This window comes from Brassica napus, chromosome C4 (genome assembly GCF_020379485.1).
Source record: "Brassica napus cultivar Da-Ae chromosome C4, Da-Ae, whole genome shotgun sequence".
NCBI lineage: Eukaryota > Viridiplantae > Streptophyta > Magnoliopsida > Brassicales > Brassicaceae > Brassica > Brassica napus.
Genome location: NC_063447.1, coordinates 37,271,977 through 37,343,750, shown reverse-complemented (window position 1 = coordinate 37,343,750; position 71,774 = coordinate 37,271,977). Strand labels below are relative to the sequence as shown.

At 36.4% G+C, this 71,774-nt stretch overlaps 6 protein-coding genes and 1 long non-coding RNA gene across 9 annotated transcripts; 3 read left to right on the top strand and 4 right to left on the bottom strand.

Moving 5' to 3' along the window:
* Positions 1-13,274: 13,274 nt before the first annotated feature.
* On the top strand, positions 13,275-14,135 carry LOC111205728 (DEAD-box ATP-dependent RNA helicase rde-12-like). The gene is made up of 2 exons (XM_022701897.1): positions 13,275-13,548; positions 13,648-14,135. Exons 1-2 carry the CDS (start codon positions 13,275-13,277, stop codon positions 14,133-14,135), a joined length of 762 nt encoding a protein of 253 aa, XP_022557618.1.
* Positions 14,136-20,466: 6,331 nt separating this feature from the next.
* Positions 20,467-22,995, bottom strand: LOC106443291. Of its 2 annotated transcripts, XR_007322583.1 has the most exons (3): positions 22,284-22,995; positions 21,765-22,196; positions 20,467-21,697 (listed from the first exon to the last, which is right to left on the bottom strand). It is a non-coding gene; the product is annotated as an uncharacterized LOC106443291 (long non-coding RNA). The 2 variants fall into 2 exon arrangements; XR_007322582.1 differs by having other exon boundaries at positions 21,765-22,995.
* A 4,757-nt stretch (positions 22,996-27,752) lies between these two features.
* LOC111205727 lies at positions 27,753-28,652 on the bottom strand. The gene is made up of 2 exons (XM_022701896.2): positions 28,340-28,652; positions 27,753-28,240 (listed from the first exon to the last, which is right to left on the bottom strand). Exons 1-2 carry the CDS (start codon positions 28,650-28,652, stop codon positions 27,753-27,755), a joined length of 801 nt encoding a protein of 266 aa, XP_022557617.1.
* Positions 28,653-33,383: 4,731 nt separating this feature from the next.
* On the top strand, positions 33,384-37,543 carry LOC106371439 (dystrophia myotonica WD repeat-containing protein). 2 transcript variants are annotated; one of them, XM_013811509.3, is made up of 12 exons: positions 33,385-33,789; positions 34,039-34,356; positions 34,436-34,544; positions 34,634-34,727; positions 35,281-35,368; positions 35,469-35,552; positions 35,713-35,809; positions 35,898-35,985; positions 36,090-36,195; positions 36,284-36,376; positions 36,677-37,119; positions 37,207-37,543. In XM_013811509.3, the coding sequence occupies exons 1-11, from the start codon at positions 33,607-33,609 to the stop codon at positions 37,091-37,093; spliced, it is 1,677 nt and encodes a 558-aa protein (XP_013666963.2). In that variant the 5' UTR covers positions 33,385-33,606; the 3' UTR covers positions 37,094-37,119; positions 37,207-37,543. The 2 variants fall into 2 exon arrangements, with proteins under 2 accessions (XP_013666962.2, XP_013666963.2); XM_013811508.3 differs by having other exon boundaries at positions 33,384-33,789; positions 36,677-37,543.
* Positions 37,544-38,961: 1,418 nt separating this feature from the next.
* On the top strand, positions 38,962-41,030 carry LOC106371440. The gene has a single exon (XM_013811510.3). The coding sequence runs from the start codon at positions 39,421-39,423 to the stop codon at positions 40,807-40,809; it is 1,389 nt and encodes a 462-aa protein (XP_013666964.2). The 5' UTR covers positions 38,962-39,420; the 3' UTR covers positions 40,810-41,030.
* Positions 41,031-42,256: 1,226 nt separating this feature from the next.
* Positions 42,257-42,979, bottom strand: LOC125585594 (60S ribosomal protein L12-2). The gene has a single exon (XM_048754938.1). The coding sequence runs from the start codon at positions 42,880-42,882 to the stop codon at positions 42,382-42,384; it is 501 nt and encodes a 166-aa protein (XP_048610895.1). The 5' UTR covers positions 42,883-42,979; the 3' UTR covers positions 42,257-42,381.
* An 8,681-nt stretch (positions 42,980-51,660) lies between these two features.
* LOC125585593 (cytokinin riboside 5'-monophosphate phosphoribohydrolase LOG4-like) lies at positions 51,661-56,900 on the bottom strand. The gene is made up of 7 exons (XM_048754936.1): positions 55,463-56,900; positions 54,871-54,968; positions 54,752-54,782; positions 54,401-54,500; positions 52,160-52,230; positions 51,916-52,059; positions 51,661-51,815 (listed from the first exon to the last, which is right to left on the bottom strand). Exons 1-7 carry the CDS (start codon positions 55,583-55,585, stop codon positions 51,735-51,737), a joined length of 648 nt encoding a protein of 215 aa, XP_048610893.1. The 5' UTR covers positions 55,586-56,900; the 3' UTR covers positions 51,661-51,734.
* Between the last annotated feature and the right edge of the window lie 14,874 nt (positions 56,901-71,774).

Here is a 71,774-nt window from a genome sequence, read left to right as displayed (position 1 = left end):
TCTATATTTTGTTCAGCGTACCTTAAGAATTCATGTAAATAGCACTTAGATAACATGTTACAATAATCTTAAGTATATATAAACTAAGACGCAGAATGACATAATTTCTCAAACATGCAAGTTTAACTATAAGATTGCAAAGACATGATACATGATGCAGAATTTGAGGACATATGCTGAATGCAGAACTGTAAAGACATGATGAAGAATGCAAACATCAGAATGCAGAACTGTAAGGACATGATGCATAATCCAGAACTGTAAATACATGATGCAGAATGCAAACATCAGAATGCATAGTGTAGAATCCAGAATTGTAAAGACATGGTGCAGAATGCAGAACACTAAAGACATGATGCATAATGCAAACATCAGAATGCTGAGTGCAGAATCCAGAACTGTAAAGACATGATGCAGAATGCAAAATGTAGGACACTCATACAACAACCGAAATTAAATTATAAAACTACAGGAACGTGACCATATGTGACCACGAAGGGTTAGTGGATAACACAAGTAAAAAGTTTCTCAGACATTTAAACTACATAAGTCTCACATACCTTCAAAAATATATAATTATGTGAGACTCAACTAATTCAAAGAGATGTACTACCTGTCGCAGAAAGTGTGCTACACTTGCAATCTCCTCAGACCTCCTAAAGCCCAAACCTGAAAAAAATAATCAAATTAATTAGTTTTTACTTACATGTAGTCATATGCCTCATGCTTACCATGTTCCTTCCAATGCCTAAATCTTGGATCGGTTTTTAAAATTTGAACAGTCTCTGTTTCGCTATATATAATACATGTGGTACAGTAAAGATTCACATATGATTTGTAGTATTTTGAAGTTGTTGGTCGTTTTTCCATTCAAAAAACCACTTCAAATTTTGTAGAAGAGAAATGATTATTTCTTTGGCATAAGACTTACCTGTCACAGAAGTCTGCTACACTTGCAATCTCCTCAGACCTCCTAAAGCACAAACCTGGAAAAAAAATCAAATTAATTAGTCTTTACTTACATGACTGGGTATTTAAAGAATTTGTAACCATTTGGTCGTGTTATTCCCATCCAAATGGTCTCGGTTCACATTTTGTTTATCTAAGCCGCATTCTAAAATCAAACCCATGGGTAGTTTTTTTTTACCATTCTACAAGTCTTTGAAACCCATGTGTAGTCTTTGACTTGAGACTTTCTTAAACTGTTGGTTTGTTATTCCCATCCAAAGTAAACTGACATGTCTTATATGTCTTTGTCTAAAGAGTTGTATGTAACCCGTGGGTGTTTTTAACTGACATGCCTTATACACCTTTGTCTAAGACTTGTAAGCCGTGGGTCTTCTTTTAACTGACAGGCCTTGTACGTCTTTGTCTAAAGACATATGTGTAAGCCGTGGGTAGTGAAATAAGGATCTGTTGTTTTTGATATGAAGTCTTTGTCTATAGACTTGTAAGCCGTGGGTAGTAAAGACTTTTAAGCCGTGGGTGTAAGTAAAATAAGGATCTGTTTTTGATTTCTCAAGTCTTTTGTCTTAAAGACTTTTTGGTCGTTATAATCCATTCCATCCAAATAATCAAAAACAGATCCTTCTCAAGCCGTGGGTTAGTAGTAAAGTCTCTTCTTGTCGTAAAAGACATTTTTAAGCCGTGGGTAATAATTTTCCTTTAGGGGCAGGAAAGGGACAATCAAGCCGTGGGTGTAAGTAAAATAAGGATCTGTTTTTGATTTCTCAAGTCTTTTGTTTTAAAGACTTTTTGGTCGTTATAATCCATTCCATCCAAATAATCAAAAACAGATCCTTCTCAAGCCGTGGGTTAGTAGTAGTAAAGTCTCTTCTTGTCTTAAAAGATCTTTTAGGGGGGGGGGGGGGGGGGGGGGTTGAAGTAGAAAACCAAACCATCAAAACTGATGGGGATCTGTAGAGCATAAGAAAGAGTTATTTACCTTAATGACATGTTTCACACGGAGTCACTGCAAGAACGTTCTGCTTCTATAAAGACCCATTTATGTTGTTGTTTCGCCTTTCAGCTCTTCCATCTCCCTCTCGTCACACCGTTTCTTCTCGTGTGAAGCTATAACTGAAACAGTAGTAAGATACACCATAAACCACAGATTATGAACCGTAAAATAAAACTACAAAGAATAAAGATGCAGCTTAGAAACTGTAACATAAATGACAGGACTTGTGAGACATAATAATACAAGAATAAGAATTTGAGAGGTTAAACAAACAAATAACACTCGTACATTGAGGAGAAAACAGAAAGCTAATGGAAAGAGTAAAATTGGGGTTTTTTCTATCGATTCTTCACAGAGTTTAGTACCAAAAACCAAACAAAACAGGATCCAATCTGCATAAAAAAAAGACGATCAATCGAACTATAGACATCAATTGAACAAGAAAGATTCCGAAGAAACCCTAACATAGAGCGAGAAACCCCAAACCAATCGGAACGGAATCTAAAGGGAACAAAACCCTAAATCGAAATTGCGATTGAACTATAAAGGAACAAGACAATCAATCGAACAAGAAAGATTCACATGAGCGAGAAACCCCAAACCAATCAGGACGGAATCTAAAGAGAACGAAACCCTAAAAACGAAATTGCGATCGAAAATCCTCAAATAAATTTATGATTTATAGAGAGAGTGAGAGATCGAAACACTTACTATGTTAAATGAGTTGGATCCGTTTCTGCAAAGTTTGGAAGAGTCGAAAACACCTACGAAGGTTGAGCGTTCTGATTTGGGAAAAAAAATGTTCTCCCCTCTCTCTCATCTATACTAGCAGCCTTTTTTAATTATTTATAGCACGGACTAGTTTTGCATCCATTTAAATTGTTTTATTTAATAAATAAATATTGAATGTTTTGTTTTCTTTTTTTTATCAAAACTAAAAAGAAATAGTCACATTTTCTGGAACTGGATAAACTATACAGGTAAAATTAGAAGTAGTTTTACACTCAAACATAACAATTAAAAGCAAACTTTTATCAGTTTTATCGAAAAGAAACCGAACTCCAACACATCAAAATATGATAAAAAAATATTGAATGATTCATTTAGTTCTATTTGTAACTGTGTTTTAAATAAGTTTCTTTTTTAAAAATAAAAATCTGTTTACTTTTAATACTCTAAAATTTAAAGTGGAACTAAAGTAAAATAGGAAAACCATTAACTTTTATTGAAAGTATATTTATACTACAATTTTTGAAATGCACACTTTCGAGGTAATTTGGATCACACGGATCAAGACCACTCTAGCCTACTCTCGTACTAAAGTCGAATACAAGACCTTAGAACCTCTCCCATTAACCTTTAGTATTTTCACTCGCTTACAAACTTATAAAACCCACTCTTATGCTAAAAATACAATTCATGTGACAACCCTAATACATAGGTCGACCATGAATATTATATACCCAATAGCCAATCGGCTAATCCTAGTCTTCTACACAATATTTTACCAAATCCCCATTTATGATAAGTTCCCCAAAGCGTCTACTAAGTCTTTATAAACTTTCCTAGCGAGATCTCCATTTTCCAAAGTGAATCCCTACATGTTTTCTCTCCAAGTAGTCTTCGCATTAACTCTGACTTGGCCGCCAATTCATTTTTCAAGTCTTTGTGTTTACTCCATCTTGATCATCCGCATGCATACTCGCTTTCACAGATTCTGTTCTACTCGATGTTGTACTTGCATATGATTCAGAATGTACACATGATCATTGCATCTTCAATCTCCCCCTTTTTAGCTTTAGATGCTTCTGAAGTACCTGCACAAATCCGCCCATAGAGACCACATATATTGATATACCATGGATTTTACCAGTTTTCAGCCAAGGTATATAAGTGTTTTAGAATATATTTATTATATTCTGGAGACTTTTTAGAGTCTTTACAGGTTCATGCATGTTTTGGAGCAATGTGGTAATTATGGAGCATTTTGGAGATAAGGACAGAAGAAACTTGTAATTGTTCATTTAACATTCAGAGTCAACATTCAGAGTCAACTGTCGATCGACAAACACATAAAAATTTAAAACTATTTATATTAAATGTTTTTTGTCTAGTAAATTTGAAGTGTTATAACTCATAGTTTGTTGTTTGTTTTTTATTTCAAATTATAGATGTAATGTGTATGAGTTCGAAATTAAGTAAACCGTAGTTTTGATCTAAAATCTTTTATTTTGGATTATTTAAGTTTTTATGTAAAATAATTGCTATATTTTCTATTGATTTAATTTTTAATGACTTTAAAATCATTGAGTTTCCATTTTATTTATCATCTATCTCAAAGAAAGTATAAAATCATTGTATAAACAGTTTTTTACTTGGTTTATTTCAAAATTAAATTTATCAAGGAGAATTCCTGAAGATTCACCTTCTGACAGAAAAATAAACGTCTTCAGACTACATACACCCCCTCTGGAAGATCTTTCATGGTGCTCTACTTGTTGGTGAAGCTCTCAAATCTTGCAGAATCATTTGTTACTCCATTGCTATTTTGTTAGACAAGTTTGGAATTATGCCCTTGTCTGCCCTCTCCACAAGCTTTGAGTACAGCGGATCAACTTCAGCGCAAGGAAAATCCTAGAGTAGCAGAGGGCTCGATAACTCCCTGGATATTATTACAAATCTGGATAGCAAGGAACAACCTGATGTTCAATGATAAACACCGCTCACCTGAAGATACGCTCTCAAGAGAAATAGCTAATGCAAGTGAATGGAACTCAAGTCAAGTATACCTCCCACAAGCAAAACGTGCTCCACCTAATCTATCTACGGCCCACTCAGGGAATGCTTTAACTAGAACTGATACTGCTTGAAATGAGAGTTCAAACCCAGCAGGATTGGCATGGACAATCGAAGTCAGAGACAGAGAGTATCTTCCTACTATGTTCCTTCTCGTAATGTACTTTCGCCTCTTGCAGCGGAAGGCTTAGCTGTGAGGGAAGCAATCTTGAAATGCAGGGATTTTGGACAGTCAAGGATCAAGATAGAATCAGACTTGAATCAAACGCAGCTGTCTTGATTAAAGCTAGCAACTCATATTCTACTATAGTTGGCTTGTATGGTATCCTAACTGATATCAATTTTCTGGCTATTTTTTTTATTTCAACTCTTTCAACTGGATTTGTCTTGAGAAAAACAATGCAGCAAAAAAGCTATCTAAACATATTCTGTCATGTAATTTTGCTAATTTGGCGTCCCCTAACTCCGGTGAGTTTTATTTAATATAAATGGTGTTTCCAAAAAAAAAATTCTCTCAGTCTAACTAAATATATAGTCCCAAAAAACAAAAAAAAAAATCTAGCTAAATTGTTATGACTTAAGTTAAACTGATGATTTAAACTTGTTATTTTTCATACCAAACTGAATCATTTTATACTGTGTCCTTTTTTGATAGAGAATAAATTTATTCAAAATTGACCGAAAGAACAAAATGATATTGTCCTCCAAACCAATTTATAAGAAAACATTACAAACGACAATAAGACTAAAATCAAGCTAAATGACAAACTTTTAAAGCAAACTACAATTGAAAATTTTACATTTTAACCATAGAAATAAAGCCATGAATTCAAATTAGCACGACCTCATGTTGGAGGAGACTTGACTATTTTCTTTTCTTTATTCTTTTTTCCATACGGAAGTGGATCTTCTTTGCTGGATATGAAGAAGGTCCTCTTAAGATGTCTGTTGGAGAATCAAAGCTTCGGACGTTGAGATCTCAGTTGGACTTATTTGATAAGGCATGGTGCACATTTTTTTATTCGTTTGTGATTTGGAAAGTTAAGGATGCTTGGTTGTTGGAAGATGACAAGGTGCGAGCAGCTTGTCAGCTTGTCAGCTTGAGCTTTCCATGATTCAGAAATGCAAGAATACTCCAGGAGGAGATGACACTGTGCTCACTCATGACAAGAAAGCGATTCAGACTCGAGATACGAAAGGCATTGCTAAGCTTCCCAAACGATACACACTATTTTTTCTTTATTGTATTAGATATTATTGCTACTACTCTCCCACTCTGTTCCCTTTGCAGTATATCATCAATAATGAAAGGTATGTGTCATAAGAAAAAACTTTCAGTATGTTTTGGTTGTAGTTTTGCAAAAGAACATAATCTCATGATGATGAAAATTTCATAGCCTCTGGCAACATGTATGCAAAACCTTCAGCAAGGAAAGATGGCCATCAATTTGCAAATAACAGCACAGTGGCTACGGGCAGGGGCGAAGCTAGACTTCTTTTTAACTGGATGCAAAATTATTTATAAAAAGAGAGTAAGGAGTATTGAACCTAGGACCTTGGAAAACTATGGGTGCAACATAACCAATTTAGCCACTTACATCTTACTTATGTAATGTAAAACGTTAAATCCTTAAAATATACTAGGTGCACATGCACCCATAACACTCTACCTAGCTTCGCCCCTGGCTACGAGAATATCATGTATTTTTTGTCCCAATAGATAGATAATTGGTAGATAGGTGTTGTTGAGATATTAAAATTGGAATATGCCTAAAACGAAGTTGCTTCCCAACAAACACAGATGCCCTACTCAAATTTGAAGAAATGTGCCCTTTTATAATTTAAAATATATATATTTTTAAAAAATCTCAGCTGAAAAAACCTAAAAAGATTTATGGGCCCTAAGCCATTGCTTATTCTGGATGTGCTCTGGGCAGGCATGTTTGCATCAACAACTCACCCTCACATGCAGATGAGCTCTTTTGGAAGCTACATTCATCGCGGCATCAAAATCTCTACCCCTTGATTCTTATATCCAGACCTCGCTCTTCTCTTATCATTTTCAATAACTGAGGTTTGTTGTTTGATATTTATTTCTAAAGTTATTTATATTTGCTTACTGTTGAGATATATACGGTTACGCATTCATGTTTATTTCAAGCTGATAGATTCTTCCATCATCTTTCACTTCACCGTCCTAACTAAGTTTGTTGAAATCACGGCGGTCACCGCTCCAAGACCGACGGGAATATACATGTTTAGTTTTTCTCACTTGGCCAACTGCTGGGTAACAATATTATTAACTAACAGAACAATAACAATATCATCATCTTGGTTATTGCTGGCCATATTTACTTTAAGATTCTGCAGCTTTTGATGTGTACATAGTCATCACTTTCATTTCAAACTAGGGTCGGCCCGCACTACGAGCGGGATGTTATAATAAAAACTGTTTCATATGATTTTATATAAATTTATGACGCATTTAAAATCATTATAGAAAATGACATTATAGACAAACAAATAATGAAAAGAAATTCCGAGATCATTTTTTTTTATTTTTTAATAAATATGTTTGGTTTGAATTAAAATGACAGTAATATTCATTATTCTCTACTTTTAGAGACTACAAAATTAGCAAAATAATTCAGAAAATGTAATAATATATATATAATATTATGTTTTCTATGTCAATTTGACATAATAAAAAATATAAAGCCTAAATAAATAATAATAAATTTATTTCCATAAGATTTAAGTTGACTTCAAACTGTTAAGTTGAATTATACATAAATTTGTGAATTTAATTATATAAATATTAAAAATAAAACCCATTCCATATTTAATATATGTGGTTTCATTAAGATAAAATAATTTAAATCAATGGGAAACTTAATTGCCATACATTACATAATTTTTACAATGATTTCATAAAATAAAATTAAAAAAATATATTGTATATGCCTAAATTAGTGGATGAATGTATAGGTACTTAAAACGTATTGGAATCATTACACGGTTTAACATAAGCCACAGCAGGATATCACAGAAATAACTCAAACTAGATTTCGATCCGCGCAACCGCGCGAGTTTTTGTTTTCATTTATTTTTATATAAACATTTTGTTTTCAATTCTAAATTGGTATATATTATAATATATATGTGTCTATCAATTTTTAAAACATAATAAGTTTACAGTATATTTTTTCATTGAATAGATTGTTTCAAACTTTCACATGTATTTGTATCTTCTTCTATATATATATTTTCGGATTATTATTTCATTATTAAAAACGTAACTATATATATAAAGATTAGTGAAATATTGTTTATTGTCATATTTAAAGATATTGTAACATTTCACAAATTTAGAAAGTTTTTTTAAAATTAAAATTTTCGCTTCATAAATTTATATTATCGAGTAAATAATTAAACATTTAGTTTTTGTTTAATTTTTAAAATAAACTATATAGTTTTAAAAAAACTTTCATTGGTTTAAGGTAGTAAAGATTAATCATTGTTAGATAATATGATTTTTGTTATTTAAAAAAATCTTTATAATTTTAAAAGTTAACATCGACAAATATTTAAATAATTAACATATGGAGGTATAGTATTACAACATTAAATTATATCTATTTAATTTATACTATCTATAAATCTAATGGATCATCTATTGTTTAAATCCAATTATTGATAGCCCAATAAAAATTTTTGGTAGGCCCAAAATTTAAGTGATAAGATTAGAGATTAAATGTAACATGACTTTCTAGGTCCATTTTTAAAAAAATCACACAAGAATCAAGTTGTGACTTCTGTTTTAATATATAAGATTTTATGAAATTTTATAAATTTCGGTTTGCGTCCAAATTGTATTTTTAATTTTTGGTTTGGTTCTAGTTCAGCTGTGGGTTTTGGTTTTCGGGGTTTTGGTTTTCGGTTTTCGGTTTAAGAAATATAGTAATTGTTCGATTATTTATGAATTTGCTTGGTTTCGGTTTTGTTATTTTGCTTTGGTTCAAATAACAATATTAGAAACTGATAATATTTTGAGTTCAATTCAAATACGTGGCTCTGAATATGGATTTGGCATTTTATATCTTGATTCTAGTTTACATAGCTATAATTTTGGTTACATTTTTGGTTTTTTTTTTGTTATTGAATGACTTAATATTTTAAATATGTTTAGAGAATAGGTATATCTCAAGGTAATATATTTTAAATTTCGTACTTTTATGTGATCAATGTAAGCTGTATATTATTTTTGGATTTTATGTGATAGTATGGACTTAGTGTCCACATATATAATTTGAGTTTCGAAGTTTATGCTATGGATGGGTAGAAAATCCTGAATCAGAAGAACCAAACTGAATATGATTTGAGAATATACTATCAAATCAAAATCAAAAGTGGTTTATCCTAACAGGTTCAAAATTTTAGTATCTAGAAAACTGGATCCACCCAAAACCAACAGTATCTGAATATATCTAAATTAGATTTATATACCTAAATATATTAATTATTTGAAGATTTAATATCCATTAAAATATCCAAAATATATAAGATTTTTTGAAGTTGTCCAAACTATTTAAAAAAAAAATATACAAATAATCAAAAGTAAATATCTAAAATAGCTAAACAATACTCGAAACACCAAAAATACTTGATATATCTATCGATTCTCCATATAAATATTTAACCCAAACCAATTTTTATGTTAATTTAAGTATTTTAGCATATATTATTAAAATTTATATGTTATATTATTTTATTTTTATATTTTGAGACATTTCAAGTGTATATGAATTTTAAAATTATTGAAAATAATTTAAATGGGTAATCCAAACCCAAACGGAACCCGCAAAGATCCGGGCCAAAATTTGTAAATACCCAAATGAAACTGAAATCTTTAACCTTGAAAATCCGAAACCCGAATAGATCCAAATCGAATCCAAAAAGGTATCTGAATGTCCACCCCTATGCTATGTTTCATTGATTATGAGCAGCCCATGAAACAATATTTTTTACTCCATCCGTTTCTTAAAGATAGATGTTTTGATGTTTACACGCATATTAAGAAAACACACTAATCATGCATCGTTTTTTTTAAATTATCAAATTCCAATGTTTTTTAACCAATGGTCTTTCAATAAATCTAATTAATTTTATTGAAATTTGTAATTTTTGTATAGAAAACGTAAAAAATCTATCTTTTTGAAATAAAGTTTTTTTTTCTAAAACTTTTATCTTAATGAAACAGAAGGAGTACTTGTTTAGATATGATAGTGTGGCCAAATTATATTCAAAATTTTGATGGTGTTAAAAAAATCTCAAATTATACACGAGAAGTTAGCTTAGGATTTGTCCGTGAATCAATATATTAGAATCGGTTTGTTCACATTATGAAAAAAATCTGAAGATATAGGATCAATAGAACATTTTCACATGCTCGAAATATATAAAAGACACAATGCAGAAAGTCAGCGAAAATGAGAGGGCAACATATAACTTACTCGCAATGTTTTGCTGTGCTCCCATTACTATCATTGGATGTGACAATGCTCGTATATGTGGCATACTCAGTGCCATAAGACTCCAAAAGTAAACACCAGTGCATGCCCAGTAGTTTTTGCTCTGTCAGAATTCTGTAGAATTAGAAGAATGACCGCCACTTGTATCTAACTTAGTATTAAAACTTTTACCAAAAGTTGTCTCTTTTACCTTTCTGCCTCACCTTGTCCATCTCTGTTCTCTTTGTTCTTGTTTCGCGGCGGAGGCGGTGCTCTATCGTAGATCTCCGGTTCAGATCTGGCGAGTTCTAGAGCAGATCTGGGTCGCGCATGGCGTCGTTGGTGAAGTTCGAGGACGGCTTTCCATTCGTCGTGCTCTTCTCCGGCTTTTGTTCTGGGCTTTCTGTCCGGAGGTTTTTCCCTCTTCTACGGTGGAGTTTTCGTGAGTCTGGTGGCGCGTGAGGCGTCGATTTGTGCTTCTTCGGCGGTGCTAGGTTTGGGGTTCGTGAATCTCAGATTTCCCTCTTTGCTTTGAGTTCGCCGGTGGTTGCGCGTGGAGTGTCTCCGTGAGTGGGTCTTGCGCCTGCTCTTGCGGTGGTCTCCAGTGGTGGCGCGTAGAAGATAGTCTTCAACGCGTGTTGTTGTTGGCTTCTCCTCAAAGTTTGTTGAGGTCCGACGTTGTGGCCCTCCTTGTCACCGTCTCTCTCTCCTTGTGAATCTACAAGCGACTTTGGCTTTTGTTGGAAGAGGGTTTGGTCTGTGATGATGATTAAGCGTCAGTTTAGCAATCAGCTTTCTTGTTTGCTTGGTGGTTTCTCTCCGGAGGTGGTGTTCTAAATCGGTCTCATTGCTCTATATGAGCTCTCGGGTTAAAGGGGTATACACGGTCACGGGTTGGATGGATGGAGGCAGCAATCTTCATCTCGCCTCTCTGAACGACGGCATCGTCGATTTCGGGATATTCCTCGTGCTGCCGGTTTGAGCTTCTTGGGTAAGTAAGCGAGTTCGTGGTTGTGATTCTTTGGACAGGTGGGGGCTTGTGGGTATTAAGGAAGCTGTAGGAGCCGGCTGCATCAGGGTTTGAGCCGCCCATCTCTCCGGTCTCTCGCGGCAACCGGACGCTTGTTCTACTCTCGCCTTTTCCTCTGGTTGTTCCTCGCTGCGTCGGCGTTAGGATCAAAATCTGGTCCTCAGCTTTTTCAATTTGGTTATTATTCGTTTCTAGGTTCTTTGTTTAGTTTCATTTTTCAATCTGCTACTAGTCTCTGTGTATCTTCTGTCACAAATTCAAAAATTCTGGTATAATATTAACATTTTACCAAAAAAAAAAAAAACTTAGTATTAGAACCTTGATATTCCTTGAGTATTCTTTATTACTCTCCATGGACGCTTTTCTAATTGGTCTTTGTTATGAACAATGTGGATTGCTAGAAGCCAAAGGCCAAGACCGAGGCCCATAGAGAGAGAGAGAGTCGGCGGCCCAAGAGGAGAGAGAGTCGGCCGCCTCTAGCTCTAGATGTTTCCATTTATCTTTCATGTTTATCTTTAGGAGATTTTCCTTTTCTCTTTAGGATTATGATTTGGATACTTTCCTTTTATCTCTCCCTTGTATCCCCTATATAAGGGAACACTTTGATTCAGAAATAAAACAGATATAGAACACGATTTCATCTCTTGTTCACAACACGTTATCAGCACGATAGCCTCTGAACCCTGAGACCAAAACCGAAACCTAAAAAGTCTAAGCCGGCGATCCAAAACTCAAACCCTAACCCTAACCTTGTCCTTTGTTCATCAAGAACCCAGGAGATCCATCTCAGCTTCTCAGATCACGTTCCAAACCTAGAAGAACCGCCGTCCAGCTCGCGATCGGACCCGAACCCCGCGACTGACCCGAGACGATCCGATCCCCGTCCAGCTCGTAGCCGAGACACCTCCAGCCGCGATCGACTCCATCCGCGACCCGATAGGAGGCAGCAGGCGTCCGATCATCTCAGCTCGAAGTCTCAACCATTCTAAGGTGGTCCGGTTCTAATCCCCTACGAAACTAAGGTATAAACACAATCTGAGAACATAGAAAATAAGAACCCTAATTCCATGTCTTGATGAAACCCTAAAAGAAACCCTAAGATTAAAATCAACAAGCTTTAAGAACTAGAAACAAGAATCGATTCCAATTAGAACCTGTTTTGTATGTTGATTGATTGAATCTGAAATTAACAAACCCTAATCAAGGAATCGAAAACCCTAAACCCTAAAAGAAGCATGTAGCCGATTTTAAGATTGATCTCGATTGATTGTTTTCTGATTTGAATTGAGGTTTAGGAATGTTTAGATTGTTTGAATCGATCTGTCTGAACATGAAAATACTTAAGGCCTTGAAACCTTAAACATAAGTTGATAGAATGTAAGGATTGAAAACCCTAGGAATGCTTAAATCGTTTTACATGAATCCGAATATGGTATTGCATTCACAACTGATTAAAACAGGATCGGCCAGCATATAGAAAATGTTTGATCTTGAATCTGATTGCATTAAAACTTACATGGCCGTGTGGCATTAATTTTTATGATACATGTAGAATTGAATTCTAGGATTGATCGCACCATGGTAAATTTAGAATTGCATAACCGAACCTATTGATTGATCACATAGCCGTGCGGCTTGTTTGATAGCACCATGGTCGACTAGTAATTGTTTGATATCATAAATGCATAAGACGTGTTGTGGCCGAGCTTGCTTGTATCTTGCGGCCACGTGATCCCATTATGAATCTAATGTCTTGTATGATAATGTGGATCAGATGTCGAAAATAGCAAACAGAGACTATGCAGCCCTTAATCTCTCCGGAGACAATTACTTGCAGTGGGCACTAGACACAAGGATTAGTCTAAAGTCCAAGGGAATCGGTGATACCATCACTGAGGGTAATGATGAGAATGAAAAGAATAGATACAGGGCCATATGTTATATGCGCCATCATCTCATCGAAGGTAAGGATCAGTACATGACAATTGAGAGTCCACTCGATCTTTGGAATGCTTTAAAGCACAGATACGATCACCAAAAGATGGTGTTGCTTCCAAAGGCAAGACACGACTGGATGCATCTCAGATTCATGGACTTTAAGTCCGTGGACGAGTACAATTCAGCCTTGTTCAAAATCGTCTCTATACTAAGGCTGTGTGGTGAAGAAGTGTCCGATGTGATGATGCTTGAAAAGACCTATACGACTTTCAATCAGTCGAATTCTGTGTTGCAGCAGCAATACAGGACAAAAGGTTTTGCCACATATACTGATCTGATCTCATGTCTCCTCCTGGCCGAGGCAAACAATGAGCTCCTTATGAAAAATAGTGGAGCCAGGCCGGTCGGGACAGCACCATTACCCGAAGCCCATGACATTGAAAAGAAAGATCCCAAAGAAACCTACTACACCCATGATAACAAGAGACCACACGGCAATGGCCGTGGTGGGTACAGGGGGCGTAGGCGTGACAATCATAACGGTAGAGATAACTACTCAACCGGCCGAAGAGGAAACCACAATAACCGTGGTCGTGGTTCCAATTACGGTCGGGGCCGAGGGAGTTATGGCCGTGGACGAGGTGGCATATCCAAACCATCTTACACATCCAATTCTTTATGTCACAGATGTGGGATGGACAATCATTGGACCAAGAACTGCAGAACTCCAAAACACTTGTGCGAACTCAATAAAGAGAGTATCAAGAACAAGAACCCGGAGGCAAACATGATCCAAGAAAACGGTCAAGATGACAAGGGATATGATGCTGACAATGAATCCGACAGGGACAACAAAGATGACCAAATGGATTTTGAGACATCCGACTGTCTGAAAGTTTAGTTTTTCGAATCACATTGTCTTATTGCTTTATGTCTTTGATTTGGTGTTTTTATTTTATGAAATGACATTTATAATAATAAAAGTTTTAAAACTTTATGAAGTCTCTAAAGTTCAGTAAATTTTATTTATAGAAATGAATGATGAGATGAGTTTACTTGTGGTGGATAGTGGCACAAGTCATACGATCCTTAGAGACAAAAGGTACTTCATGAATCTCACATTGCAAAGTGCAAAGGTACAAACCATTGCGGGTGAGGCCAGCCTGATTGAGGGTCACGGCCAGGCCTATGTGATGATGCCCAAGAGCATTCACCTAGAGATCAAAACCGCCTTGTATTCCCCAAGCTCTAGAAGAATCTTATTGAGTTTCAAGGACATAAGGTTGAACGGTTTCCACCTTGAAACATGGGAAGAAGGAAACAAAGAATTCCTTAACATAACTTTGATCACCAAAGGCAATAAAAGGATCCTAGAGACTATGCCCGCAATGTCTACTGGTCTTTACTATGCAAGGATCAGTATGGTCGAGGCAAATGCCTCAGAGCTATTCACTTTATGGCATAACTGGCTTGGCCATCCCGGAACAGGAATGATGCGAAAATTGATGATGAATTCACAAGGGCACACGTTCAAAGGAGTAATCCCACGAAATCTCACATGTGCAGCATGTGCACAAGGGAAACTCATAACTAGGCCATCACCAGCCAAGGTTAATAAAGAAACCTTGAACTTTCTGGAAAGGATCCAAGGGGACATATGCGGACCAATACACCCACCTTGTGGGACGTTTAGATACTTCATGGTCCTCATTGATGCATCGACCAGATGGTCGCATGTATGTTTTATGTCCACTCGGAACCTAGCCTTTGCACGGCTGCTTGCTCAGATGATAAGGCTGAGAGCACATTTTCCAGACTATACGTCTAGACAATGCTGGTGAGTTCACGTCCCAGGCGTTTAATGAATACTGTATGTCCATGGGGGTAAAAGTAGAACACTCCGTGGCACATGTCCATACACAAAACGGCTTGGCCGAATCCTTCATTAAACGTATCCAGCTGATAGCCCGTCCATTACTTATGAAGTCTAAACTTCCGGTATCAGCATGGGGACATGCAGTTTTACATGCAACAGAACTGATTCGCATCAGGCGATCTAGTGAGCATAGATATTCGCCATCCCAATTACTTACGGGTCATGAGCCAGACGTGTCCCACATCAAAACATTTGGATGTGCCGTCTACGTTCCAATTGCTCCACCACAGAGAACCAAAATGGGACCGCAGAGGAGGATGGGAATATACGTAGGATATGAATCCCCAAGCATTATAAAGTATCTTGAGCCAACAACCGGTGATTTGTTTAAGGCCAGATACAAAGACTCACAATTTGATGAGTCCACATATCCGTCCTTAGGGGGAGATAACAGCCGGTTGATAACAAAAGAATTAGAATGGTTTAGACCATCAACATCTTGGCAAGATCCTCGGACTAAAGATTGTGATTTAGAAGTCCGGAAGATAATACATCTTCAAGAGCTAGCTAATAGACTGCCAGATACATTTGCTGACCCAAATAGAGTGACAATATCACACATCCCGGCTTGTAATGCACCTGTAAGATTAGACGTCCAAGATGGACAGTGTCAAGTGGCTACAGAGTCTAAGCAACGTCTAAAACGTGGCAGACCAATTGGTTCCAAAGACAAACAGCCTCGGAAATCCAAGAAAGGTGCTGGATCCGAGAGCATCAAGGAAACCGTCCAGGACATAGATGGATCGGTCGAGCCGACCAGAATGGTCGAGCCAAGCATACCGACCACACCCGATGATCCGACCGTTCCTCCAAGTGAGGTCCGGGACGCTGGACTTCACGGGACACAAGAGCCGGACAACCAAGAGATCTCTATAGACCATGTGATGTCTGGAAAACAATGGAACAGAAAAGATATCAACGTTGATGATTTATTTGCATATAAAGTGGCACTTGAGATCATGGATAAAGATGAGGATCTAGAACCCGCGTCCATACAAGAATGCATGCTAAGATCAGATTGGATCAAATGGAAACAAGCTATAAACGTGGAGTTAGAATCATTGAGAAAGAGAGGCGTTTTTGGCCCTATAATCTTGACACCGAGAGATGTCAAACCAGTGGGATACAAATGGGTCTTTGTAAGGAAGAGAAACGAGAAAGGAGAAGTAGTGAGATACAAAGCACGGCTTGTAGCACAAGGATTCTCACAAAGACCTGGAATAGACTATGAGGAAAATTATTCCCCTGTGGTGGATGCGACTACATTGAGATATCTAATCAGTCTGGCCATGAAAGAAAACATAGATTTACGCCTAAGATACATATGAGAGTTCCAGAGGGTATTGAGCTCAAAGATAAGAAAGGTTCTCGAGAACAACATTGCATCAAGCTAAATAAAGCTTTATATGGTCTAAAGCAGTCAGGTCGAATGTGGTATAACCGGCTATCCGAGTACCTAACCAAAGAGGGTTATAAGAACGATCCAATAAGTCCATGTATATTCATAAAGAAATTTGACAGCAAGGGCTATGTTATAATATCTGTCTATGTGGACGACCTGAACATAATAGGAACCTCTGGAGAGATTTCCCAAACCGTCGAATGTCTAAAGAAAGAATTCGAAATGAAAGACTTAGGGAAAACTAAGTTCTGTTTGGGATTACAATTTGAGTATAAGGCAAATGGCATCCTTGTGCATCAAGAAACTTATACAGAAAAGATACTCAAGCAATTCAATATGGACCAGGCACACCCCTTACCGTGTCCAATGGTCGTAAGGTCCTTAGACCTTGAGAAGGATCCATTCGGACCTAAGAAACCGGACGAGGAAACACTCGGATCGGACGTGCCTTACTTAAGTGCCATTGGGGCCTTAATGTACTTAGCTAGTCATACTAGACCGGACATAAGCTTTGCCGTGAGCTTACTATCCAGATTTGGATCATGTCCGACCTTAAGGCATTGGAACGGAGTGAAACATCTGTTCAGGTATCTGCAAGGAACAAAAGATCTTGGTTTGTTCTACACCAACCGGCCAGGAGGGAATTTGGTCGGATATGCAGATGCTGGGTACTTATCTGACCCACACCAGGCTAGATCTCAAACAGGATATGTGTTTACACATAGTGGAGCCGCAATATGCTGGCGTTCAACAAAGCAATCCTTAGTTGCTACATCATCTAATCACGCCGAGATCATAGCCATGTATGAGGCAAGCCGTGAGCTTGTTTGGTTGAGGAATATGACCAGCCATGTCTTGAAAGAAAGTGGTCTGGCCGTGGGACAAGAGAAGGAGGAGCCAATGATCATCTACGAGGACAATGCAGCGTGCATTGCTCAGCTCAAGGAAGGATACATCAAGGGAGACAGGACCAAGCACATCCTGCCCAAGTTCTTTTTCACCCACGACTTGCAGAAGGCAAAGGAGGTTCAAGTAGTTCAAGTCCGATCCAGCGACAACTCAGCCGACCTTTTCACCAAGTCTCTGCCAACCTCAACATTCAGGAAGCTGGTTCATCAGATAGGGATGCGCCGCCTGAAGGATCTGCAGTGATGCCTTCATCAGGGGGAGTGTCATGCGTTGTACTCTTTTTCCTGTCTACGGTTTCCATTTTTCCCACCTTGGGTTTTTGGTTTTCCTAGAGAGGTTTTAACGAGGCAACATCATGCATGATACGAGCCCATATGGTTCTAGCATCCAAGGGGGAGTGTTATGAACAATGTGGATTGCTAGAAGCCAAAGGCCAGGACCGAAGCCCATAGAGAGAGAGAGAGTCGGCGGCCCAAGAGGAGAGAGAGTCGGCCGCCTCTAGCTCTAGATGTTTCCATTTATCTTTCATGTTTATGTTTAGGAGATTTTCCTTTTCTCTTTAGGATTATGATTTGGATACTTTCCTTTTATCTCTCCCTTGTATCCCCTATATAAGGGAACACTTTGATTCAGAAATAAAACAGATATAGAACACGATTTCATCTCTTGTTCACAACAGTCTTTTATTGTTTCTACTTTCTTTTGTTTTTACCTCAACAACAGTGCCAAGATCTTTGCACTTCACTATTATTCTCTTTCAACCTCACATATGAACCCTTCACTATGATTTCGTTGAGATTCACCGTCTGTGCAATTCTCACAAGTATATCTTTCTTAGCTATTCTCACGTATGCTCCTTCTTTATCCCATGAGCGTGTAGCTTCCTGCAATGCAATGAGCAAATTATATCCACAACAACAATCATTAACTCATATGAATTGCTCATAATCTGAATCGGTGACATAGGTAATGGCATCAAATACATACACACAGAACAAACCCTAAATCATATGTAAACTAACAAATCAACTAAATTCTAAACACTAATTAAAAACTCAAATTTTATTTTGCTAAGATTTTTAGTTTGGATTTGGAATCAAAACCCAGATATATTAGGTTTCATTGGATGTAATACATTGGCTTTGAGCCGATTGATTGATGATCTTCAATCAGAGGGCATCAATGGTATCTTTCACTCCTAACCCAAAACCCTAAACGTATCTCCCACCTATCCAACTGCTTTAAACCACAAGAAATACACAAATGATCATTACTATAAAAGGATAACACTATTCTTAAGCAATATCCGATAGAAAGAGAAAAGCAAACAGAGATTGAAGTCGACTTTTTTTGCTGGAAAATTGTATAAGGCTATAAGCATGTTCGTGAAGACGAAGAATTTCGTTACGGTTTAGAATTATGTTTGTGAAGTATGAGATATTAGTTGGTTTAATTTAAGTATATTGGTTACCATATAAAATTGCATATGAAGCTTGTCTTTAATTATATTTAGTCACAACATTCAGTGAGTCCAAAAATAAAGCATGACATGGTAAATTTCAAATAGGACTTTGTTTTAATAGATTAGATGCTAAAATTTAGGACATTGCATATTTAATATGTTATTAAAGGAAATCATTCTAATATCTACCTACATTTTGTTCAGAAAGTGTTGTATCAGAAGAGCATTAACGTCTCATAAATCATTCAAATAATAAACTTGGACACTACTCCAAGTTGTCACAAATAAATAAGATCACAAATCACGTTACAGGTCAAAACACATGGACCGAATGAAACTAGTAAGTTTTTTATTTTGAAATATTTCATATAGGCTGTTTTATATACTATATTTACACATATATAGATAAATTTAACCACATGGACCGCATGAATATATTACCTAACTATATGTATATATGTATATATATATATATTGAATTACAAGTTAACGTGCTGTATATTAATAAACGAAATATGAACAAATTTTTACTTATAATTTGTATTTGGTTCAATTACGATTCTGGTCTGTTTTAACTTGAGTAAGCTGTGATCTTTGAACTTGAAAAGAAAATGAGTAGTGTCCAAGTTAATTAATATTGTTATACGATTGTTAGGAATTTATTTGAATACTTTAATTAATTTATTTAAACATCTAGGATTTGGCCCGCCGGGCGGGTAATTAACCAAAATAATTATGGGATTATACACATATATTTGGACAAAATAGTTACATATCTAAATATATCAACAATTTTAATGAGTATTTTAAAATATTAAGCTTATTTTAAATTAAAATGATATTAATATTCACTTTGCATGTTTTGTTATTCTTCTTATAGATCACTAGAGCCCTGTCCGCGCTTCGCGCGGATTACATGTTAGTTAAAGAACAGTTTAATTAAAATTGGGAGTTTTAAAGTTTCTGAAAGTATAAGTTAAGTTTTGTTTCTTTTATAATGCGAAGACGTTGGAAGCGGAGATCACTTTTTTTTATAAACCAAAGTAAGTTTGAATAATAAATTATGTTGATGAATTTAATATTCGTAAGAGAAAATAGTATTTGAGTGTGCCTATTTAATTGACGTAGAAAGCTGTAACGTAAATTTTAAAAAAGTTGACTGGTGTCGTTTGCTATGAGGCTTAGGATAGCAATTTATTCCTCTTTTGGAAGCTTCTCACGTCGGTTTGCCGGCATTAAGTTTATACCATTTCACGTTCGGGTGTACTGAACCGTACCAAACTGAGAAAAAAAGAAAAATTAAGCTGAATTTCTAGCTAAAAAACACCATATAGAAGCAAAATAGAGAGATCATATATCTTTTTTGCCACAAAAAAAATGCTCTAGTTCATTATTTTGTTATCTGGAAAACGGTAATATGCCATTTGTAGAAGCCACATGTTTTCCATCCTGAAATTACTTATGTGAATTAAGAACAACAAATTCAGAATCATGGATTCGTTAATCAAGTCTGAAGACTGAAGTAGAGAAAATATTACTTTCTTTATTTGGACAAAAGAAAATATTATTTTAGAAGTATTAAAATATTAAGAAAGGTAGACAGCTGGGAAAGTTTGTAATACCAGAGGGAACCTGATTGTTACTGCTGCCTTTAACAATGTGTCTTGCAGATGTCACACTATTGTCGCTCTTATACAATCATTTTCTAATCAAACAATCATGCAATCAAAACCACACGCAACTGTACCAAAATAAAACCATACCATTAACAAATATAGATCAATCAACTAATAGCATAAGAGAACGCGTAATGGATTGTACCATGTAACCGTAAGTGTCTGATCTCTAAGTTATAGGTGAATCAAATCTCGCTGAAGAGTTGATCCGTCCATGTTCTTAATATTCTGACGTTGTTGAGATGTTTCCCATTAATTAGCTTAATGTGGAGGAGACAAAGAGAGGGAGAATATTTGAAAAGGTAGGTTTCCATAGGAAATTTATAGCAATTTAGGGGTTTAATGGTGGAGGAACGTTATGACGGAAATTCAGAATGGCAGGAAGTGGCTTTGCTCTTAATATTTGGTTGAGAATTATAATACACTAAAAAGTAAAAGAGTAGCTGACTTGTAAGTTTGGTTGGATGAGAATATTTATGCTTATGTGGCATAGCTTAGGAACTTTCAAATTAGCTCCTTTTATATAGTAGGATGATCACTTTCCTTTTCTGATTTTATTTCTTTCTTGTTTACCTGTCATACCATTTTGTTCCTCACATAGTTACGTTATATTTCCTTTAGTTATTCTGTTTCCTTAACAATTTATTCTACTATTTTTTATTTCATTTTTTTTTGTTTGTGAATTCATCTTATAGTCCTTTTCAAAACAATTATTCTAGCCATTGCAAATTTTTTTAAATATAGATATATATAATATATAAATAAAAATATTTATACAATACTATTAAATATAAATATATTAATTAATTAATTTATTCGCCCCCTCTCATAATATTTTCTAGATCCGCCACTGCATCTCGATCTAGTGTAAGGAGGATCACATAAAAAATAAGCACGTACTTCCCTCAGTCTGCTTCCATAGCCATTCTGAGACAGCGGAATCGTAAGCAGCAATGTGCTGAAAGGCCTTCCACGCAAGTTTCCTGCGGAATTGTTGGTCGTTCTGACCTCTTTTGAGATACTCCAAAACAGCTTAATAATCCTCTGAATCGACAACGATGAGGACATCTTTGTGGTTCTGTCCAACAACATTTATCATCAAGATATGAATATAAGGAATAAGTTTCATATGCACATATGTATACCTTAGCAGCTGCTCTAATCATAGTAGGACCACCAATGTCGATGTTCTCAATCCCATCCTAAAAACTGATCCCACCTGAATACTACAGATAACTTGTCTCAACCTTAGAAAATAAAAGGCTAATCAAATGTCCAAACTCACCAATGCCATGCTCATTAAGAGCTTCCATATGATGCTCCACATCTCTTCTAGCAAGGATACCACCGTGTATGTTTGGGTGCAAAGTCTTCACACGGCCATCAAGCTGCTTTTTCGAGAAGAAAAAACAAAAACAAAATGAGAGGTAAGCTTAATATACCAAACTCAACTGCTTAATCATTACCACCAGCTAAAGAATGAAACTTTCAATTTCAGAAAAATGAGTAAGCGTCTCCACTTTGGTGACAGAGACTACAACATTCTCCAAGGTAGAGGCAGTTCCTCCATAGTGTATCTAAAGATGGACAAAAGGAATCATTTTTCAATCCATACACACTTATTAGGACAGAAACATAACTAAAAATTATGAAATAAGACATACCCTAACTCTTGAAGACCTTTGCCAAAAGTAGCTAAATCCTTCTTATCAGATAAAGATATCAAAGCTTGCTTCTTTCCTGATGTACACACGCCCATGTTATATTAAAAACCTTATTGCAAACAGAATATAATTGAAATCAGTCTCTGAATATGAACTTGCAGGTTAACACAAAAAAACAAACCAGAGGAGACCCATGACTGTGGCTGATTCTTTAGAGCTGTCTGAGACTCTGACATGGCTCGGACCGCAACGAAACTCGGATCTAACATACAGATTTAATAGCAGCATGGATCTTGACCTTAGATCGCTTGGTAGGGAGTGGAGATGAGAAGACAATTCAGGGGATGAAGAAGAAGCAGGGAAACTCTTGGAAGCTGAAGAGTTACGTGACGTAACTTACGTCTAGTCTCAACCATATCTCGTCTTCTCAGAAGAAGAACCATGCGTTGTTAAGTTTAGGGCAAACAGCAAATGAACCCCAAGCTCAGGCCCACTCATTTTGGTGTGTAATTTGGCAAAAAACAAACGAAGCCCAAACCGAAAGCCCAACATGTCTGATGTAAATAAATGAAATGTGCTGATTGGTGGATTATTTAATCCTACGTGGATAGCTTTAGGACTCATGATATCTTCCTTTTAGTATAGGATAGATGTTTATCTTACTATTGAAAAATGTTCACCAATACATGATAGTTTCATATGTTTTTAGTATTTACTATACTTTAATTATGGTAGTTATTATAGTAAATAGAATTTAGATTTAGTATAAAACATGGATTACATTTTTGTTCCTATACTTTTTTTTCTTGAATACATCGATAATTTATTTTCCAATGTGCAAGTAGAATACAGACCAAATTTACAGGTTCAAATTACAATTATAATACAAAATTCTAATTAAATATGTAACTAAAATACTTAAACTTACAATTATATATTTGAATATATTATTTATTTTTGGATAATTCTGTTATTTTGCTTGGTATATCTACATCTTATTTTATATAGCCTATCATTTGTTTTTTTGGTTGAAAACTTAAAATGTTAGTAGAAGCTGTGAATCTTTTATTTTGTATTAATGGGGTTTTTTTTTTTGCGCTATGCACAAAATATTAGTTTTTTATGAAAAAAAGTTGTCAACATTATTTATAACATTAATGTTTATATTGTAAATCTGTAGTTTCTTATTGTAAATAAGCTCTTGTTCTTTTTTTTGGTCAGTAGTACTTAACTTACAAATATGGTAGTCTTGGAACGGGAGACTATGTTATGGGCAATGTGTTTTACCTTTGTAGTTGATCTATATTGATAATTTACTCGTGGTTGTTTTCTATTTGGTTAATTTTATTTTCCCTTTTAAAGTTTTATGTATGTCATTAAACATTTTATTCTTAAATGTTGTGAACAAGAAATGAAATCGATTGTGTTATGTGTATTATTTCTGAATCAAAGTGTTCCCTTATATAGGGGATACAATGGGGTAGAGAAAAGGAAAGTATCCAAATCATAATCCTAGAGTAAAAAGGAAAACCTCCTAATGGATAAACATGAAAGATAAATGGAAACATCTAAGACTAAGGGGCGGCCTACTCTCTCTCCTCTTGGGCCGCCGACTCTCTCTCTCTCTATGGGCCACGGTCTTGGCCATTGGGCTTCTAGCAATCCACATTGTTTATAACACTCCCCCTTGGATGCTAGAAGCATATGGGCTCGTATCATGCACGATGTTGCCTCGTTAAAACCTCTCTAGGAAAACCAAAAACCCAAGGTGGGAAAAAATGGAAACCGTAGACAGGAAAAAGAGTACAACGCATGACACTCCCCCTGATGACGGCATCACTGCAGATCCTTCAGGTGGCGCATCCCTATCTGATGAACCAGCTTCCTGAATGTTGAGGTTGGCAGAGACTTGGTGAAAAGGTCGGCTGATTTGTCGCTGGATCGGACTTGAACTACTTGGACCTCCTTTGCCTTCTGCAGATCGTGGGTGAAAAAGAACTTGGGCAGGATGTGCTTGGTCCTGTCTCCTTTGATGTATCCTTCCTTGAGCTGAGCTATGCACGCCGCATTGTCCTCGTAAATGATCATTGGCTCCTCTTTCTTTTGTCCCACGGCCAGACCACTCTCTTTCAAGACATGGCCGGTCATGTTCCTCAACCAAACAAGCTCACGGCTTGCCTCATACATGGCTATGATCTCGGCGTGATTGGATGATGTAGCAACTAAGGATTGCTTTGTTGAACGCCAGCATATTGCGGCTCCACTATGTGTAAACACATATCCTGTTTGAGATCTAGCCTGATGTGGGTCAGATAGGTACCCTGCGGCTGCATATCCGACCAAGTTCTCTCCTGGTCGGTTGGTATAGAACAAACCAAGATCTTTTGTTCCTTGCAGATATCTGAACAGATGTTTCACTCCGTTCCAATGCCTTAAAGTCGGACATGATCCAAATCTGGATAGTAAACTCACGGCAAAGCTTATGTCCGGTCTAGTATGACTAGCTAAATACATTAAGGCCCCAATGGCACTTAAGTAAGGCATTTCCGATCCGAGCGGTTCCTCGTCGGGTTTCTTTGGACCGAATGGATCCTTTTCAAGGTCTAAGGACCTCACGACCATAGGACACGGTAAGGGGTGTGCCTGGTCCATATTGAATTGCTTGAGTATTTTGTCTGTATAAGTTTCCTGATGCACAAGGATGCCATTTCCTTTATACTCAAACTGTAATCCCAAACAGAACTTAGTTTTCCCTAAGTCTTTCATTTCGAATTCTTTCTTAAGACACTCGACGGTTTGGGAAATCTCTTCTGAGGTTCCTATTATGTTCAGGTCGTCCACATAGACAGACATTATAACATAGCCCTTGCTGTCGAATTTCTTTATGAATATACATGGACTAATTGGATCGTTCTTATAACCCTCTTTGGCTAGGTATTCGGATAACCGATTGTACCACATCCGACCTGACTGTTTTAAACCGTATAAGGCTTTGTTTAGCTTAATGCAATGTTGTTCTCGAGAACCTTTCTTATCTTTGAGCTCAATGCCCTCTGGAACTCTCATATGTATCTCATTGTCCAGTGGTCCGTACAGGTATGCGGTGACTACATCCATTAGGCGCAAATCCATGTTTTCTTTTACGGCCAGACTGATTAGATATCTCAATGTAGTCGCATCCACCACAGGGGAATAAGTTTCCTCATAGTCTATTCCAGGTCTTTGCGAGAATCCTTGTGCTACAAGCCGTGCTTTGTATCTCACTACTTCTCCTTTCTCGTTTCTTTTCCGTACAAAGACCCATTTGTATCCCACTGGTTTGACATCTCTCGGTGTCAAGATTATAGGGCCAAAAACGCCTCTCTTTCTTAATGACTCTAACTCCACGTTTATTGCTTGTTTCCATTTGATCCAATCTGATCTTAGCATGCATTCTTGTATGGACGTGGGTTCTAGATCCTCATCTTTATCCATGATCTCAAGTGCCACTTTGTATGCAAATAAATCATCAACGTTGATATCTTTTCTGTTCCATTGTTTTCCAGACATCACATGGTTTATAGAGATCTCTTGATTTTCCGGTTCTGGTGTCCCGTGAAGTCCAGTGTCCCGGACCTCACTTTGAGGAACGACCGGATCATCGGGTGTGGCCGGTACACTCGGCTCAACCGTCATGGTCGGCTCGACCGGTCCATCTATGTCATGGATGGTTTCCTTGATGCTCTCGGTTCCAGCACCTTTCTTGGATTTCTGAGGCTGTTTGTCTTTGGAACCAATTGGTCTGCCACGTTTTAGACGTTGCTTAGACTCTGTAGCCACTTGACACTGTCCTTCTTGGACGTCTAATCTTACAGGTGCATTACAGGCCGGGATATGTGATATTGTCACTCTATTTGGGTCAGCAAATGTATCTGGCAATCTATTAGCTAGCTCTTGTAGATGTATTATCTTTTGGACTTCTAAATCACAATCTTTAGTCCGAGGATCTTGCCAAGATGTCGATGGTCTAAACCATTCCAATTCTTTTGCTATCAACCGGCTGTTATCTCCCCCTAAGGACGGATATGTGGACTCATCAAACTGTGAGTCTTCGTATCTGGCCTTAAACAAATCACCAGTTGTTGGCTCAAGATACTTTATAATGCTTGGGGATTCATATCCTACGTATATTCCCATCCTCCTCTGCGGTCCCATTTTAGTTCTCTGTGGTGGAGCAATTGGAACGTATACGGCACATCCAAATGTTTTGATGTGGGACACGTCTGGCTCATGACCTGTAAGTAATTGGGATGGCGAATATCTATGCTCACTAGATGGCCTGATGCGAATCAGTTCCGTTGCATGTAAAACTGCATGTCCCCATGCTGATACCGGAAGTTTAGACTTCATTAGTAATGGACGGGCTATCACCTGGATGCGTTTAATGAAGGATTCGGCCAAGCCGTTTTGTGTATGGACATGTGCCACGGAGTGTTCTACCTTTACCCCCATGGACATACAGTATTCATTAAACGCCTGGGACGTGAACTCACCAGCATTGTCTAGACGTATAGTCTTAAGTGGAAAGTCTGGAAAATGTGCTCTCAGTCTTATCATCTGAGCAAGCAGCCGTGCAAAGGCTAGATTCCGAGTGGACAATAGACATACATGTGACCATCTGGTCGATGCATCAATAAGGACCATGAAGTATCTAAACGTCCCACAGGGTGGGTGTATTGGTCCGCATATGTCCCCTTGGATCCTTTCCAGAAAATTCAAGGTTTCTTTATTAACCTTGGCTGGTGACGGCTAGTTATGAGTTTCCCTTGTGCACATGCAGCACATGTGAGATTTCGTGGGATCACTCCTTTGAACGTGTGCCCTTGAGAATTCATCATCAATTTTCGCATCATTCCTGTTCCGGGATGGCCAAGCCGGTTATGCCATAAAGTGAATAGCTCTGAGGCATTTGCCTCGACCATACTGATCCGTGCATAGTAAAGACCAGTAGACATTGCAGGCATGGTCTCTAGGATCCTTTTATTGCCTTTGGTGATCGCAGTTATATTAAGGAATTCTTTGTTTCCTTCTTCCCATGTTTCAAGGTGGAAACCGTTTAACCTTATGTCCTTGAAACTCAATAAGCTTCTTCTAAAGCTTGGGGAATACAAGGCGGTTTTGATCTCTAGGTGAGTGCCCTTGGGCATCATCACATAGGCCTGGCCGTGACCTTCAACCAGGCTGGCCTCACCCGCAATGGTTTGTACCTTTGCACTTTGCAATGTGAGATTCATAAAGTACCTTTTGTCTCTTAGGATCGTGTGACTTGTGCCACTATCCACCACAAGTATACTCATCTCATCATTCATTTCTATAAATAAAATTTCTAGACTTTAGAGACTTTGTAATATCTTTAATATAAATGTCATTTCATAAAATAAAAACACCAAATCAAACACATAAAGCAATAAGACAATGTGATTCGAAAAACTAGTCCTTTAGACAGTCAGATGTCTCAAAATCCATTTGGTCATCTTTGCTGTCCCTGTCGGATTCATTGTCAGCATCATATCCCTTGTCATCTTGACCGTTCTCTTGGATCATATTTGCCTCCGGGTTCTTGTTCTTGATACTCTCTTGATAGAGTTCGCACAAGTGCTTTGGAGTTCTGCAGTTCTTGGCCCAATGATTGTCCATCCCGCATCTGTGACATAAAGACTTGGACGTGTAAGATGGTTTGGATATGCCACCTCGTCCACGGCCATAACTCCCTCGGCCCCGACCGTAATTGGAACCACGACCACGGTTATGGTGGTTTCCTCTTCGGCCGGCTGAGTAGTTATCTCTACCGTTATGATTGTCACGTCTACGCCCCCTGTACCCACCACGGCCTTGACCGTATGGTTTCCTGTTGTCTTGGGCGTAGTAGGTTTCTTTGGGATCTTTCTTTTCCACATCATGGGCTTCGGGTAATGGTGCTGTCCCGACCGACCTTGCTCCACTATTTTTCATAAGGAGTTCATTGTTTGCCTCGGCCAGGAGAAGACATGAGATCAGATCAGTATATGTGGCAAAACCTTTTGTCCTGTACTGCTGCTGCAACACAGAATTCGACTGATTGAAAGTCGTGTAGGTCTTTTCAAGCATCATCACATCGGACACTTCTTCACCACACAGCCTTAGTATAGAAACGATTTTGAATAAGGCTGAGTTATACTCATCCACGGACTTAAAGTCCATGAATCTGAGATGCATCCAGTCGTGTCTTGCCTTTGGAAGTAACACCATCTTTTGGTGATCGTATCTGTGCTTTAAAGCATTCCAAAGATCGAGTGGACTCTCAATTGTCATGTACTGATCCTTAAGACCTTCGATGAGATGATGGCGCATATAACATATGGCCCTGTATCTATTCTTTTCATTCTCATCATTACCCTCAGTGATGGTATCACCGAGTCCCTTGGACTTTAGACTGATCCTTGTGTCTAGCGCCCACTGTAAGTAATTGTCTCCGGAGAGATTAAGGGCTGCATAGTCTCTGTTTGCTATTTTCGACATCTGATCCATATTATCATACAAGACATTAGGTTTACAATGGGATCACGTGGCCGCATGATATATGCAAGCTCGGCCACAACACGTCTTATGCATTTATGGTATCAAACAATCCTAATCGACCATGGTGCTATCAAACAAGCCGCACGGCTATATGAACAATCAACCGGTTCAGTTATGTGATTTTAAATTTACCATGGTGCGATCAATCCTAAAATTCAATTCTACATGTACTAGAAAAGATTAATGCCACACGGCCATGTATGTTTTAATGCAATCAAATTCAAGATCAAACGGTTTCTATATGCTGGCCGATCCTATCCTAATCAGTTGTGAATGCAATACCATATTCGGATTCATGTAAATCGATTTAAGCATTCCTAGGGTTTTCAATCCTTAAAGTTCTATCAACTTATGTTTAAGGTTTCAAGGCCTTAAGTATTTGTATGTTCAGACAGATTGATTCAAGCAATCTAAACAATCCTAAACCTCAAATCAAATCAGAAATCAAGCAATCAAGATCAATCTTAAAATCGGCTACATGCTTCTTTTAGGTTCGATTCACTTGATTAGGGTTTGCCAATTTCAGATTCAATCAATCAACATACGAGACAGGTTCTAATTTGAATCGATTCATGTTTCTAGTTCTTAGAGGTTGTCGATTTTAATCTCATGGTTTCTTTTAGGGTTTCATCAAAACATTGCTTCCATAATGATGGAATTAGGGTTCTTATTGTTCTAGGTTCTCAGATTGTGTTTTATACCTTAGTTTCGTAGAGGTTAAGCCGGACCACCAGAGAATGGAAGAGACTTCAAGCTGAGATGATCAGATAGCTGCTGCCTCCTATCGGGTCGCGGATGGGGTCTATCGCGGCTGGAGGCGTCTCGGCTGTGGGCTGATCGGGTATCGGATCGTCTCGGGCTGGCCGTGGGGTTCGGGTTCGATCGCGAGCTGGACGGCGGTTCTACTCGGTCTGGAACGGGATCTAAGAAGTTGAGATAGATCTCCTGAGTTCTTGATGAGTTAAGAACAGGTTAGTGTTTAGGGTTTTGGTTATGGATCGCCGGCTTAGGCTTTTGGGGTTTCGGTTTTTGGTCTCAGGGTTCAGAGGCTATCGTGCTGATAACGTGTTGTGAACAAGAGATGAAATCGATTGTGTTCTGTGTATTATTTCTGAATCAAAGTGTTCCCTTATATAGGGGATACAATGGGGGTAGAGAAAAGGAAAGTATCCAAATCATAATCCTAGAGTAAAAAGGAAAACCTCCTAATGGATAAACATGAAAGATAAATGGAAACATCTAAGACTAAGAGGCGGCCGACTCTCTCTCCTCTTGGGCCGCCGACTCTCTCTCTCTCTGGGCCACGGTCTTGGCCATTGGGCTTCTAGCAATCCACATTGTTTATAACATTAAATGCTTAATTATGATTTAATATATCAGTTTTAGATTGTCTTGCTCGAAGTATACATATATAGTATTCTTTAAAAAGATTGCAATGTAACGAATCAATTGTTTAGGGGGGCTTTAAGAGTTATGGATAAATCTTTTTGGTTGTTTGCTGGAGTTACATGTTCGTCAAGGAGGAGAATGTTCGGAGTAGGTGCGAGGCATCCATCGATTGTGTTTTGTGTGTTGTGCTTGAAAAATAAAGTGAAAATGAAGACTGATTCACTGAAAGTAATGCATCTCATGGAAGAATCCAACCAAAAATGACTTCCACCCATTCATGCGACAATTATTGAATCAAAGTCAAATTTTTATTGCTTGCAAAAAAAATTATAAAAAGTAAATATACAATATAATAAATATAAAAACTAAATTAAACATCTATCAGAAAATGTATGGCAAAATAAATAATATAAGAAAAAAAATATTACATTAAACATCTATTATAATATTAGAATAAGTAAATATAAAATATAAGAAAATTAAATAATAAGTAAATATATAATAGAAAAAATAGAAAAACTACATTAAACATCAATCTGAAAAACTACATTAAACTACATCAATAGAAAAACTACATTAAACATTCATCAATCTGAAAAACTACATTAAACATTCAAGAGGTCATTTTTATTAGTATGATGAAACAACAGCCCAGAGGTTTTCAAGCGTGAAGAATCTGAAATCCATGTGACCGCACTGAAGCAATAAAAAATATGTGTAAACCTAAAAAAATATTGAAGTATCCATAACAAAAATGAGTTTGTAATTACTTATTATTTTATATTTACTTATTATAGCTTTCTTGATTTTATATCAAATAATAATATTATGATAGATGTTTAATGTAATATTTATATTTATTATATTGTATGCTTGTTTTTCTTATTTATATTTACATATAAAAATATTTGGAAATATTAAAATTGTAAACCTATACATTTTCAGATTGATGTTTAATGTAGTTTTTCATCTTTTATATTGTATATTTACTTGTTATTTTTTCTTATATTGCATAATTACATATTATTTAATTTATCATACATTTTTTCAGATTGATGTTTAATGTAGTTTTTCTATTTTTTCTATTATATATTTACTTATTATTTATTTTTCTTCTATTTTATATTTACTTATTTTAATATTATAATATATGTTTAATGTAATATTTTTTTTCTTATAGTATTCATTTTGCTATACACTTTCAGATAGATGTTTAAAATAGTTTTTTCTATTTCTTGTATTGTATATTTACTTATTTACTTATTTTTTATTTTTTTTATATTGTATATTTACTTTTTATAATTTCATTTGCTTTTATATCAAATGCTAATAGTACCTTATATATTTAATGTAATATTTATATTTTTTATATTGTTATTCACTTATTATTTATTTTCTGTTTTTAAATAATAATGCCACATGACTTCTTTCGGAAGAAGTATTTTTCGCTGATGTGGACGCTCTACGAAGCCTCAAAAGGTCCTTTTTATTTGTATAGATTTTTATATTTTTTTTTTGCTTTTATATCAAATGCTAATATTACCTTATATATTTAATGTAATATTTATATTTTTTATACTGTTATTTACTTATTATTTATTTTTATTTTTTTTATAATAATGCCACATGGCTTCTTTCGGAAGAAGTATTTTTCGCTGATGTGGACGCTCTACGGAGCTTCAAAAGGTCCATTTTATTAGTATAGATTGTATGCTTGTTTTTCTTATTTATATTTAGGCTACATATAAAAATATTTGGATATAATAAAATTGTAAATCTATACATTTTTCAGATAGATGTTTAATGTAGTTTTCCATCTTTTATATTGTATACTTACTTGTTATTTTTTTCTTATATTGTATAATTACTTATTATTTATTTTATTATACATTTTTAGATTGATGTTTAATGTAGTTTTTCTATTTTTTCTATTGTATATTTACTTATTATTTATTTTTCTTATATTTTATATTTGATTATTCTAATATTATAATAGATGTTTAATATATTTTTTTTCTTATATTATTTATTTTGCTATGCATTTTCAAGATAGATGTTTAATTTAGTTTTTCTATTTCTTATATTGTATATTTACTTATTTTTTATTTTTTTATATTGTATATTTACTTTTTATAATTTTATTTGCTTTTATATCAAATGCTAATAGTACCTTATATATTTAATGTAATATTTATATTTTTTATATTGTTATTTACTTAGTATTTATTTTCTGTTTTTTAATAATAATGCCATGTGGTTTCTTTCGGAAGAAGTATTTTTCGCTGACGTGGACGCTCTACGGAGCCTCAAAAGGTTTCTTTTATTAGGGCATGACTGGTTTTTCCGTTACAATTCACAAACGCAGTTTTTGCGGTTGGTAGCGTTGACATCGTTTCAAAACAATCATACAAACCGCTACAAATTGCTCCAAACAGCTCTGAACCTCTTAAAATCAAAAACTTGTTCCAGCTAGCGTTTGCGGTTGCGAGGGAAAAAATATAAAATTATTTTCTAAAATATTTTAAAATTTTAGAATTAAAATTATAAAATGGAAATATTATAAATAAAAAATATATACATATTTTATATATTTATTAAAATATACAAACAGTATCATAATTTGTTTTATAAATAATTTAAACTAACTATTATTAAAAAATTTAAACATTTATATACACACATATAAAGATATACACATATATAAAGCAAAATAAAATATTTTTTAAAAAGTTTTAATATAAATCTTCAAAACAAATTTTATTAAAATTATAACTTTCAACTAATTTAAATTTTTTATAAATAAACATAATATTTTTATTAATCATATTATATTGATAATTATTATATTTTACTACAATAGTATGTTTTAATATTTTTATAATATTATAATATGTTAATACGGGTAATTTATTATTAAACCACTCTAATATCTTATAATCAACCAATCACAAATATCACGTAAACGCAACAATTTTCAAAAGTTATACTAGTCATACTCTCTCTTAATTGGTATACGGCCTTTAACTGGGCCTAAATTAGTCTATATTCTTTAGAAACCCAACCCATCGGATCAATCATCTCATCTCACTTTTTAATTGCTTTGAGAGTCAAATGCTTTGATAATAAGTTTGATTCGGTAATATGACTTTCATAATAACCCTTTGATTCGATAAAACAGATAGAAATTTTGATTCTTCCACTATCTCGAGGACGAAGAGAGGAAGAAATAAGGGATTGTTGTATTCTTCCGATCTCTGTGAGAACCCTAAGAGGGTCATGGAGTTTTTCTGATCAGATGTGTTGTTGGATAGACGATTAGGTAGAGAAGAGAAGAAACATGATGAACACTTGTAATGGAATGGTATCAGCGCCACCTTCCTCCTCTTCACCTGCCGCGAATCCTCAGTCGCCGGGGATTAAGACTTATTTCAAGACGCCTGAAGGCAAGTACAAGCTCCACTACGAGAAGACGCATTCATCCAGCCTCTTTCACTACGCTCATGGCAAAACCGTTACTCAGGTGAAAAGATTTGGTTTTTTATCCGATTGGAATGCGTTCTGGGTTTTGATTCCTGACTTGCCCAATTGCAAATTCGATACTGAAATTTGAGTTGCAACTCTTAAAGGTTGTAACTTGGTCAATTGGGTTTCACTAGCATTGCTTTCCGAGTTTCCTTTTGCGTGGTTCCTTATGATTATGCTTAAAGGTTGTAACTTGATCAATGGGTTTCACTAGCATTGCAATGAGAGATCCCTTTTGCGTTGCCAGGTAACTCTAGCTCAGCTTAAGGAAAGAGCTGCTCCTTCCACTCCGACTGGTACTTCGTCCGGTTACAGTTCCAGTAGTGGATTCCGTTCTGCGACAGCGAGATTGCTAGGCACTGGAAATGGGAACCGTGCGCTTAGTTTCGTTGGAGGTAATGGAAGTGGCAAAAATGTGAGTACAAGTTCAAGGATTAGTGGCTCCTTTGCTGCTTCTAATTCTAGCACTTCTACGACGAATACAAACTTTGATGGGAAAGGAACTTACTTGGTTTTCAATGTGGGTGATGCTATTTTTATCTGTGACTTGAACTCACAAGACAAGGTAAATTACTGCTCATCGTTGTTTTTTTCTCTTTTCAAGACTTGGTTGTAATGGATATGGAATTTTTTTGGTGATTTAGGATCCAGTAAAGTCTATCCATTTCAGTAATTCAAACCCTATGTGCCATGCTTTTGATCCGGATGCTAAGGATGGACATGATTTACTTATTGGGCTCAATTCTGGGGATGGTAATGTAGAATTTTTTGAGCTGAATTTTTAAAATCTATGATCAAGATGACGTGTCTGATGGGTTTCTTGTAATGTTGTGTTATTGCAGTGTACACTGTATCGCTGAGACAGCAGTTACAAGATGTCTCTAAGAAGCTAGTTGGAGCACTGCATTATAACAAGGACGGCTCTGCGAATAACAGGCAAGAGTTTTTTTCTATTTGCGTGTAATTCATTTTGTTACTGCCACCTCTTTAATGTGCTATTATTCGTGTTGACTGTTGACATCTGCCGAATCGATTTAGCCAGTTTATATTTGTTTTCTGTAAGGATCTCTATGTGTTTTTTCGCTTGTACTCCTATTAGTGTTTGTCATGAAGGCAAGCGTAGGCAATTTATCTTCTGTTGTGCCAGCGGATGTATGTTCTAGGCAATACTCAGTGACAATTAATTTATCAAATTATTACAGACAAGATGTAGTCTCCGAGGAGAACGGTTTTAGTTGGTTAAGATGAAACATAAGTCCACAGTGAAACACGTTTAGATAATTCATTTTGTGTCGTTGTTGCTATGGATGTATGCTCTTGGAAACTCTTGATGACAGACAGTATATTAGTCAAATTACTACCGAACAAGATGTAGTCTTTGAGGATAACAGTTAGAGTTGCTGAATGGAAACATGAATCTGGCTAAAAGTCCTTTCCAACCCTGAAACTTAATTCTGTTTTGAAAATAAATTTTGTTGCTGTGTCACAGCCGTTGTACAAGTATTGCTTGGGTGCCTGGAGGTGATGGAGCATTTGTCGTTGCTCATGCCGATGGCAATTTGTACGTGTATGAGAAGGCAAGCTCATAGATCAGAAAACTGTTTTTCTTTTTTTACGTTTTACTTTTATTTGCCTGATCCTGTCTAATTTTTTATCCTGATTAATTTTAACTTATAGAACAAAGATAGTGCCACGGATTCAACGTTTCCTGCTATAAAAGATCCTACACAATTTTCAGTTGACAAAGCAAAAAATAGCAAGGTACTTGAGTTTGCATCCATACCCTTAGATCCTTATATAGGTGTCTATCCTCTGATAGTATCATCAGTCGCTAGTGGTCTTCACAATTTTTATTATTTCTTTTCTATTCTTGAGTATATATGGATGTACCATTGTTGATTTCCGGTGAGTATTCATGCAGAGTATTCCTGTTGCGAGATGGCATATCTGTCAAGGTTCAATCAACAGCATTGCATTCTCAAATGATGGTTCACACTTGGCTACTGTTGGAAGAGATGGTAAGACTTCTCTATTCCGTTGTGTAGCTCTCCTTCTTTCTCTATTTGTTTCCTAATTAATCATCAAGTTTCTCTTACCATTTTACAGGTTATCTTCGCATTTTTGACTTCTCAACCCAGAAGCTAGTATGTGGTGGAAAAAGTTATTACGGTGCTCTGCTATGCTGTTCTTGGAGGTGACTGAATATAACTCATTTGGCAAAACTTGTATGAAGTAGATTGCATTGTAGGGAGAGAGAATATTAGCCATTGGCCATTGACAAAGTGATTATATGAACAGTATGGATGGAAAGTACATTTTGACTGGAGGTGAAGATGACCTGGTTCAAGTCTGGAGTATGGATGATCGGAAGGTCGTGGCGTGGGGTGAGGGGCATAACTCGTGGGTAAGGTTTTTTTTGGTTTTAGTACGGTGATTTTTTTTTTTCTAACACAAAGTTTTCAGTTGGCTCATGTTGGAATGCTTGGCCTCAGGTAAGTGGAGTAGCGTTTGATTCCTATTGGTCGTCACCAAATACAGATGGATCAGGAGAGCATATCATGTACCGGTTTGGATCAGTTGGTCAGGTATGCCTCCATGCTCCTTTGCATATATTCCTTCCTCTCCGTTAAGGTAATTGTTTTAGAAAAAAATTGTTTCACAAAGATAGATTTTTTGTGTGTTTTCAATGAAAAAATTAGTTGACTTATTGAATTACGATTGGTTAAAAGTTATTGAAAACTGAAAGTTACAGAAAAATACATTTATTATAGTGATTTAATGTATAAAAACACTAGAAAATCTATATCTGTGGAACGGAGGTAGTATATGTTTACCAAAGTCTATGCTCTCACACACTTTGATGCTTTCCTCTACTGAATCCACAGGACACACAGATACTTCTCTGGGACCTGGAAATGGACGAGATAGTGGTACCACTTAGGCGACCTCCTGGAGGATCACCCACTTACAGCACGGGAAGCCAATCCGCTCACTGGGACAATGTCATACCAGTGGGTACTCTTCAACCCGCTCCTTGCAAGCGTGATGTTCCAAAGCTCTCGCCGGTCATAGCTCACCATGTGCACACCGAGCCCCTCTCCGGCTTGATGTTCACACAAGAATCTGTGGTTACGGCTTGCCGAGAAGGGCATTTAAAGATCTGGACAAGGCCTAGTGCCTCAGAAACCCAAGCCAACAGCTCAGAAGCAAATCCTGCAATTGCTCTGTTGAGCACAAGCTTCCCCAAAGACAACAAAGGTTCGCTGAGCAGTAAGATCGGTGGTTCTAGTTTAAAGTCATAACAGAGATCATACCGTCCGAAAATCAGGTCCTATTATATAGTCATGTTCTTTCCAATCTAAAGTGGAAATAAAAACCATGTGAATAAAAATCTCTGCTTGGTGTTTTTTCTTAGAGAGATCAAAATCTGAAATCTGACTGTATATTGGAGGCTCTGACAAACTTGTGGGCGATAGAGAAGGAGAAGATTGGGTGAGAGACTAAAGAGAATTTCTGATGTAATTATAAGAAAGTGTTTTGTTTTTAGAGTTTATGCCCAAAAAGACTTTCATAAGCTAATAATGAAACACTTTGGTGCTTCAGATGAAGACATTCTTTATTTTCCTTCAGTTTTCACTTTGCAGACACTAAACGATGCCTCTGCAGATATAGTGTTCATGCATCCGAAAAATTTGTGGCCTTTGTTTGTTTCTATAAATTATTAAGTACTGAAGTCATTTGTTTTTCATTAATTACTGAAGTCATTACTAGTTCATATTTCCTAACTATACTTGTAGGAAAAAAAAAAACTAAAAATCTATCATTATTTTCTTACATATGTTTTATTTATTCTTCTCTTTGCCTTGACACCAGACTTTTTCAACAATTCGAGTAGACGGGATTGGAGTTCAGTATTAACTATTAACCACAATCGTGGAAAAGAAAAAAGAAAACCAGTGACACGACCGACAAGAGATAAGTCTAGGGAAGACTCTCACTAACCCACCGATTTTTGGAATATTCATTGCTTTGTCTCTTCCCTTATTCATACACACTCCTTTCTTGATCATATTGATGTGACAACATAATTGGCACTAGTACTTGTTTGATAATTACCAGAAGACATCATCTATTATTTTTGTCGGATCCTAGTCTCATCTCTCAGAGGAGTGTCAGTAACTATGTATAGATGTGTAAAGGTGTTTGAAAACCTTATTACTCCACACATGTGTAGTTAAAATGGGTTTTCTTATTAAAGATTTTAAGATGATCACTCAAGAATTAGTTGCCATAATATGGGGTATTATTGCTCTCTTCCAGTTTAGTTACCTGATCCGTGATCCGTGTTCCGTGTTCAGTCCTAATAACAATTAATTCCTAGTCTCAACTCTCAAAGTGTCAGGAACTATGTATAGAAACGTACGTAAAGGTGTTTGAAAACCTTATTACTGTCCACACGAGTGGTTAAAATGAGTTTACTTATAGATTCTAAAAGGATCACCCGAGATTAGTTGCAAATGCAATAATGTTTTTGTTGTTGTTGCTGCTCTCACTATTCAGCTTTAGGTTAAGCTTGTGATGTCTAGGTACCCACTCAAGATTCGTGACAGCTGTAACAAAATACAATAATTGCAAGAAATATTCTTTTTCGATTCTTTGCAAAAATTATTACTCCAAATTCATAGAATCGTATAACGTCGATATCCCAAGTGTCGGTGGATTGGATTCACTCTCCGAACTATAAGCCACACCTATTAAATAAGCCACCCTAATTATTATTAAGACAGACATGTGAAAAACTGTAATGCTTGGTCCACCCGGATCGGTTTGATCGATTAGGTTCCAAATCGAATTGGTTTATTTAGATTGAAACCGCTACTTTTCGTGATTTTTAAAATAATAAATTAGAGAAGAATAAACTCGAGACTAATGGAAGTATATATATAAAAAAAGAAAGTTTATACCATTGCTTCAGTATTATCGCCAGTAAACATTTGTTTTGACGTAATCTCTTTCTTAATCTGAATTCAGTCCATCGGTAATTGTGTACATTAATGTCATAACATTCAGTTACACATCGAACGGATTCACGACAAACCACGTGGCATGATGACGTCACCACACACTCTCTCTCTCTCTCTTCCTCCATCGTCCTCTTCGCAGTTGTCACTTTATTACTTCATCCCTTTGCTTCCGCGAGAATCAGAGATCTCTCGTGCCTTATCTCCATTTCTCTCTCACTCTTCAGATTCCCAATCTCAAACCCTAATTCCCAAATCTCGCCTAAGAAATTTCCTGCGAAAGAGAAGAAACATTCATCACCATCATCGAAGTGGATCATACACGTACTATGTAGATTAGATCTCTGATGGTTGGGTAAAGAGAAAAAAGATGGATCAGATGCAGAGAAGAGAACCGAGAAGGGTGTGGCTAGGGTTACAAAACACAATAGTTATCCTCGTGGGTGGAAACCATACCTCCTCCAGGTTTTGCACTCGCTAAATCATTCTTCCTTCTTCCTCCTCCTCCTAAATTGAATCTCTCTACTTCCATTGAATCTCTCTTTCTGAGTAAGTAAAGATCCGATTCTTGTTTTAACTGTTGGATTCCTCTTCTCTTCCTCCTCGCCATGGGCGTTGAGCTGCTTAAGCTGAAACTAACGCCCACCTCTCTCCGTCGGCGCGTGATCCTACGCGCCCTCGTGATCGTCTGCGCTTTCTCCGTCGTATCCATCATACGAAACCTCAACGGAGCTTACCAAGGAGAGACTCACCACCACCACCGCCCGCGTAAGGTCGATGACTGCGCCGTGAACTTCGCGTTTCTTGGTCCGTTTCTCTTCTCCGGCAACGGCTTGCTCTCCAACAGCTTCCTTAAACCTATCTGGAACTTTATAGAGTCGGAGAAGTGTAAGAAGAACATCGACTTGACTACTCAAGTCGTCGCCGAGCTTAAAGGTTTGAACTTGCTGCGTAACGACGCGAAAGCTCTCTGTATTGGCCGGAGATCTGTTTCAGCTCTTCTCGCCATGAACCTGCAAGGGATCTCTGATGCTCGTGTAAGCCACGCGCCGCCTGTTTTCGCTTTCAAGCACAGGAAGTTCACTAGTGAGCTACATTATGATGATGCTTCTTTCGGGTTCGTCCTCTCTATGGATTCTGAGACGGTTTCTGTCCCTGCTTCACTTGTTTATGAAATCGAGCGTGTGCTTAAGCCTGGTGGAACCGGAGCTATGCTTGTTGGGTCTGACTCTAACGGGTTGGTTAGATCCGTCTCGCCTGTTTCTTCACTGCTCAAGAACTCGAGTGTTGTTCATGTTGCTTCCTTAGGTGAACAGGTTCTTGTTGTGTTCAGGAGACATGGTGAAGATAGTATCCTTTTGGATCAATCTCATCATCACGAACTTCCGGCTGATTGTTCATCTCTGCTTAATAACAGACCCTACATTGGGTTGTTGGAGCCTCTTCTCGAGGAGAAACGGTCGGATTTTGAGAGAAGGATCCATTACTTGCCTGAGTTCATTGACGTCTCTTCTAGGAAGAGACTGGTTTATATTGATATTGGAGCAGCGGATCATCTCACACCGAGGTCGAATTGGTTCTTCCCCTCGTACCCTATCGACAAGAAAGCTTTTAACAGCTATTTTGTGCATCACAACACATCTATATTGACTTCTTACGTCAAAAGTCCTGGTGTAACCTTCATCTATCATCCAGGACTGGCAGGAACAGGAACAGTAGCTACCCGTGGAGAGCAAGAAGATGAACCTTTTGTAGAAGATGACAGCTTTGATTTTCTAGCATGGTTCAAGGAAACAGCGAGCTTTGCTGATTTCTTGGTTTTGAAGATGAACACAAGCGAGGCAGAGCTGAAGTTTCTAGCAGAGCTGATAAAGACAGGTGCGATATGCTCAGTTGATGAACTGTTTCTTCACTGCAGTGGGTACGGAGACTGCACTAGTGTCATAAAGAGCCTCAGAAGCAATGGGGTCTTTGTTCATCAGTGGTGGGAAGACTAAGAGCTTCAGCTAAAAGAAGCTTAAAAAACTAAAACTATGTCGTTTAATAAGTTTATGTTGTGTTGTTTTTCTATGTTTGCTACAATATTTGCTCATGTATAAGAGCAAAGCTGTAGAAGTTAGCTCCAGCGACCCGGCGCTTCTATGGTTTAATCTAAAATAAGCAGTCGCCATTATGAACTGTGTACGTGTTTTTCAATGAAGTTGCTATGTTGTGTGTTTCTACTGGTTTTAAAGGTCTGTTTATTCAACTAACCACAAGACCCGAACTCTTCACACAGTACCAAAGTATGCTGAGGATATACCAAACACTTAGAAGGGTTGAAGGAAAAGCTTAGAATAGAAATGTCATTTGACGTAAGGTTGTTAGTAACTTGAGTTTCGCATATCGACCACAAGCAAGAACACTGGGAAGCTGATTCTGTACAAACAGAGGAGCAACGTGGCAACGATCAGTTGTTAGAAGCCTCTTTCTGTAGATGGGACAGAGGTTTGTCATTCACTCCAAAGTTCATTTGGGTTGACACAAGCCATTGATATGGCATATGATTTTGGAGGGAGGGTAAGAGGTGATCTGAAGAGAAGATTTTATTGAAGACCAGTCAACATCTACCAAGTGAATTTTTTTTTTGGGTGCAACATCGAGTGATGGTGTTCTACTTCAAGGCCACAAGTATGAGAGTGAGCAAGGTAGGTTGTCACAAGATATTGCTTGAAGAAACAAACCACTTCACCAGCTTGAAGCTCTCTAGTAATATTGAATAAATGAGAAAACAACTTTTTCACATTTAAATCTTCCTTGATCTTAAAAATCATTTATTCTTAGGTTAGATTATGAACGTCATCCAATCAGTTTTGAAGACCTAAACACCAAATCTTGTTCTCGGAGTTGAAACGTTTTAAACGATTGAATTTGACTTTGTAAGAGCATGATTAATCTTCACATGCGCCAGTTGAAAATATACAAAAAAAAAATCAAACAAGAACAATATGAAGGAGATCAAGACTTTATAAACATCACATAACAGAGAAAGCAATCTCAAACAAACAGACAAGAACTCACAAGAATGTTTTCTTTTGCTGACAGAAGAATCGTATTCGGAGTAATTCAGAAATAGTGACACCGTATAATAAACCAAAAACTATTTCCATGAAGTCAAATGACCATGTTATCCACTCACAATTCATGCAAAAGCTTCACTTAGCATAGACACAGTCCAAATATAAATGGAAGCAAACTATCGTATGATAATCAAAATGAAGAGGAAGAGTTCAAAGGTAACACAAAGACATGCTCAAAAAAAGATTTGAAGATGAACAAGAACCCAGCCTAGAAAACTTAGCACTATACCTATGCGGTAAATAAAAACCAGTCTAGAAATCAAATCAAATAGCCTGAAAATGCCTATCTTTCTACCGTCAATAGGCAAAACATTGTAGATACCAATAGCATAGAACATCAAATGCAATCTCAAATTCTGATAATCAAAACCACAAAATATTCTTAAACAGAGATAACAAAACGCAACAACAACCCAAAACTAAAAAGGTAAATTATTTTCTTTTGATTCCTCAGTTCTCAGGGATCTCAATCTCACCCTCTTGAATCTCCTGCTGAAGATCCTTCGGGTCCTTCCCATCAACAGTGCACCCAACAGACACACACGTCCCCAGAATCTCCCTCACAGTCCCGCTCAGCTCCTTAGCAATCGATCTAGGCCTCATGATCCTAGCGATCTCGATCACGTCATCAAACGAAATGTTCCCATTGTGCTTGATGTTCTTCACCTTCTTCCTGTCTCTCTCCGGCTCCTTCAAGGCCTTGATGACGAGAGCTGCGGCAGACGGAACCACCGTGACCTTAGCTTGACGATTCTGAACGGTCAGCTTCACGGTGACGCGGAGCCCTTTCCACTCTTTGGCTGTCTCTTTGGCGATGTCTTCTCCGATCTTCTTTGGGGCGAGACCGAGAGGACCGATCTTGGGGGCGAGGGAACTGGCGGCTCCGACTTCTCCTCCGGTTACGCGGACGTAGACGTCGACGATCTGGCTCGGGTCCAACTTGGGCGGCATGGTTGTAGAGTTTGATGTTTCGGCTCTTGTTGAGTGTGGGAGGCGCAGAGAAATGAGATTTTAGGGTTTTTGAAGAAGGTGAGGTTGAAACCTAATGGGCTTACATTTTGCGGGCCGATGTAAGTTACCAATTTATCCTTCTCGTGAAACGGCCCAGCTCATGCACTTAAGCAAAATATATAATATGTAAAAAAAAATTCCAAAATTTTGGAAAATATATGGGGGATAACTCCATATACCCTCTACACCCCCCCCCCCCCCCCCCCCCCCCCCCCCAAAAAAAAATTTCCGTTTATCCCTTTATTATAATATAATTTATTTTTCAATTTTTTTTAAATAGAAAAAGTGGCTAAAGACGGATTGCCCCTACCATAAATTAGATATTTACAAGATCCAACCGGAAAGATCCGACCCACACATAACAAACCCTAAAACCCGACCCAGGTAAACCAAAACGATATCGTTTTGAATTACTCAACTCATTTCCTTCTCCAAATGTCGATCCTCCATCCTTTCGTCGTCTCCTCGTCTCTCCCCTCTCGATACTCTCTATTGCGAAATCGGAGACTGAAACCCTAGAGTATCCATCTTCGTTCTTCCTTGTTCATTCTCCATCTAATTCGAAAATCCATCTTCGTTCTTCCTTGTTCGTTTGTGTCTCAACTATCTCTTTGTCTCTCTTGTCTGAAACCCTAAAGTCTAGACCACTTCGTTTCTTCTTCTTTCTTTGTCGAAATCGAGGCTCCATCTTCGTTCCTTGTGGTAAGTTTCCCTTTATTTGGTTGTTATTTGGTCGAATTTGTATGTGGATTTGAAAAAAAATTTGGGGAAAACTTTGAATGTGTCTTATGTTTAGATGTTGGCTTTGAAATTGGATAAGAACTTGGTAAATCTATTGTTTAGGTATATATTACATCGAATCTGTATGTAGACTGGTGCATTTTTTTGTGTGTTTCCGATTTGAGTGATAAATTGTATTTAATTTTTGTTAATAAAATTGTATTGGGGAAACTTAGTTGATGTTGTGTTGTTGTTTTGCGGTTTGAATTTAGTTTCATTGAGTGTTGTAATGTCTTGTACAGGGAAGTTATGAAGGGAAATCAAAAGAGAGTCCCCAATGAAAGGCGTCGTCAATCTCTTGGAATCCAAAAACTGGACTCAATTGCAAAAAGGCCGGAACCGAGAGTTCACAAGAGCAGTAAGAAGAGTAAAAAGAGTAAGAAGAGTAGGCCAGTGAGAGAGCCAGTGAGAGCACAGAGTGTAGAATCGCTCTCAGACTCAGATGAGTCCGAAAGGGAGGGGTCCAATAAGGAGGGGTCCGATAAGGAGGGGTCCGAAAGAGAGGTATATATTTTCTATTCATTGTTATTTTTAGTGAGAAATACTGAGTAGTAATTAGTAGTACTACTAGTACTTCTTGTATTACTAGCATTACTAACATGTATATATGTATTTTGATTGCAGGAAATGCAACCAATGCAACCCCTTGAGTTCTACTTCAAAAGCAGTGAGTTCCCCAAGAGTTCCAAGATACAAACTAAGTGATTTGTGACCAAGACAGTAAAGCTCATCAAGGGTAAGCCTGAGGCTGAATGGTTCACAAGTCATCCTCAGTTTCGACATTTCTTCCACATGCCAGACGAAGATAACCTGAAGCTCCAGGGGATGTGGATGTTACTCCTGCGCACCATTTGTACTCCAGAAGATGATGTTGCATGGTTTGCGGTTAATGGTGTACCCATCCGCTATTCTATGAGGGAGCATGCCCTCATCTCTGGCTTAGACTGCGGTGATTATCCACCAAACTACGAGAAGTTGGGGGGGTTATAAGTTTGTGGATTATTACTTCCATGACAGAAAGAAGATCACCATCAGCGATGTGAAGCAGAAGATGTTGTCTATGCCACCGTGTCCAGATAGATTGAAGATGACTGTCTTGTTTTTTCTTGGTCGGGTTATCAGAGAAAAGCCGAAGGATTATGGACATTTAGACCTCTTCATATTAAGGATGATGGACGATTTAGATGCTTGCAGATCATTTCCCTGGGTCGTCTAACATTTGAGGATGCAATAAAGGAGATTAAGCATGTGATGAACAATCTGAAGGGTGAAGTGAAAGAGGCATGCGCCTTTCCTGGATTCATAATCCCTTTAGAGGTAAAGCATATAGTTTTGTAAATTTTTAGTTGTTATATAATTGAAATCTGACACTGTGACAATGGATGTACTAGGTTCTGGCTTTTGAGTGTATTCCGGATTTGGGGAAAACGTTTACAATCTATTCAGACGACTCTAGTGAAGACTGTCCAAGGATGTGCAAGAGCCGGTTTACAAAGTCCAGTCTTAAGGGTTATCCTTTGGAAGACATATATGCTGCGGTTGGAGACACAAAGGTACATGTATATAGTTATAGTAGAAGCTAGATGAACATAAAATTTAACTGATCTAACTTATTGTTTTATTTTCAGGTTATCAACAGTGTGTTAGTTCCAACTATTGGTGAGAAAATTATGTTGGCTCGTATCATTGATGAGGAGCGAGAGTATGACTGTCAGGGCAGCCCAAGTGATACTTGGAACTACTGGTTAAATGTGAAGCAGAAGAATATTTGGTGGAAATAGCTATATGAGTTAGATCAAGCTGCACGAGGAGTGTTGCCAAAAAATAAAGACAAAGAAAAGGTGACGTTTGCAGAAGGATCATCCTCTAATTCTGGTTTAGATTCGAGGTTGCAAGGTCTGGAAGAGAGGATTTTGGAGTTCATGGGAGAAGGATTTGTTGGACTTCACGTAACGGTGGAGACAAAGCTAGAGGCTCTAGGCTCAAGGATGAGTCATATTGAAAAGAACTAGCGGATTTTGAAAAGAAGGGCTAAGAAAATGGAAGACAAGCTAACTTCTATTGAGAGTAAGGTGGAGCCGAGTCATGGTGAATACATTGATTTTCGACAGTGGGACTATGGTACATACGAAGAGAAGGAGAAAGCTAATTCTGAGAAGGACAAAGCTAATGCTGAGCAAGAGGCTGGGAAAGAGAACGATAACATCGAGAATACTGAGCAAGAGGCTGAGAGAAAAAATGATGAAGAAGGGGAAGAGAAAGAGGCTGATGACAATGCTCAGCAAGAGGATGAGAAAGAGAAGGATGAGCAAGACAAAGAAGACAGTGAGAGTGAGACTGATGAGTTGAAGCAATTGAAGGAGATATGTAGAGCACAAGCTGATAAACTGTGGAAAGAAATTGAAGCGGATGAAGAAGAGGTTGGAGGGAAACATGATGAAGAAGAAGGTGAAGAGAAAGAGACTGAAACCAGTGACGAAGAGAAGGAGAACAGTGAAGATGATGAGAAAGTTGAAGAAAAAGTGGTGGAATCTGAGGCTGAAGGCGAAGATGATCAAGCAGAAGTTGAAGGGAAGAGGATCAAGAAGAAGAAGTTAAAGGGAAAGAGTCTGAAACCAGGGAGCAAGATAAGGAGAAAAGTGAGACTGATGAGGTGGAATCTGAGGCTCGAGAGGCAGAGATAGAAAAAGGAACTCCGATACCACCACGTGGGAATCATACAGAGGAAACTCCCAAAGATAATCACAATGAGCCTCGGGTTGAGACGAATATAACCGATGAAACTCCAATACCACCACGTGGTAGGACTAAGGCAATGGCTGCGAGGAGACTCGTGACAAGGCCTATGGAGGGAGAACCTGGAAAAGGTGTTGAAGTTGTTGCGGAAGAGGCTGTGGAAACAGAGGGAAAAAACAGGAAGAAAGTTGCAGAAGAAGAGAAAAAAAGAGGAAGAGGCTGTGAAAGTTGTTGAAGAACAGGCTGGGGAAGTTGTCGAGGAACAGGCTGGGGAAATTGTTGAGGAATATACTAAGGAAGAAAAGCAAAGGTGGATCATGGTCGTTTACAAGGAAGCACCGAGTCCTTGGATCATGCATAGGTGCAAGGAGAATGCCGTTGTTGCTGTACCTAAGAAGAGTGGCAGACCAAAGAGGAAATCACAGTGGGTGCAGACTCCTTTCACGGAGGGGAAGAAGCGTAAAACAAAGCCTTAGGCTTATGTATTTATTAGGAATCTATGTTTAAACTTGGTAGTAGAATGTTAAGTATTTTGGATGTTTAAAACTTGGTAGTAGAATGCTTTTGAATGTTTAAATCTTGGTGTGTTGCAACAGGTTTGAAAAACTAAGTTTACAGGTGTTACCATGCCCAAAAATGAGTAAGATGGATAACTAGATTTACTGGGTTTATTACGCCAAAAAACACTATAAAAGATATACCAAAAATTAGTAAACACATGTAAAACACTAAAATATATATATATATATATATATTATTAAAAAACGAATTAAAAAATGCATTTCACATGTAAAATGTGCAGCCGTCATAAATATTTTAATATTATTTTTAACACTTAGTAATACCTATGGTAATCTTCAAGGTAATAGTAATACCACCATACACATAGTAATACTTTGGCATTTTTACGTTTTTTAGTAAATCCATCTCAAAAAAGAAGGTTTGGTAGTAGAACCAATGATTTTACCCTATTATTACCGTCAAAGAAGACATTTACATAAGTAATTTACGAGAAATATGTATTTTGTAAAATTCTGCTTACTATATTGTTAACCATTCACATACTAACAATGAAAGTTAAGGAAGTTTTTTGGGAAACCGTTAAGATTTTCTTAAACTATTGAAAATAATTAACAAAAATAGTCTAATGTATATATTTATTATATACGTAGCCTACGAATTGAAAATAATCATATAAAGATAGTCTAAATTACACATAACGTAGTGATACATATTGGTTTCGAATTGCACATAATAATACCAGTAAAACCCAGTAATCCAAATTGCACATAATAATACCCGTAAAACCCAGTAATCCATGCACACAAGGGTATTTGTCTTTATCAAATTGTTCCCTTCCCGCTGCCTTAGACATGAATGTGGCAGCAGCCACTCCATGCACACAAGGGTATTTGTCTTTATCAAATTGTTCACAACTGCAAGTATTCCTAGCCATATCAACAGTATAAACCTTGCCGTCAGTACCATGCACACTGTACTCAAGATGGAAGCTGTTTAATTCGTCAATTGTAAGAAACCCCGCATCAACACATCTTTTAGACATTTCGGTTTCCAAAATAGGCACAAGCTTCAGTGTGTATGGTATTTCAGCTGCCTCCTTCCTATGGTTGTTAAACCATTCAGACATTTTCGCAATGATAACATCAAACATTGGTAGTAAGGTATACTTTCTCGCTTCCTTAATAACACCATTAAAAGATTCTACTGAATTGGTGGTGTCAACATTGTACCTATCTCCTCTGAAGTAACATCTAGCCCACTTCTTCTCTTCAACACTTTTGTCAAGATACGCTGCTGCACTAGGATAATTCCGGCGAAAAGCATGATAAAGGTACTTGAACTCAACCTCTGTATAAGCGTGTGCGCATTCTCTAAACTTGAATGCACAAGTATCTTTGTTGTTATGGACGTGGGTTTTAACATTCTGAGACAAATGCCATATACAATACCCATGTTCGGCCTCAGGGAACACTAGACGTACTGACTTGATCACGCTTTTGTTTCTATCTGAAAGAAATACCAATCCCGAGACATCGGATATCACTGATTTCAACTGTTCCATAAACCATATCCAGCTTTCATCATTCTCACCATCTGCTACACCAAACGCAATTGGGTAGTGGTGATGATCAGGATCCTGAGCAGTCGCAACGAGGAGAACTCCACCATAAACATTCTTGAGGTGTGTTCCATCCACAATGAGGACTTTCCTCATCGCACTGAATCCTTCTATGCTAGCTCCCAGGGCAAAAAACAGATACTTTAATTTGTTGGCCTCATCCACTACCACACGAGTTCTTGTGCCAATATTTGTCTGCTCCAGCATGTGCATATAACAATATAATAAAGTAAATCTCTCTTCTGGACTTCCTCGCACTTCATTAGCAGCTTCTCTTTTTGCTCTCCATGCTGAGGTGTATAATACATGCACACCAATCCTTCGATGAACCAAATCGATCAAAACTTTGGGAACTGGTGTGTCAAATGTACCAGGATAATCTTGAGCCAAAACAAATGCAACGATTTGTGATGTGCCTTTCCTTTTATCAGGCAGTGTTCTTGTAGTAATAACAGAACATGTATGCTGCTTGATGTAACTTCTAACCGTCCAAAGATCTGTATTCTTTAGCTTTTCAACTCGCACAAACCACTTGCACCCGTCTTTGGCTCCTCGGCATTTAACTACAAATCTCGTAGTATCCGACTTAGTTATATCAAACTCAAAACATTTCTGATGTGAAGCCGTCTGAATATGGACTTTTGCTTCCTCCTTGGTTCTAAATTCTTGACCTAAAACCAAACCTGTACCATCATCCCGTGGCTGATAGACAACTCGTGGTCTTACTTCTGTATCTTCAAGCACATGCTCATCTCTTTCCGTGAAATTCCCATGCATCTCATGCATCTCAATGTCTCTGTGAAAAGTGAGCACGCCACCAGTTGCACCATTCTCAGTACCATCTTCATCACCAGCCTCTCTATCAGGCAGTGTTCTTGTAACGACAGAACATGTATGTTGCTTGATGTAACTTCTAACCGTCCAAATATCTGAATTCTTTAACATTGCAACTCGCACAAACCACTCGCACCCATCTTTGGCTCCTCGACATTTAACCACAAATCTCTTAGTATCCGACTTAATTATATCAAATTCAAAAGATTTCTGATATGATGCCGTTTGAATAAGAACTTTTGCTGCCTCCTTGGTTATAAATTCTTGACCTATAACCAAATCCATACCATCATCCCGTCTCTGATTAACACCATCATGCATCTCAATGTCTTCGTGAAAAGTGAGCACACCACCATTACCATCTTCATCACCAGCCTCTGTAGTCTCTTTATCAAATATACCGACATAGACATCAGTTTCATCATTCTCAGTCCCATCTTCATCACCAGCCTCTATAGCCTCTCTATCAGATATACCGACATAGCCGTCAGTTTCATCATCCTCTTCTGAAAGTTGTACTTCTTCATTGATGATCTCCACATGTAGAACATTTCTACACATCTCGTGATTTACTTGCAGTAGATAACAAAAAACGTATTCATCATTCCAGATGTATGATGGCTTGTACGAATACAATACCATTGGAAAGTAACTAATCTTCACTTGCACCTTAGCTTCATCTACCTTTATCTTTCTGCAAATACGCTCAACCAAACCAGAGTAAGTGATCTCCTCCATTGATTTCCTCAACACAATCGTGTGAATTTCATCTTCTCCTTCACCATCTCCCGAGATCCATTTTATTTGAGGCCCATCCTTCATATAATATCCTCCATAATCAAAACATATAATTGCGCAATGCGGATTTTGCATTTTCCTGAAATAAAATAGAATATCATTAGAATTATCATTATCACACCGTACAATCTTTTCTTACTAATACTAATTTAATTCAGTACTATACATAGTAATACTAGAAATACTAGTAAGAAATATCAATTTAGTAATCCTAGTAAAACTTTTTTGCTTTAGTAAAACTAGTTATACCAGTAATACCCAGAACTTATCCTTGTCTAACTAATCCGCTTTTAGGACGATATTGTTAGGATTTTACATTACCCATGATGTATAATTCATCTTAAATGAAATTACACACAGAAAATCATCAAAACACACATAAAATATACCCAAAATCTATAAACACAGTTTTCAAAATCTTTTTTAATTTCTCATAATTTTCATTGGATCTTCTTTTTTTTTACACTAGCCGAGATATACAATTGTTTTAATAACATTTCAGTAAAAAATTCATCAAAAATGGACGTAAAAAAGTCCCAAAAGCCCTAAAAAATTCGTTTTTAACCTCTCAAATTTTCATCAAATCTTACATTTTAAACGTTACCCTTCATATACACGATATTTAAATGTAATATCATAAAAAAATTCATCGAAAACAAACCTGAATTCCCTGGTTTTGAGCTTCAAAAATCGCTTATGGAGGATGAGAGTAAGAGAGGTTGTACGATGAAGAAGGAGACATGTGGGTCAGAAGAAATCTGTTTGGTTAAGGTTGTTTTGTAGGCCATGTAGGTAGTTGAATTATGGTTGGTTTATTTAATTGGAGAAATAAATGAAATGCTAGTTTGGGGAGTGCAAAGATAAAATGGTAGAAAGAATAGAAAGAAGGCATTGAAAATTCATTTAAGGGGGCATGGGGTATATGGAGTTAATCTCCAAAATATATGTCAATGCTTCATTTGCTTAAGGACCGGTCATGATTATACAATATATATATATGTATAGACCCTCAAAATTTGTTAAAAAATCTCTTACAAACATTTACTAAATCACTTATAGCCTCTCAAAATCTCATGATCGCCTAAAGTGTAATCGAGATCAGTTTAAAGATGCTCTTTTCTTTGATGTGGAAGATGCAATCCATAAGCTTTAGATTCTAGAGACTGAGAACTCATCCAGTTATTCAGAGTTATTATGATCATGGAAAAACTGACAAATAAGAAGAAGAGTTAATCTAACATCTAACCAGATTGTTTGATTGTATAAGGTCCACTGGCCATAGAAGATTATAGCAAGTCATTAATGTGATTCTTAGTCATTAAACCATGAGTGAAACTGCTTGTGTGAGTTTAGTTTAGTCACAGATGTTGTATAGACTACAAAATTTGATTCTATAGTCAAAAGTTTCTAAGATCTTTAAAAATATGTTTCCTTCCTTAAGTAAGATCTATATAGAAATCCCTTCACATTCAATAGTTATATGTTTATGGATCCTGATTAGTAATCAGTCTTCAGAAGAGTAGCCAATCCGCTCGATCTCCCAACAAAGCTTAGAAGCAACACTTTCATGACAAGGTGAATATTCCTGCAAACAGAGAGACCAATAACAAGTTTTTATGTTTTTCAATTTGAAGAAATTCAGAAACCAGTTTCTTTCTTTTTGAATCCATCAAATGGCAAGTTACCTCAAGCTTCTTTACAAGCTCCTTAGCCGTAGGTGCAGAGATTATGATCTGGCGTGCGGTTGGACTGATGAATCCTTCTTCAACAGCTTTATCAATGAAGGAGAGCAAAGAGCTGTAGTATCCATCAACATTAAGCAAACCCACCTGCAGCAAAAAAAATGATAATTAGCTTTTAATGACTTTGGGTTTGAAATTATCCACATAAGTTTGAATCTTTATGTGGATCATAGTGAAGGGTCTTTACCGGTTTGTCATGTATCCCAAGTTGAGCCCATGTTATGACCTCCAACAGTTCTTCAAGTGTTCCATATCCACCTGCAATTTCAAATGCAGAAAAAGATTATAACCTATATACATTTTTATTATTATTGTTATTATAATATGGTCAAGTCAACAAATCATGCTTCATCTGCAAGGTCTTACACTCTTACTGAAGAACAAGACCTTCCTATCACGGGCAAAACATGCTTTATCTCTACGACTGTTTCAGGTTTTGTCTTTTTACATTAAACACGTAATAAAAATCAAAAGTTTGCTCACTGTACCTCCCAAGTAAAAAGGCAAATAACAAAGAAACAGAGCAAAGAGAACAGATTAATCTAATTTTCAGCGCGAGATGCGGATGGGCCAAAGCAACTTTATTCATTATTTTTTAAACTATTTATATTAACGATAGACCATGGATTTTACCTATTATTGACCATGGTTTATAAGAGTTTTAAGATACATTTACTATTATATAGAGTCTATTTATAATATTTACAGGTCCATATACTATTTGCATGGAAATGATGTATTTGGAGCTATTTGAAGATCTTTTGAGTTTCGTTGGAAGCAAGAGATGGTCGACGGTCGCAATTCAGTATCGACCGACAGTTACCACCAAATATCGATCGATGTTGGGTTCCTCACATTGATCTATTATGAAGCCATCCGAGAATTAATGACAAATTAGAAGATTTCAAGTTTCACAAAAGTCTTAATAATTACATCATTAGTCCTTGGCCGCCTGTTAGGCTATTTATTAGGGTTTTGTATCATTTTAGAGACCGACTTGCCTAGAGACCTTTTTAGACCTAGTTTGGAGGGGGCAAGAAGCCACCATTGAAAGAAGAGAGCTTAGGATTGGAGAGATAGATCATCTACTGCAAAACAGAGAAGATCTTGAACTCCCTTGTTTTCATTATTTCTGTTACTTTTACTATTTATTTTATCTAAGTATTATTCAGACCATCATAACCATGTGTTTCATGAATATGTCTGGGTAGTCCTTACTGTTAGGTTTAGGTTTTTCAAATGGATTGATAAATGTAATACTGACATAACAATTGCTAGGGTGTTTAGAAATATAGTTCCTTCGTCTAGTTGTGCTTAAAGCTAAGTTTAGCATTGATCATCCTTTAAACTTAGATCTTAGGATTAATTGGGATCAAACCATTGCTTGACTCAATACCTGAAAATAACTAGAATGATCTAACTGACTAGATACAGACGAGAGTTGGTCTAGTGAGTTAGAGAATATAAATCAAACTTGTCCGTAAAGCTTTCTGGAAGAAATATCGATCGACGCAGCGATAGCCCTGTCGATCGATATTTTGAAAGGTATATCGATCGATATTCACAAAGAATTATCGATCGACACTTTCTCGTGATTAAAATACGAGAGTTGAGATCCGAGATCCAGATTAGATAATCAAATAGATTATATCTTAGTTTGAATTCAAGAACAATTAATATTAATAAACCCTTAATTTCCCAAGTTAAGTTTTACTTATCATACCTGAGAATATACCTGAATCTAGCTACTTCAACCAAATGTTAACAACCTCAAAACAATCAATCGAGTAATAAATTTGCTCACCAATCCATTTACTGCATTTAAAACTTATAAATCATTCAATCTAGATTTATTTAAAGACCATAATCTATTGTGTAATCCTAGAGTCTCTGTGGATTCGATCCCTAAGTACTACATCCGAATCTTTTATTTGAGAGAGTAATTTACTACTTATGGTAATTTGAGTGATATCAATTAAAACCCAAAATAAGTATACAATTTAAATTCTAAACTTAAAAGAATAGCTTTCACACTATACAGCTTGGATTTGACCAAGAAAACATGTTTTTACCAATGTTTCTTCTTCTTCCCTCTTCTTTGGCAAAACTAGTCAAAATGTTAAACCCTTTTCGGTGCTGTTTTTTTTTTTATTAATCAGAATTATTATCCTTTTTCATTGGTTTCCCCAAGTTACAAAGCCAAAAAGATGCTTTATTAGATTCTTAAACAAGGCTGTCACTAAACTTCCACCAGTTTTTATATTACATAATCATTTACTTGTTTAGAGAGCTGAGACATTTACAGAGAGAAGACAAACATCAAAACTGACGCGACTTTGAACTACTTCGAGATTTAAGAAAAGATTATAAAACTTCAATACTAACCTGGTAAGGCAAAAAAAAAAAAAAAAAAAAAAAAAAAAAAAACCTGGTAAGGCAATAAAAGCATCAGAGTGTCTAGCCATCTCTGCTTTTCTTTGATGCATATCTGCAACTGCTCTTACTTCTCCTACTGTTTCACCCGTCAACTGCCAAAACAAAGAGACCCCAAGTCCCCATTTAACTAATAAACTTTGAAAAGAAAAACAGCTTTAGACTATTCTATGACCAGAAGCAATGATGGCAATGTAAGCAAATTGGCTTATTTTAAATTTCCTTACAAGACTTATTTTAAGCTCTCTAATATTTAATATGAAAGGGGTTTGGTTAGGGATTTGTATAAAAAATTTAAACAAAGAGGAATCAGTAAGCATACTAAAGAAGTTCTTAGCAAGAATACCTCTCTAGGCATGAGTGTCTTGGGAATAACTCTGTGGTAAAAATGACAACAAAGATGAGAAAAAGAGAGAAGTATGTATTAACTGTATCCTTAGATTAAGTGATTAGGTGAAGAGTTACCCAATAACATGACGACCACCATCATGAACAACTTGTGAAACAATACCCATCAAACCTATGCTTCCACCTCCATAGACTAGATCAATGTTCCTCGAAACCTGAAACAGCAAACAAAACAGAGTAAGCTTAGTCAACTTTCGTTTCTCATTACTGCTAGATTGATAAATGAGCTAAGAAGAGAAAATCAAAACAAAAGATACTTTATATGGGAACAAAAAGTCCCATGCGATATTAGTTGCCTCCCAATCATAATATAAGATGAACATATTTGTTATTGTTTTTTTTTTTGAACTGAACATATTTGTTATTGTTTACCAAAAAATATAACCTGAATACATTAAAAAAAAACTTAAAATCTAAGGTTTTAAGTTACCAAAGAAACATAAGTTTCACATATCAACAATACATAATTACATATTAAGGTTCACTTGTAAGTTATGTATATATCAAATGAAAGTGTTTGAAATAGAAGAAAACATGCTTTTACGTTTGCAAACATAAGAGGACGCACAGAAAACATCTGGTGAAACATAACCATTTAAAACTAAAAAAAGAAACAGAATATAAGAGACGTGGTAACTAAAGAGAATACCAATTCGTTGCCTAGATCGACAGCAGCATCTTGGTAGCTACTCTTCTTGCCTTGGCTGCTTCCACAAAACACACAAATTCTTTCAAACTTTGACTTTTGCATAGTATCGTTGTTGACCTCCATTGATTACGATGAGATAACTAAGCTAATAATAATCTAATCTTTTGCCCCCAAAGAAAACAGAAATCAAAAGTTTCGAGTTTCTTAAATAACCTCACTTGTGTGCTAAAGAACATAAACGAGAGGTACACACCATGCAAGTGTCAAAAAAGAAGCATTAATAAATAGTATAAAGTTAAAAACTCAAAACTAAGATATTTTGGTGTTTCTTTGCCCACTCTTGTTATTTTATACAAAGTGCGTTTTCTCGTCACGCTTATTTATTAGAGTTTTGGGATTCGAATGTTTTAATCCGCCCCGCACCGCACCGCAACGCAACGCAGTTAGCAGTAACAAAAATCTTTGCATATACTATATATCTATACGTTTTTATAACTGTTAAAACCGCACCGCTCAATCCGCTGTTACCATTCGGAGCCTTGGTTTATTTTTATTTTTATTTTTACAACGAACGGCTATTCTATTACTCAAAGTTAAAGCAGACCGGAATAGAACAACCAATAAAACAAAGCTCTCTATAGAAAGACCTTGGACCTCGCAGTCTTAGCTAAAGAGTCAGAAATCTGATTTTGCGATCGTGGAATATAAGTGATCTTGAAGTCCGGGAATCATATCTGCAGAGTCTCTATCCTCTCCAATTTTGTTGCAAAGCTTGGCCAAGCATGAGGCTCCTTAATCATAGCGATCAGCTCCTTACAATATGTCTCAAAGCTCTGGCATGTTGAGTGTTAAAGCATATTCTCCATCGCTCATCGCAGTGTTTCTACTTCTGAATGCAAGGCATATTCGCGTCGAATGTAATTTCGTGTCCCTATAAGTTGAATCTTCCCAAAGCTATCCATCCAAATTCCCTAAAGAGTTTGTCATTTTGGGCCTTCCAAATATATCAGATTATCTAGGGATAAAGATCTATGTCTAGTTCTGGCATGACAATGTTGTTCTTTCTCCGGTAGTCCATATTTCCGGTGCCTTAGTTTATTTATTTGATGAATTTTTCAGTATTTCTTTTATTTTTTTTTATTTTTTTTTTTGGGGGGGGAGGGGCTCACACGTGCGTCTCAAGTCTCAACCAATTTTAAAATGCAATCTATACTATTATTTATGAAGTGATTTAACTTATTTGTCATGATTTCCATGATTTTAAGTAATTTGCTTATTTGTCATATTTTAATTAGGTTTAAGCTGAGTCATTATCTATAAATAGTTTTTAAGTGATTTAACTTATTTGTCATGATTTCCATGATTTTAGGTAATTTTGCTTATTTGTCATGTTTTAATTATGTTTAAGCTGAGTCATTAATTTATAAATAGTTTTATTAATAGTTTTTAACTAAGTCAATAATTTATTAATTTAAATAATACAACTATAAAATATGTAATTAGATATATAACTATTTTAATTTTGCTTATTTGTCTTGTTTTTATTAGGTTTTAGCTTAGTTATTAATTTATTATTAGTTTTTAGCTGAAGTCATTAATTTATTAATTTAAATGATATAACTATACATTTTGTAACTAGATATATATAATTGTTTTAATTTTTTCTTATTTGTCATGTTCTCCATGATTTAAGTTAATTTTGCTAATTTATCATGTTTTATTAGGTTTTAACTATTCATTAATTTATTATTAGCTTTTAACTGAGTCATTAATTTAAATAATACAACTATTTCAAGATTTGTAATTAGATACATATATTTTTTTTTTAAATTGTAACTTTGACGAGTTATGATCAATTCTTATTATTCCATTTTAAAATCATATTTGTTAGTGAATAATTTTAAATCATATTCCTTACTAAATGTGGAACATAATCTATCTTTTAATATAGTTGATAGCTTAATGATAGTAAAGATAATGTGTAAGTGATATTTATCTTAGTCTAGGTCGTATTATAGTTATAGTAGTATGTAAATACTAATACATAGAATTATGATGCCAACTTTATCTTAGTATTCATTTTAATAATCTATTATTATAATTTGCCGACTCTATGCTATGATTGTATATATTCTCATCATACGTTTGATGGGAAATACACACAAAATTTACAAAATTTCATCTTTAAATAATATGAAACACTTCAAACGTTTGTCTTTTGGAAAAAGAAACATGTTTCACTTTTTCTTATTGGAGATATTGAGTCGGCTAAATATTGCTATAAAATTAGAGTAAAGGTGTTGATACTTTAGAATCATGAAAAAAACAAAATTTGTTTCAACTGAATTGGTGTTGGTTGATATCATCGTAAATATTAATTTATTTTATTATTGATTCACATTAATTATACGATTTGGTGTTAGTCAGTTATTTTGAAATTTATCTTCTTAGGGAACTAGGGACTCATGCTTCTATTGATAAATGTTCTTTTGGCGACTTGTCTTTTGGTAATTTCCGATCTAAGTTATGTCAAAGAGATTATTTTATTCTGCGTAATTTTACTTCCGATGATTAGACCATAAAATATAAAACACCTCCTCTGCTTTTTAAGATAAATTTCTATAGAACAACCAAAATCATACCTTGTGATGATTTTTCAAAAAAGTTAAAAAATAATTATTTCATGGAATTTAAAGAAATATTGGGACGTCAATATGAAAAAGAATGTTTAGCCGGTAAATTTTCTATATCATATTTTGTTTTAATTCATATATTCAATTTATGATATGTTTTAATTTTTAATTTTTCTTTCAAATTTTTTTTGTGTTTAGATATTATTGGCGAAGTTGTGAATGTTGAACCTTTATAATATATCATTGCAATAGGAAAATATTTTACTAAGTTAGAATTAATTACTATTCGTGACACAATGTAAATTTTATTCAGAGTTTAATTTAATATTTTTTTTGTTTTTATGACATGAGGCTTATTTAATTTTTTAATATTTAGTGATACATGTTTAACATGCACATTCTTGGTATGCAAACCAAGTATCTTATTTTTTTCAACCAGTGATATGTATTATTGAGTTTTATTCAAGTTCTCTGCATAGTTCTACATGGCCAAGAACTGTACTACTAAATTAAAGATTTGCTCCTTTATATTGAGTACGCTTACACTTAAGCTAAAAATTTTAAAACTAGACTCTTTAATATTAAAAAAAGCTTGGGATTCAATTTTCAGATAAAAGAATCATGTATAAACAATAAAAAAATATTGTTAATAAAAACCGAAAACACACAAAAAAATATTTATATCTAATTAAATACATTAGCATAAAATAAATATAATAGTAAAAAAATATTAAGAATATATATTAGCTCGCACAAGGTGCGAGCCCACATTTAGTTTTTATGTATTTTGCCAATTAATAAATTTTTCGGAATGAGAAAACAAAACATAGAAGCGCAAGTTTATGAAAATTGAGTCTTATAACTATTTGCAGCATCAACTCTTTTTAATATTTAATTATGTGATAATAACATTTTAAGCTTCTAAATAAATACTAATGCATTTTTAAATAATAAATAGTTATGTTATTAATAAAGTTATACAATCATTTTTGATTTTATAATGTTATAAGATGTCAATTTATTATGTATTGAATGAGAGCTAAATAATTATAATAAAAATTATAATAATTTTAATAATTTAATTTGTTTTCAAATTTTGTAATAGTTAGTTTAGATATTAATATTTGTTAGATTTATAATAAGTTAAATATAATATAAATATCTTGATTAATATAACAATTATTTATTTATGCAGCAAAATTTATGTAATCTTACAAAAAATCATTCCACAATTTTAGTTATGCGCAAATTTTTTTAAAAATTCGCAGTTCAGTTATTGTTATACAATTCCACGATTAAGAGAGTTTACCATTGAGACTAATGCTCATATTGGCATGCGTGGACCTCCCTTGCGTTTCTCGTTATTTGTTTCTTGTTTTCCAAAACATTATTAAAATCATATTATATGATTAATTCAATTAAAAACTCCATATACTTGAAAAGGAAATATTATTCGCATTCTTTTTATATTTTCATAATAATCTTTAAATTTGTGGTGCGAAAATAATGGAGAGTGACAGAGAACATTTTTAGATCAAAGAAACTGATTTAGATATAAAGCTATTTCACTTTTTGATTCTATTTACAAGAAGACAGAACAAAAATTTCGTTTTCGACAAGGAAAACAAAAATCAGATTCTTATTGTCAACATACATCTGGACATGTAAGATGGGTCAAAAGATGGTTTACTTTAACTTTAATATTAAAATGAAAACGTGATCAAACTAGTGATGAGTAAAGCAAGAGATCGATACACGACATGTAACGTATGCACATATGCATATAAAATATGCGTAATTAGAGATGATGGTGTCTTGGTTGTGGAGCAATGTGCCATTGATGATTGAAATACGAAACACAAAATGATCGAGTAATGGTCTTTTATTTATCAGTGTCGTCTTGTAACTCTCGTTCACCCTCCCCATGTACTCATCTTGTTCTATTTTGTTCGTTAAGAGTATCTCCAATGTTTTTATGTAATTTTTATTTCAAAATAAAATAATTCTAAAATTAAATTAAGTTTTTTTTTAATCTTATTTTATTTTAAAATAAGAAATAGGGTGGTAGAACAAAAAATTATTATATTACTCTAATTTAAGAACAAATTCATTAATTTTTACTCCATTTTAGAGCTAAAAGTATAGTAGTGTTAAAATATATTTTATTGCAAAATAAAGAGAAATGAAAACGAAATTTGAAGTGGAAAATGCAGATAGAAATGCTTTAACAAACATATATTTTGAACAGTATTAATTTTGATTATTAGATAGTTCGCTCCACATTTTATCAGGTTATTAAATCATCTGAACGTATGTTTAGTATGAACCTTTATAGCTGTTATAGTCAGTATGCTAACTACTATATTGTTCTCTTACATGGATAGTAACCCCCATACTCGTAATTAACTGGACATTGTTATAGTCAGTATGCTAACTACTATATTGTTCTCTTACATGGATAGTAACCCCCATACTCGTAATTAACTGGACATAGATATATAGTTAATATATACGTGTTTTTTTTTTTTGTCATCAGCATAAACATACTCATACAGACTCTGTGAACCAAACTGGAAGATGTTGATCCATGTGAACGACGAAAGACGGCTGTTTCCTGGCACTACGTACTAGGCTATCCGCCTTTATATTTTGCGTTCTTGACACATGGATAATCTCTGATCGAGAAAAGCTTTCCTTCAGGACTTTAATATCTTCTAAATAACTTGCAAAAGCTGGCAATTCTTCTGGTTCCGAAACGATCTTCACCAATTGAGAACAATCCGTTGCAAACGTAACCTGAAATTGACGTAAGTTCCTCATACATTCCATTGCCCAAAGTAATGCTTCCATTTCCGCATGGAGAGGAGATAGACTAGCCCGAATATTCCTTGCCCCCATCAGCCCATTAAAGCTTTCTAAAGTACTGAACCACCCCTGTCCAGAGAAACCATCATTCTCTTTCCATGAACCATCTATGAAACACCATCGACCTTAGATTACCGGTAATGCCATAACCTCTGCATGTGCCCCGGTCCTCTGTTCTTTTGCTATCTGCGCCTCAGACCATAGCGTGGACTCTGTTTCTGCTACTATATACGTGTCTAGGCGTGTGAAAATTAATCAAATTAATTAAAAGAAATGGCAATCCAAAAAACTCCCAGTGACGGCCTATTAGGTTATATGTTGTAGGTTTAGAGATTGTAAACAAATAATTACCTCTTGAAACCAATGTGTATATATTTGTATCTTCATGCTTGCATGCGCATTTAAATCTTTTGTATTGTTTTTTAATTGCATCCCTTCATTCCCCTTGGGTTTCCCACTATCAAACCTAATTTGTATACATTATACTCCCATGGGGTTGTGTTTCAAAAAAATACTCCCATGGAGTAAAATAGTCGACCATGATGAAATTGTAAGAGGACATAGTTATAGCTCACTCTCGATATATTCAACATCTATTAGTATACTAGATTGATATATATATATATATATATATATATATGCCTAATGCCTTATATATACGGCCAGCAGTGGATAATTAACGAAAAAAAAATCACTTGCTTTGGAAACATTTGTATTGTGTTCTGGCAATACTAATTATTTTTATATTTTAGCTTCAACGGTTTGAAAAAAAAGAAGCATAAACGTGTTTTTGTAGTCTTATTTCTTATGACTTGATTCAACTATTTCAATTTGATTTTATTAAAATTTTAATAAAGTTAAAACTATAACTTATAAAAATATTTTTAGTTATATTATATTATATTTAATTATTATATATATATATATATATATATATATATATATATATATATATATTGTAATAAATTTTGGATATTTTTTTCTTCTAGTTAAAATATGTTAAACTAAGAAAATCAATTTGTTAATAAACTTAATGAACCGATAAATTTAAATAAAATTTTAATGATTTATCAATCAAAAAATTATTTGATTAGTGTTGCTTTAGTTTTGCATTTGTTGATGCACATTTACAATTTAATTTTTATAAAATGTATATTTATATCATCATTAATGCTAATTTTCTATATAAGTATTTATTTTTGGCAAGACAATTAAAATATATTAGTACTAATAACTCATATATCACTACTAAATTAATATATATTACATTAGTAAAAAATAAACTAAGTGGTAGATATAGTTAATAGTTATTAACATATTAAAAAAAATTTACAAAAAATATATTAAATTTTGTAAGGACAATTGTGCATGTCACAGTTAGATTAGTGTCATGTCACATTTTTCCAAAGCCATTTCATCATTTTTTTCTCAGAGTGATTGTAATGATGATATATGTAAAAATCACTTGGTAAATAATATGTAGGAGATAAAAACTAAATTTGATTAAAAAACCATTTATAGAGCATATTTATATATAATTTATCAATAAAGAGAACATCCCTTATATATTAATTGAAGAGCATTACAACATTGCTTTTGTAACCACGTGTCATCACTAGGATGATTCTTAAAATCTTTAAAAAAATTAGTTGGTCAATCTAAACATTTATTATAATTTTTATTAAACTAAATATAAAATTGATTAGTAGTATACAAAAAATATTCTCTCTTTTTTTCCTTCAATAAAAACTACAGAATTAGCTAATATGATTAACATATATATGATAATTAATTATTTTAAATAATAAAGATTTAATAATAACTTTTTTATCATTCATCTATATGATAATTAATTATTTTAAATAATATAGATTTAATAATATATATTTGTGTATCATTCATCATTATTGTTTACTTTTATATTAACTAAACAATCACATTAATCATATGATAAAAAATAGATTTTTTCTTATATGTTATATTTTAATTTTGTAAAACGATTTTAAATTACTAATATTGTTCAAAGTCTCGCACTAAAAATTTTGTGATCAATGGTTTAACTTTTTTTTATAACAAGATACCAATTATCATAAAATCATATGAATAAGAAGTTTCATTTAATAGATATTCAAATTAAATATATATATATATATATATATATATATATATATATATATATATATATTATTAAAATTAAACTATATACCATATAAAAATAAATAAATATGTCAATTTCAAAATTTTCATTGCAAAAGTATTGAGATCTTAATATTTTAATATTAAAATTTTCATTAAATTTTTAAAAATGATTATAAATTACTAAAATGATTATCACACTAAAATTTTTGTGATTAATGGTTTATTTTTTTGGTAAGAAAATATACAAATGTTAATAAAATTATATGAGTCGGAAGCCTCAATTAATAAATTTCTATATTAAAATATACTATATATCTATGTCAATATCATTTAAATTAATTATATAACATAAAAAATAAATGAAATGATTGTTTTTATTTATTTACCAATATAAATTATTGTAAATAAAAAGGGATTATTTTGATTTATGTGATTACTCCGATAATTTTATACATAATGGTTACCCACTTCTCAATGATTCAATATATTTATTATTTTATAATACATAATTAACACAAAGTAAATAATAATATGTAAAAACAATTTGTATATATAATAGAGTGATTTACGTTGTGGGTCACTTTTTGACTTTGTCTACCAGGCTGGGTCACTTTGGGCTACTGAGACACATTCTGAGTGGTAGAATACTATAGTACCCCTTGAAAGGCAAACTAGAGTGGGTTTAGTTAGTTTGGGTCTTTACGCGGGTTTAGGTTTTGAAATTCAAAATCCCAGCCTTTTTTATTAGTAGTTTATTTTGTTTATTTCCATTGGGGCGCGAGAAGGGAATGGGAAGCGCTGCCATTTTCAGATTTAGAGACTTTTAACTCGTGGCTCTGACGAAGGCGACAGAGAGATAGTTTGTGAGGATAGTTGAGTGTAGACCTTTGTAGATTCCGAGATGACGACGAGGCGTAGACGACCAGGGAAAGAGCACGTGGGTGGTGAGTTTCCGACCTAACCATATTCGTGTGGTTCACTGAGTTTTAGGTTTTTGGTAATTTCGTGGGTTGATGATGGAGGGTTCAATCGAAGGTCGGGGATGGGTGTTCAAATCAATATAGGAGTGAAAATTTGCTCATTATAAAAAATTTCTTCGTTTGCAGAGGAGGAAAATTCCGGCGATGGACCCGATGAGAGATTGCCGGAGAGATTGTTTGCGACGGACGGATACCAAAGTCGGCGTCTTAATGTTTATTCGAGTCTGGAATTCCTAGTCGCGGTGAAGGATGTTCTTCGTGGTACGCCGGAGATGGATCGGATTCTGGGTTCTTGTTTTGGGAAGTTGTTTGAATTACCTATTCGTTGATGTAGCTACTCCTCCGTGATGATACACGCGCTGCTAGCGAGGCAGTTGGTGATGAAGAAGAGGTACGTAGCCTGGCCAGTGTTTGGGGGCAACCCTCTAAGGTTCTCAATGGTGGAGTTTGGCCGTGTCACTGGGCTCCCGTGTGGAGAGTTTGAGGAAGGATATGTTGTAGATATGAAGCTGAAATACAAAGAGGAGGACTATGCCTACTGGGACAAGTTGTTTGACGGCAGGCGCGACATAACTATTCCTGACGTAGTTCAGATGGTGACAGAGGACCTAACCATTTCGCGCAGCCGACGGTTGAAATTGTGTTTAATAATAATTATTGATGGGGGTGCTCATAGCCTCAACCCAACCAGCTCGGCCTACACTTAAGCATGTGAAGCGGGTTGAGAGTCTGAAGAATTTCTTGGCTTTTCAGTGGGGGAGGGAGTCATTTTACTGGACTGTGAGCGACATGATTCCACCCTAGAGGATAATGGGGGTATGCGATGACCCGACGGGAGATTTTTGCACCAAGCTGAGGCAGAAAACCAAAAAAATGACTGGTTTGCCACTGGCGCTCTAGCTAGTGACATATGAATGCATACCGCAGCTTTTGGCTAGGCTTAGTGGTAAGGATGACCAGAAGATTATAGACTGTCAAAGCCTCCCACAACACACGGGATTGAACTTGGTGGACGTCTTGGAGGCTGAGCACCATCCTGAGGTAACGTTCTGGAATTGTAGTGATGTGGGGTAGGCGTGTACACGAAAGTTGACGTGAATTTATGTACAATTGGGTACCTGGTGTACGCACGTACCGAAGCTCAGATTTTGTTTTGTGTTTGTGCTAATTGTTGTGGTGTTCTGGTGGGTGCAGCTGACTGTGAAGCCTATGATGGAGATAGGGCCCGACGGCTGGGGAGAATGGGATGATGAGATAGATGATCGGAGGGTGAAGTACATGGTGAGGCTTATCGAAGACGGACATAAGTTCAAGAAGTCTATGTGACGTGGTGGTGACGCAACAGAGGATTTGTACGATCATGAGAAGCGTAAGGCCGCAAATAAGAGGAAAAGGTAGGGCAGTAGTTCGAGAACCAATTCTGGGGGGCCATATGTTGAAGCAAATACGGTTGAGCACCTACTTCAGGAGGCCAAGTTTGGTAGATGATGATAAATATGAAGAGCTAGTTGCACGGTTTGATGCTTTGGAAAAGGTTGTTGGGTGGATGAAAAAGAGGTTAGGAAGGCGCAAGCGGATGGGGGTTACACCGAGGAAGGAGATGTTCTGTAGTAGGAAAAGGCTGAAGGAAAAAAGAAGAAGAGTGCAGCAGCGGCTGAGGAGGAATATTTGTCAGATGAGGACACAGAAGAACATAAGGATATACCTGAAACACCGATTGTAAAAGATGTTGGTGAGAATGAGGATGTGGATGAAGTTGATGTAGGAATAGGTAATGAAAATTTACCTGCTGAGAGTGAGGATGTGGAAGCAGAAGACGAGGAAGACATGGAAGATAGTGTTGATGAGGATGAAGAGGAGGATGAGCAAGAGAAGGGCAGTGGAGCAATGGATGTGGAGATGGAGGGGATGTCGTATGAAGAACCACCAGAAGTGCTTGCACCGTTGAAGGAAGGAGATGGTGTACCGCTGGAGTGGGTAGATGGTGGGGCAACTGCTAAGAGTGGTTGCGTACTGTACAGGGTGACAACTAGCAAAACTTTCTTTGTGAGCGAGGATGAGGTAAGCAAATGACTTGTGGGTTAATATTGATTTCTGTTTCCGTATTGTAATTCTAGTAATTTTGCAGGGTTGCATTGATGGTGGAACTTCTGGAAAGATGGCTGTTGGCGAAGCAAAGGATGGTGTCAATGTTGCAGAGGATGGGGACGAAACAGAGTCAAAGGTGTGTGTTGAATGGATGTTTCTGCTTTCAGTAGGTTTTGTTTGGGTACTGAACGCCTTGAATGTGATTTGATGCAGGAATCGGATGGAGTGATAGTAAAGGAACATGTAGGCCCTTCTGGAGATGGAGGCATGGGTGACTGTATAACTAAAGTCGCGCAGGTAAGCTGTACATATGGACAATCTGTAGTTGTGTACTTGTTAGAGGAGGAGCATAATGCTAAACGGTCTGAGGGTGTTTCAGGGCAACGTTGTCAAACCAAGAACATGAGCTGAGGATGTGGGCGGAGCTGAGTTTGAGGAGAGTACGGAGGTGAAGTTTATGTTTGTAGTTTTTTGTAGTGAATTTTAGTTTTGTGTGTGCGCTGAACAACTTTGATTTTGACACGTAAGAATTATCTGGGCTGGACAAACTGGTGGGAGCGATTGTTAGGGGTGCATCTGGGGAAGTAGATGTGGGTCATGAAGCCAATACAGTAATTAAGGTGAGCTGTACATGTATACGAGTTGGTGTGAATTGTACATCTATTGTGGTGTAGAGTAGGGGTACAATGTCGGATTGTTTTGATGGTCCGGGTTGTGAGTTAATTTGTGTTGCTTTGTGCATGAGAAAGATGAATCATATCCCGAAGGAGGGAAGAAAGTATCAACCCCTGTTTCTAGTGTTGGACAGAACGGTGATGAAATCAAAGGACTTGGGAAGGTGTGTTGTACATATGGACGGTGTGGATATTATTGTACATGAGAGTCGTATATTCTTGGTGGTAGTTGTAATATATTTTTTTTGTGGGTTGTAATGCAGGTAGATGGGGTTGAAGATGTTGCGGATGTTGGAGCTGTAAAGGCTAGCGATGGGAATGAGATGATAACGTGTTCTAGCGACTCATCACCGTGTCCGAGAAGCGAGAAGCATGAGCCGGCTGAGGCGGAGGCTAATTTGGCTTCATTGCTATTAGCGAAGAAACCTTTTAGCATAGATCAAATTGTGCATGCTGTGGAAGACATTGACTTTGGGTATTTTGAGAAGGTCTTGCTTGCAAACCCGAAAGTGTAAGTGCATAAATCGCGAATGTATGAATAAGGCGTGGTTTCTTTCGGTGCAAGTTGCATCTTGGTGCGGGAAAGTATGATTTGGATAATCAGTTTTTCCTTGACCTTGCAACACTATTGTAAATGGGTGTCAACGAAGGAACGTCATTCCAAACCTCTCGTTAGTGAAACTTATATATGTGGGATGTATTGGTGAGATATTTTGTTTGTTGCGGCAACATATGGAAGTGTTGGTGGATTATGTCAGTGAGATGCATGGGGCGCTGTTGAAGGAAAACAGGGCCATCTTTGTAGATCCATGGTTTGTAGATCATCGGTTAGGCAAAGCTAGGTCGTTTAAGGCGGCAACATACAAAGGCAGAGTGTTTTCGGATCCAAAGCTAGCAGGATATTTAACGAAGGAGGGGAAGAAACTCGGTGGGGATGTGGACACAGTTTATGGGCCCATGATTTGGGGTATAAATCACTGGGTTGGTTTGGCCATAAACATCCGCACTTGGAGTTTTCAGGTGTTTGATTCAGATCGCAGTCTGAGGAGCATGGACGAGGTGATGGTGATAATGTCACCAATAGCTCAAATGCTACCTTACCTAGTGCGGAAGGTATGTCCAGCTGAGTTTCTGTTGGGGCATGGCCTGGAACTGTTTGTGGTTGAGCGGATGGAGTTTGTGTATCAGAATAGACGCAGTGGTGATTGCGGGCTAGTGGCAGTGAAGTTTATGGAGTTGTCTTCGATAGGTGTAGAGCAACCAGGGGTTGCCGACCTAACAGACAACGCGGTTGACATATTCAGGAAGTAATATGTTATGGACGTGTACCGAGATTGGATTGTACCCTTGTACATGGGGGCGACGCAGCTAAGTAGGCGTAGTAACTTTGTTTTTTTTGGTGGTGATGTATGATAGTCGGGCTAGGGTTGTATTTTGTGATGTATTAAAACGTTGATTATGTACGGTGGGCTTATGGCCTAGAAACTGTTTTTTGGTATGTGCAACGCGAACTAAATTATGTATTTAGAACTGGTCGTTATTTGTTGGTAAAGAGTAGCCATGTTTTGTTTGAGATGAACGAAGGAAGGAATGCGTGAGACATATAAGTGTTATAAGTTGTACACCAGATTAGTTGTACATGTGTACACTCATTACAAGGGGTAAAAACGTTATCTGTACATATGAATCGTTATCTGTACATCACCGAGCTAGAAAATATGTACAAGATAGATACAGTTGTACGTATGAACAAGGGTTACTAAGGAATGGGTGTTGGTTGTACATATGGACAAGGGTTGAAAACGTTTTCTGTATATATGCACCGTTATCTGTACATCACCGAGTTAGAAAATATGTACCATATAGGTACACTTGTACACCAGATTAGTTGTACGTGAGTACCCTCATTCCTCCCAATCACGAGGGTTATCGTTCTTGGACCTTTGCCACCGAAAATATGTACAAGATAGATACATTTGTACGTATGAACGAGGGTTACTAAGGAATGGGTGTTGGTTGTACATATGGACAAGGGTTGAAAACGTTTTCTGTATATATGAACCGTTATCTGTACATCACCGAGCTAGAAAATATGTACCATATAGGTACACTTGTACACCAGATTAGTTGTACGTGAGTACCCTCATTCCTCCCAATCACGAGGGTTATCGTTCTTGGACCTTTGCCACCGAAAATATGTACAAGATAGATACAGTTGTACGTAAGAACAAGGGTTACTAAGGAAAGAGTGTTAGTTGTACATATGGACAAGGGTTGAAAACGTTTTCTGTAAATATGAACCGTTATCTGTACATCAACGAGCTAGAAAATATGTACCATATAGGTACACTTGTACAGTGGATTAGTTGTACGTGAGTACTCTCATTCCTTCCAATCACGAGGGTTATCGTTCTTGGACCTTTGTATGATTGTGTAACCTGTGTAGGAAAGTTAGGGCCTATAATGGGTACAGAGAGATGTATGAGTGAGTGTACATGGATTTAGTAGGCACAGTAGGACCACGAGTATGAATGAGTCAACATGAAACATTATCTGTACGTCATCTTGTGACCCTTGAATGTACAAGGGTTACAACAGAATGGGTGTTGTTTGTACATCTGGGAAAGGGTTAAAAACGAATTCCTGTACAAATGGAGGAGGGCTGAAGACGAATTCCTGAACATATGGACGGCAGATTTGTGAAGGCATGTTAGTAAGAGTACATTGGAACAAGAAGTACACGTGTGCGTGAAAGGTGGGCATGAGAATAATAAGTGAAACATTTTGCCAGAAACATAAGAGTTATAAGCCACCAAAAAGGAACAGCCAATACATGTTTCTAAGGTTTAGACATGCAAAACAAAAGCACCAAGAGAAGACAAAAGGGGCTGATCGTAAATGAATTCGCTATCCAAACGAGAGGTCCTGTGGATATAAGATTCACCACTGTCAGATGGGGAGAACACAACGAGTGCAGTTATGGCCAGTGCCACCGCAACGACCACATTTGTTGGGGACGACCTTGGGTTTCTTGGGAGCCTGAGAGAAGACAAGATTGGTGTAAGTAAGTAAGGAACGTGGTGTTGAAGTAGTTAGTGAGAGAAAAATAAGTTACTTGAACCTCTCCTGTGGAAGGAATCCGCTTGTCCTTCGGTTGGCCAGATGGGCGGCGAGTCCTTGGCGGGTAAATGGTGACATCCGCAATAGCAGGGAGAATAGGATGGTCGCCTAAGGGAGCCTCAGGTAAGATCACACCAGAGTAGGTGTCGATCCAGTGTTGTGCTTTGTAGCAATCACCAACTAATTGGGTGTATGGCAGACCGATTGAATAAGCAACCAACATAGCATGTCCGCATGGTATTTTTAGCTTTTGGAACACTTGACATGTACATGCTTTAGTATCGAGGTGGACAGTGTTAGGGTGACCAAAAAGATCCCTAACCGAGTAGGTCCATTCCTTGGCTGGATAAATCTTGCTGTCTTTGGTGAGTCTGATATGAGTCTGCATGACTTTATCAACCTCGGGGGTGACAAAGCCCCTGTGTTTTGCTGATTTTTTCCTCCTAGCTGAGAACCACCGAGTGAGCATGCGTTGGATGAACATGAACATCTCAACAATTGGAGAAGCTCTGGATTTGGAAATAGCCTTGTTCAATTGCTCAGCAGCGTTGCTGGTGAGGAGATTGTAACGGTTTCCAAGAAAGTAAGTGCGAGACCATTTTGCGGTGTAAATGTCTTCAAGGTATTTGAAGCAGGGTGCATTAGCTTGTTTTATTTTCGCAAAGTTAGCATCAAAATCAGAGTGGCGGAATGAGAATGCAGCCTCACAAACCATCTTCGCGAGACCCTTGCTTTTGTACCGGGAAACAACGTTCCTCATGAGATGCACAATGCAGGATCCATGGTGCGCCTTGGGGAATGTCAGACCTATTGCTTTAATGATGGAGGCATGACGATCAGAGATGATGGTGAGGGTGTTTGAGTCAGGAATAATCCTCTCAAGCTTGGTTAGAAACCATGTCCAGGCCTCTTCAGTTTCACCATCAACAACATCAAAGGCGAGAGGGAAGACTTGGAAGTTTCCATCTTGTCCACTTGCAGTGAGGAGTACACCTTTGTATTTGCCTGATAGGTGAGTGCCATCAATAATCAAGACATGGCGTAAGCGACGGAATCCTTGGATTGAGGCTCCAAAAGACAGAAAAGCGTACAAAAAACGGGTGTCACCAGCATCATCAAGCTCAGTTTCGATAGCAGTGACTGTCCCAGGATTAGTTGTTTTCAGCCTGTCAAAATAACCTGCTATGTTGAGGTAGGAGTCCTCTGCATTCCCATGTGTAATGTCAAGTGCAAGACCTTTTGCCCAATGGCATTTCATGTAGGAAGCAGAGACACGCATACCTTCAAAAACAAGTTGCTGGAGCTGGAGAGCTTTGGGTGCATCAGCTGTATCGCCGTATTTTGAGCGATAGATATGTGCTAAAACCTTTGAGGTAGCACGTTTCTTGTAAAGCCTGCGAGTCTTAGTATCGCAAGTATGGTCCAGATGACACTTCTGAATAGTGTAGTAGCCGCATGTGGTGAGCTCTTTAGCACGGATTCTCCACTCACAACGAGTGTCATGGCAACCTAGGACGAAGGAATTCCTGCTAGTTCTAGTCTGCCTGAAATAAAACTGCTCCTTGATTGTGTTTATGGCAAGCCCAATTTGACAGTCTTCCTTTGATGCATACAATTTCCCAACGCAAGGTTCATCATCATCAATATCCAAGTCCGGAACGTCTTCAGCTTCAAACAAGGTATCATCAAACAGGGGTGGAACATCAAATTCCTTGTCACTTATTTCTGAGAGGGGCCGGGTTTCACGCGGAGGTGGGGTGGGGGGATGGGGCTGTTGGTGATCAGTGTACGATGTGCGAGCCGAACTTGTGGA

What these genes read in the sequence shown, in the direction of transcription:
- LOC111205728 (XM_022701897.1), top strand. Translation starts at nt 13,275, where the DNA reads ATGACAATTGAGAGTCCACTCGATCTTTGGAATGCTTTAAAGCACAGA. An exon ending in GCAGCAATACAGGACAAAAG is followed by an intron (nt 13,549 to 13,647) that starts GTTTTGCCACAT and finishes CGGTCGGGACAG; the next exon opens with CACCATTACCCGAAGCCCAT.
- LOC125585593 (XM_048754936.1), bottom strand. Translation starts at nt 55,585, where the DNA reads ATGGAGGTCAACAACGATACTATGCAAAAGTCAAAGTTTGAAAGAATT. An exon ending in GGTGGTCGTCATGTTATTGG is followed by an intron (nt 54,783 to 54,870) that starts GTAACTCTTCAC and finishes TTTTTACCACAG; the next exon opens with AGTTATTCCCAAGACACTCA. An exon ending in AGACACTCATGCCTAGAGAG is followed by an intron (nt 54,501 to 54,751) that starts GTATTCTTGCTA and finishes TTGTTTTGGCAG; the next exon opens with TTGACGGGTGAAACAGTAGG.
- LOC125585594 (XM_048754938.1), bottom strand. Translation starts at nt 42,882, where the DNA reads ATGCCGCCCAAGTTGGACCCGAGCCAGATCGTCGACGTCTACGTCCGC.
- LOC111205727 (XM_022701896.2), bottom strand. Translation starts at nt 28,652, where the DNA reads ATGCGCCATCATCTCATCGAAGGTCTTAAGGATCAGTACATGACAATT. An exon ending in GCAGCAGTACAGGACAAAAG is followed by an intron (nt 28,241 to 28,339) that starts GTTTTGCCACAT and finishes CGGTCGGGACAG; the next exon opens with CACCATTACCCGAAGCCCAT.
- LOC106371439 (XM_013811508.3), top strand. Translation starts at nt 33,607, where the DNA reads ATGATGAACACTTGTAATGGAATGGTATCAGCGCCACCTTCCTCCTCT. An exon ending in GACGGCTCTGCGAATAACAG is followed by an intron (nt 34,728 to 35,280) that starts GCAAGAGTTTTT and finishes GCTGTGTCACAG; the next exon opens with CCGTTGTACAAGTATTGCTT. An exon ending in CTGCTATGCTGTTCTTGGAG is followed by an intron (nt 35,986 to 36,089) that starts GTGACTGAATAT and finishes TTATATGAACAG; the next exon opens with TATGGATGGAAAGTACATTT.
- LOC106371440 (XM_013811510.3), top strand. Translation starts at nt 39,421, where the DNA reads ATGGGCGTTGAGCTGCTTAAGCTGAAACTAACGCCCACCTCTCTCCGT.